General features: G+C 43.8%; 2 pseudogenes; both read left to right on the top strand.

Moving 5' to 3' along the window:
- LOC143640229 (B-cell CLL/lymphoma 9 protein-like) overlaps positions 1-1,353 on the top strand; it is a 12,678-nt pseudogene extending 11,325 nt beyond the window's left edge.
- Positions 1,354-18,179: 16,826 nt separating this feature from the next.
- LOC143640228 (chromodomain-helicase-DNA-binding protein 1-like) lies at positions 18,180-56,507 on the top strand (annotated as a pseudogene).
- The last annotated feature ends 15,582 nt before the right edge of the window (positions 56,508-72,089 follow it).

Raw genomic sequence — 72,089 nt, 5'->3', positions numbered from 1 at the left:
TAAATTGTCTCCAGTGAAGACGACAACACTGTTTGCTTATTAACATAGAATTTTTCCCTTGCTGTCTTCTGCACAGTCATGTCATATGCATGGGTCAGACGCCCCCCAAATATGTTTCAGTCTTTGATGGCAGAGATTTTGTTTTCCCACCAGATAACTTTTTTTGTTAATTTGATTTATTAGTTTTTCTGAGTTGCTTTTAATTGAGTTGATTCCTTTGATATCTTTATTTTTCTAGGAATGGGCATTAATACACAGAATCCTCGAATTTCAGGTCCAAACCCCGTGGTTCCGATGCCAACCCTCAGCCCAATGGGAATGACCCAGCCACTTTCTCACTCCAGTCAGATGCCCTCACCAAATGCTATGGGACCCAACATACCTCCTCATGGGGTCCCAATGGGGCCTGGCTTGATGTCACACAACCCATGGGGCATGGGTCCCAGGAGCCTCTGATGGTACCTCAAGGACGGATGGGTTTCCCCCAGGGCTTCCCTCCAGTGCAGTCTCCTCCGCAGCAAGTCCCATTCCCTCACAATGGCCCCAGTGGAGGATAAGGCAGTTTTCCAGGAGGGATGGGTTTCCCAGGAGATGGCCCCCTCGGCCGCCCCAGCAACCTGCCGCCAATTTCAGCAGATGCAGCACTCTGCAAACCTGGAGGCCCAGGGGGTCCCGACTCCTTCACTGTCCTGGGGAACAGCATGCCTTCAGTGTTTACAGACCCAGATCTGCAGGAGGTCATCCGTCCTGGAGCCACCGGGATTCCCGAGTTTGATCTGTCCCACATTATTCCATCTGAGAAACCTAGCCAGACTCTGAAATATTTCCCTCAAGGGGAAGTCCCAGGCCGTAAACAGCCCCAGGGTCCTGGACCTGGTTTTTCGCACATGCAGGGGATGATGGGTGATCAAGCCCCCAGAATGGGACTAGCATTACCTGGCATGGGAGGTCCAGGGCCAGTAGGAACTCCGGACATTCCTCTTGGTACGGCTCCATCCTTGCCAGGCCACAACCCAGTGAGACCACCAGCCTTTCTCCAGCAAGGCATGATGGGACCTCACCATCGGATGATGTCACCAGCACAATCTACATTTCCCGGCCAGCCCACCCTGATGAACAATCCAGCTGCTGCCGTGGGCATGATTCCTGGCAAGGATCGGGGGCCTGCTGGGCTGTACACACACCCCAGGCCTGTGGGCTCCCCAGGAATGATGATGTCCATGCAGGGCATGATGGGACCCCAACAGAACATCATGATCCCCCCCCCAGATGAGGCCCTGGGGCATGGCTGCTGACGTGGGCATGGGTGGATTCAGCCAAGGACCTGGCAACCCAGGAAACATGATGTTTTAAGCTGCTAAGATTGGATGTGCCGATGCTTGTCGAGATGGGATTCCAGGTCCTGAGCACTGCTCGGAGGGAGCGCCAGGAGTGCTTACTGTTGGTCATGCAATAGGGGGACAGAGACCTGAGGGCTGCTTTGGGGGAGGGGAACTCGAGAATGTATGGATCTGTCTGAAAACAAATTCTTCATTTAATCAACAGGTGTGTTTTTTTTAAGATTTATTTTTTAAAAATTATTTTTGTGGACTTGGGTATCCCATGATGGCACCTACTTTTGGGAATCTGTAGCCGTGCTTTGAGAATCGCCATTGGTCACATGTTGCACCATTCTCTGTATGTTTACGTCATTTGGACTGGCTTCTCCCAGGATTCTTCTATGGTTTTTTTTGGTTTTGTTTTTGTTTTTTAAATTTGGGCTTTATTTTTTTGTGTGTACTGTACTATATTGTAAAAGGGATTTTAGCAGAGACGTTAGTCTTTGGGGCAAGAGGAGAACAGGAATGCTGGGCTGTTTACTTTAGGTGGAGAATCCATCTTCAGACTTTGGACTATTTTCTCTCAACTCCAGTGTATAGAAAAACCAAACTACGACCTCAGAGCAGAGTATTAATGAAAAGCACAAAAAAGGAACTAAGTTCAGCGAGGGGTGGGGGGAGGGGGGAAATTTTTCTTTTTAACAATAATGAAGCTTAGGACATTTGTTTCAGTTGAGTGCTCACCAGCACTGTCTGTCTCTCTCAGTACACAAACCCACCATCAGGTCTTCTCTGTTTCCCCCACACTTCCCGTCTTAGCTAAGTGTGTTCTCCTCCCTCGGGCCCCCCTGGTGACCCTGGGCCCCCTCCTCTCCCCTCCCCTGTGGCAGCTGCAATACCTGGTGTTCCGCTGGGGACTGCTCCAGAGAAGCCCTGTTCCTGCCGAGTGTCCTCCTGGCCCTGCAGGGAAGCTCTGTCTTGGGAGGGCCCTTGGCCTTCTCCCTGGGCCTTTCCACCCCCAGCCCACTCCCCCTGCCCACCTCATTTTCTGTTCTCTTTTTATTAGGAATTCCCAAGTGAATTTTATTATTGTGGGAGTGGAACAGATGCTAAAAGCTATCAAGGATTTTGTTTTTGTTTTAGATTTTGTGGTTCGTTCCCCTTCCTCCCCTCCCATGCATAAAACGTTCTGTGTGACCTCCATTAAATTTGATACAAAACCACTCTCCAGAGCTGTGGTGTCAGAAAAATAAACTATATTGTTTCTTACAAAACGGAACTGCCTTTCTGCTCACTTGGGTCCTGTGTGTTTCATGTTGGTGTACTGGTTGCCACGTGCCCAGCAGCGGAGAATCCATGGGGCGACAGGGGAAAGTCTCAAGAGTGCCTTCTCGGATGAAGCCTGTTCCTTGCTACGGAGGAGTCATTACTCAGGAAGTTCATCCTGTACTGTCTCAGCCCCAAAGTCCTGGTTATGAGCAGAAGAGCAACCCTAGAGTCCTTGCTGACCTTGACCTCTCAGGCGGTTGATCATCCTATTTATTAGGAGTTTTTGGTGACAGTTTAATGGTATAAAATAATTAAGAAGGCAAAGATATGTTCAGCCATTTGAACAAGCTGAGAGGTGTCCCTGCCTCCTGCCAAGATAAAACGGTACTACACCTGCAGAGTTTGGTCTGTGAATGTTGCTCTTTCTGACAAGTGCATTTAAGAGCCATTTTCTCTCACCTTCAGCAGTTTTCTAGCCTGAGCAACACAAGAGCCCCAGACAGCAAACATGTGGAGGAAAGTGTCAGAGAGCCTACTCTCCCAGTCACCTCCATGTGTTGTCCTGCTGATTTTTGAGGGGCCCTATGAAGGAGGTGGTTATGATTTCTTCTGCACTTGAGAAAATTGAGCTTAGGACTTTAAGAAACCCAACTCAATCAGATCTATTCTGTTGGTATTGGGTGGTGTGACTTTTTATGTTCTAGAGAAATTAGGATAGTAAGAGGTTTTCATTTTGCAAATTCAGCCATCTCGCTAGGTTTCTTGCTAGGTTTCTTTCTTAGAGGACAGGGTAACAGCCAAGCATGTGGAGCATGAGATGAGAGCCTTGAGGAAGGCTGGGGACTGGCATTTGTCCATGGGCTCGTTTCTTAGCTGCGCTCCTTGCACATAACCATGGAATAGTGTCACAGTCACTGGTGGTGTGTTGTCCCCTTGCTCCTGCCAGGCAGTGGGGAGCCAAGTCAGGAAAGGGTTGCAGAGCAGGTACCACCTTGGAGGGCAGGCAAGAGTTGGGCGGCCTCTGAGGAGGCAGTTACAGTTGGCTCAGGGAGTGCTGCCCCCTTCTGGAGAATTGCTGCAGTACAAATCAACTTTCCCATTTCCAACTAGTTGAGACTTTTAAACACGTCAAATCTTTCATTTATTTACTCTATCAACATATGCCAACATTTCATCATGATGTGTCTGATAAGCCAAGTTTATTTGGAGCTATTACAACTTTTTCTACTTATTATGAAATAAAATCAAATTTTGAGAGACTTCATGTGATTGCATAGGGAACTAATGATGCAAGATTTTTTTTTACAAAAAATCAATAAGTGATAAAAATTTCTCATCCATATACAATCCTGTAAAGGCTCGGCCAGTCTTCTCTTACCCGTTCTCCCTGAGTTTGGGATTGGATGGAGGAAATGCAGTCAGTCATGGCCTGCTGCTTCAATTCAGGGGTAAGGGGTGGGGCATGGGTCATGACATTATTTCTTAAGAGCATTTTTACTAACACAATCTGAAATAAAGTAATTCTGCAGTTGTAAATGAACACATACTGTAGTGATCTTATGAAGGATGTGGCATGAGAAAATAAAATTCATTCATTTTGTGGTGTTGGGGATCAAATCCAAGGCCCCACACTTGCTAGGCAAGCTCTCTGCTACATTCTCGACCCCCAATAAAATTTAAGTCACTCTTCAAAAAATTGATCCAACCTCTTTCCCAGTTTTCCTGCTCTCTCACAACTTCTCAATATTGTGATTGCTGTTCAGCTGCATCACTGGGGCTGTTAGACCCCAACTGGTTTAATGACCTGCTGTCACTGTTTGGAATTCTTAATTTCTTGATATTGTGCTGCACATTTCCATTTTTTGGTACTGGGATTGGAAGAGCACTCTATTACTGACCAACGGCTCCAGCCCTTTTATTTTGAGATGGGGTCTTGCTAAGTTGCTAAAGCTAGCCTCAAACTTGTGCTTCTCCTGCCTGAGTCTCCTAGGTAGCTGGGGTCACCGGTGGGCACCACGTGCCTGGCACTGCATTTATTCTTACTATCTGCTTAACCAGCAGCTGGGAGCACCCCAGCTAGACAGTCGTGTTCCAATTAAACTGTGTACCCCTCTGTCATTTCCTTTTCTTTCTCTGAGCACTTTCAAAGTCGTGAAAGGAGAAAGAAATAGTCTTTAATCCAAGGACACATGTATTCAACAAAACTGGTAGAGGAGCCACTGTATGTAAGAACTGGGCTAAGGCTGGGATGAAACAGTTGATGTTTGATCAACCACTAACAGACAGGTCCCCACTGGTGTGAAAGTGCTGACCCTGGTCCAGCAGGCCAACAGGCCATCTCCATAGAGCCTCAAGCCAAGGGGATGTTGTGTGACTCTTGAAGGAGGGAGTTTCCTGTTGGTGAAGGAAAGGGAAACAGCAGGGTGGTCTCTTTAAGGGGGCAGAGTACACCATGAGCCCAGAGGAAGGGGCGATCCTGAAACCCTGGAGCGGCCCACTTCAAGGTTCTGAGCAAGAAGGCTTAGGGTGTCACTTAGTGGTAGCGGTCGGGCTTAGCATGTGTGAGGCCCCGAGTTTGATCCCTGAACCACAAAATTTGTAAATCAGTTTTAAGCAATGGAATGAAGTGATCCGATTTTTTTTTTTTAGTTGTAGTTGGACACAGCACCTTTATTTTATTTATTTTTATGTGGTGCTGAGGATCAAACCCAGGGCCTTGCACATGCTAGGCAAGCGCTGTACCATAGAGCTGCAGCCCCAGCTCAATCAGATTATTTTTCATAAAATTTACAAACTGGAATGTGTGGAAGACAGCTGGGGGCTGGGGGAGGGAACCACAGGAAGATCACTAGTAAAAACTTGCTTATTTTACAAAATCCTTAAACTCAAGACTCATCCCTTTTGCTTTAAAAAAAGAAAAAAGAAAAAAACATCAAATTGCATCACATTTCCCATACTGTTTAGACAATTTGAATCTTAATGCCACTTTCTGTTCTCTAGCTCAGATCTGTAATTTTTTTGGAAGTCACAAACTCTTACAATTAAGGAAAATCATATAATCTTAATTTGGCGGTTAAATTTTTAATAACACATGTAAAGCAAATAGTCTAAAAAGCACAAAAACCATTTTATGGCCAAACATTTCATGGAGGGAGTTAAATAATAATGTTTAAAGAAAAGTATATTATGAGGATTGTAATAAACTTTGTCTCCCCCTCCCTCTCTCCCTCCCTCTCTTGTTTAACCTGGCTTCTTATCTGGGTATGAATCTGTTTTCTGCCTGTAGGTGACCACACTCCAATGTCAGCTCCTGGCTCAGTGCTTAATTGCACTTGGCAACCAACCCTGCTAGAGGAGGAAGGGGAGTGGGCATGCGATCACACAAAGATGGCAAAGAGAACCTTCACGGGGGTTGTCTCACACATGCTTCCTCACACAAAGTTAAATGATGAATTCATTTATTTCACCAAATGCAAAAGAACTCGGGCTTCCCTTGCAAAATACCCCACTCAGAGTCCAACCAATTTTGAGGGCCCTAGGATTCTAAAGAACTGGTTCAAGAAACCAGTCATAGGAAAGTCAGTCTTTGCTTGCAGCCACAGGTGGGAGGCAGCTGGGCTGGCTTACCTGTGTGTTCAGTGTGGTCCTGGGGGGTTGGACTCCTCATACCTTGCAAGAGGTGAAGTCCAAGAATTTAATTTTTTTTTTAACATGGGACGCAGCCCCCAGCGCACAGCTGTGTGCAGGCTGCCATCTTCCTTTCTCCAGTGGCCAGAGCAGGGTAGAAGGCAGAATGGCTCACAAGTCCCAGTGGTGTCTGGCTCCAATTAATTCATGTTAAGGGTGAGTTTCAGTTTCAAGATTTTATGTATTTGTTTACTATAGAAAAGGTCTTTCTGTAAAATCTTCTGGGACCATGTGTCTACTTCTGATCTTCACCAAGCTTCCAGGGCTTTCATTTCCTCACTTCCCGTTTAGGGACTCCGCAGCCACCCTGTGAGGACCTCTCCTGAAGACTCTGCCTGTCCCCAGGAGTCCGTCTGTGACCTGAGAATGTGCTTCACCGGCTCTGATTTGGCTGCTCAGTTCTCAGTGTCAAGTGTGATCGGGGGCTGGGCCCGGCACCTTCTAGGACGGGGTCATCACCATTACATTCAGTCAAAATGTATTGGTTACAGGGGATGGAGGATTGCTGTGATTTATTTTGTTCTCCAAATTACAAAGTCTCCTAGTCTTTGAGCTATTAAAAAGTTTCATACACACACAGATTTATTTATACAAGTATATATGAACATTTAATTGAGTAAAATGTGAAAATAATTAAATGACAGTTTTGAAATGTCAACCCACTGCATGCAGTTACACTCCATGTTTGTATAAATATATCAAAATATACTCTACTGTCATGTAACACAAGAAATAGCAAATAAGATTTTTGTTTTTTAGAAAGTCAGTGCAGTCAGGGCCTCTGAGGCCTCACGCTGGGCAAACCCTTGGAATGTCAGCCGCCCCGTCTTCCTCAGGACCCTCCTCTACTGCCCACTCCCACATTAAGCCACTAATTCTGAGGATAAGCCGAATGCTCTTATTCTAACAGAAAAAAGAGGCTTCTGACATTTGTAAGAGGGAAGCCTTTCCTTTTGGTGGCCAAGAAGCAGACCTTCTACCAACAGCATCCCCACTAGCAGGAAGAGAAAGAGCAAACACAGGCCTGTCCATCAGAGGGCTGGTCCGAGTCCTGGCTCTGGCACGCACTAGCTCAGCTCAGGCAGGGCTGCCGACTCTCAGCCCCAGCTTCTCACCCACCTGACGGTGAGAAGATAACACTCATGTGTAAAGTGTAACATGATGAAGAAAGTGAGAAATACATTCTTCCATCAGCTTCCACACCTCCCATTAAATCTTTTGAACCTTGGAACACAAGGAAAAAGGGAATGCTGAGACACTCAGCATGTGGTGCTCTATATTCTTTGCAACACAGGGTGGAGGCACCGGGTCACCAGCCCGGATCAGAAGAGTAAGGACCTGGGAAGGCCGCAGAGCAGGGGCTCTGTCTCCCAGGCCACGGTGGTGCCAGCAGATGGTGTGAGCAGGCCTGAAGGGCCTCCTTCCCACACACTCGGAGGTCTGACCAAGCATGACTCTGGGCCAGCAGCTGCACAGGCCACTCACCTGTCTTCCCGCTGTAGGACGTACAAGGCCGTGTCCATGGCCCTCTGCTCAACCACCTGGGTGAATCTCTGCAGGGTGAGGCAGCTCGAGAGGCTGTGTACCTGGAAGACCACAGGCAGGACTTCAGATCACAGCTTCTGCCCCCAACCTGGCAGCTGCTCGGCTCCCACCCAGGCTGCAAGGACCTGTCTTCTGGGAAGGGGCTAAATAGCTCAAAACACCATGGCCCCAGGTCCTTCCAAAGCCATGCACTCCTGGTGGGTTGAAGAGCCAGAATCGAAAAGATTTCCTCCATTTCTGATGGCTCCCAACCACTCTACATTTTTTAAAAATTTTATTTAAGTTAAAAAAAGAATAAAACACCAAGGCAAGGGATTCACAAATTTCCACTTGACTTTCATTTTCCCTAAAATGCTTTCTGAAGATCTGCCATACAAATGCTCTACGTGATCTCTCGCCCATGACCTCAGACCACTGCACCTAAGCACAGGTGCGTTTGTGCCTCTGCGGCATGAGGTCATTTTCACAAGAGAAGGAAGGAGGCTCCTACGCTGCCACAGTGTCCAACTTCTGAATCTAGAGAGATATTTCCCATGTGTGATCTTCTTTATGTATTCATTACACAAAAGAGGTCCTATGGCTAGATTAGTTTGAGGAAAACAGACTTAAAGATTAACTGGAAAAAAAGATTAGCTGGAGGCCGGACCCCGGTGGTGCACTCCTATAATCCCAGCGGCTCAGGAGGCTGAGACAGGAGGCTCGTGAGTTCAAAGCCAGCCTCAGCAATGGGAGGCACTAAGCAACTCAGTGAAACTGTGTTTCTAAATAAAATATAGAAAATAGGGCTGGGGATGTGGCTTAGTTCAATCCCCGGTAATCCCCCCACCCTGAAAAAACAAAAGATGAACCAGAGTTCTTGTGTGTGTGTGTGTGTGTGTGTGTGTGTGTGTGTGTGTTGCTAGGGACTGAACCCAGGACAGCAGGGCCTTGTGCATGAGAGGCAAGCACTCTACCAAAGGAGCTCTACCTCCAGCCCCAGAGTTCTTTACTATGGGTTTCTCAGATTTTTAATATGATGATATGCATATACTCTTTAAAAAATGTAGAATAAATAAGGACCCAAAAGTTTTAGATCCTAGCAGATACTGACTGAATGTAAAATTCACATGTAAAAATTGAGCACCCTGGGCTGGGGTTGTGGCTCAGCGCGTCTAGCATGCGCAGGGATGTGGGTTCAATCTTCAGCCCCACATAAAAATAATTAAATAAAATAAATGTGTTATTAAAAAAAATTGAGCACCCCTCCCTACCCACAATCCTCCCTAGTCATCACCCACTCGACCCCTACTCTATCAAACACACACACACACACACACACACACACACACACACACACACCCCAGGTATTCTAAACAAATTTCAAGAAACTGATCTAAAGCTGGATATCTGTACTTCTGACTGATCTAGAGCTGGATGTCCGTACTCCTGACTGATCTAGGGCTGGACGTCCAAACTCCTAACTGATCTAGAGCTGGATGTCTGTACTCTTAACTGATCTAGAGTCGGATATCTGTACCCCTGAATAATCTAGAGCTGGATGTCTATATTCCTGACTTATCTAGAGCTGGATGTCTATACTCCTAACTGATCTAGGGTTGGATGCCCGTACTCCTGACTGATCTAGGGCTGGACATCCCGTCTGTACTCCTGACTGATCAAGAGCTGGATGTCCATACTCCTGACTGATCCAGGGTTGGATGTCTATATTCCTGGCTGATCTAGAGCTTGATGTCTATATTCCTGACTGATCTAGAGCTGGATGTCCATACTCCTGACTGATCTAGGGTTGGATGTCTATATTCCTGACTGATCTAGAGCAGGATGTCTGCACTCCTGGCTGATCTAGAGCTTGATGTCTATATTCCTGACTGATCAAGAGCTGTATGTCCATACTCCTGACTGATCTAGGGTTGGATGTCTACATTCCTGACTGATCTAGAGCAGGATGTCTGCACTCCTGGCTGATCTAGAGCTTGATGTCTATATTCCTGACTGATCTAGAGCTGGATGTCTGCACTCCTGGCTGACCTAGAGCTGGATGGCTGCACTCCTGGCTTATCCAGAGCAGGATGTCTGCACTCCTGGCTGATCTAGAGCAGGATGTCTGCACTCCTGGCTGCTCTAGAGCTGGATGTCTATATTCCAGACTGATCTAGAGCTGGATGTCTGCACTCCTACCTGGGTGAGGAGTCCATGACTATTCCCGTCCCCTCCTCATTGCTCCCTCTCCCTCAGCCCCCACATCCACTCCACCCGTAAGCCTCACCACAGTGGCCTACACACCAGAGGGCCTCAACCCACTTCTCCCCACCTAGTTCCAAGTCAGGAGCCTGTTCATCCAAGTGCCTGCCCCATGGTCACCAAACCCCAAGGTTCAGGGAAAACTGTCATCCCACCTGTTAGCAGCCATATTGTCTAAGAGAATGAAGAAGTCCACTTCGATGCTACTGTTGAGGCCCATCCCTTCCTTCACCTCTTTCAAATCCTCTGAGATCTATGGCTGCGAAGTAGCAGTCTCCTTCCGGCCTCTGCCAAAGCAATTTTAAAAATATTTTTTTACATCATCTTTATGTTGTATAGCAATCAAGAGTTTACTAAATGTGTGTTGCTCAACCTTTTGAGATCTCCTTCAATCCTCACAAATAGCCAGTGGAGCTAGCTGCATTATTCCCATTTTATAGATGAGGAAATTAAGATTCCACGAGGTCAAGTGATTTATAAAAGTTAGCAAGGATCAGGAGAAAAATTAAGGTCAAACTTTCCAAGTCCTACTCTAGATTCCTATCGTGCCCACCACCATGCACAGCCCAGGTCTGTCTGGAGACGGCACTCTCTCTCTCTTCTATGAACACATCTCATATCACTTTGGTGCAGCTCAGAATGGCTGAGGACTAAAAGGGTCATCCGCCCAAACCAACGGACCTGCGTGGCAGCACACCAGCAGGGACAAGGAGGGCAGTCTGTCTTCTTGGGCCAGTACACCTGGATTCGCAGGCTGATGACCGGCTCACTCACTACCTTATCCACCCACTCCAGAGACCAAGTGTAAAGTCTGAATGGGGAAAAGGCCTGTTCACGACGTTACACCACCTCCAGACTCCCTGCACCTCCGCTGTGAGCCTGCGGCCATGAGTAAGAGCTCCTGCACTCCCTTGGCAGTGGCAGCAGGAGGCAGCCACGAGGGTGGGTCTGGGCAAAGCATCAGGGCAGGCAGGTCTGCCAGCCAAGGTGGGGAGGGGCACCCTCCACTAGGCAGTTACCTGATCCTCTGCCTCAGATTCTGGCAGCTTTGGTAGTTGGGGTACAACACTTCCGAGTCTGCCTCAGCAGTGTGGATGATGACAGGTCCTGGGAGGAATGGGGTGCACAGGCAGGAAGAGGCTTCACTGGGTTCTTCCCAAGCCTCACTTCCTCCTCCTCCTCTTTGTCCACCACAGAGATGGAGCACAAGGTCTCCTTAAGGAGAGCAAAGGCCCCAGCACACACCGGCCCTGCTGAGTGTTCCCACGGCCCAAGCATCGCACAAAGCAGGCAGCAGCCTTGTTCTGCCCAGCACATGCCCTCCTACGGGGCCATGAACAGACCAGAGGGGAATGGACCGCCCCCACCCTGTCCCACCTCAGGCATTCTGAGGAACACCTGACTCCCATTCTCAGGGTCTAATGGGTCACTGCCTCAAGGGCACTCTGTAGTGAAGTGAATGGAATACAGAGCAGATTTTGGGGGGGCAGGGTGGAGGGGTAACCAGGAATTGAACTCCGAGGTGCTTAACCACTGAGCCACATCCCCAGCCGCAACCCCCACCATTTTTTTTCTTAATTTGAGACAATGTCTCACTAAGTTGCTTAGGGCTGCTAAATTGCTGAAGCTGGCCTTGAACTTGTGATCCTCCTGCCTCAGCCTCTTGAACCAGAGGGATGACAGACATGTACCACCATCTGTAAAAATCTACATAGTATTTTTTTTTTTGCCATCCCCAAAAGAAATCTTAAATCCACTCTTCCAACAGCCATGCCACACCATGACCAGCCATGACCACGGAGTTAGCCACCAAGATCTCTTACACGGGTCTTTCACTTCCACGGCACCTGGCGCCTTGTAGGATATTGACACCCCACACCAGGGGTCTAAGAGATGGGGTGCTTGCACCAGCCTAGGGATGAGCCCCATTTCTTCCTGCCACTTGCAAGTGACCTAAATTTTCTTGCAAAACAGGTTGGTGCAGGGAATTAATTGAGATAATGCAAGAGAGTCATTTAGCACTGTGTCTGGAAAATAACCTCCCATACCTGTGGCCTGCTCTGGTCGCTGTATTTCACAAAACCCCAAGAGGCAGACAGGTTGGAGTTGCTTCCTGTTGTCCCGCAGAGAGACCAGTGTGTTCAAGGATACGTGTGTGCAGAGGTTGGGTGTTCAACCCCGGCATTCAGTGGGGCACTCCTGGGTTATTCCCACCCTCCCTGCTCCCGTAGACCCTCGACCAGGTTCATCACATAGATAGGTGGAGTCCACTCACTCCAGAACCCGGCTGTCCTGTGAGACATTACAGCTGCTTCTTAACTGGGAGGGCCTGGGAATGTGCACTTCATGCACAGCCACCATCTAATGTCTGTGACCTTTCAAAGACCCCACTAACAGAAAAGATGGTCATTTTTACTTGCCACAAAAACTAGCCAATTTGACCAGAGCAACACAGGTGCTCAAGAAATACCCAGAAATTCAGATCTTCTGTCCATGAGAGAGAAGGCTCAGGGAGGGATCTAGATTTTCTGAAGATCACTCAATTTCAGAGTCATTTTTGAAGAAAAAGAACTGCATTTTAAATTCAGAATTAGGTATGGGAACATCACAGAGCTGGAGAACAGATGAGTGGTTGCTGGGAAAGGTGGAGGGAGACAGAGAGATTGGGTGCGGTTATAAAATTGGCAAGAGGAGCCTCTCCCAGGGGCATGCACCTTAATCACAGTGAGTCTGGAGGCTGAGGCAGGAGGATGGAAAGTTGGAGGCCAGCCTCAGCAATTTAATGATGCACTTAGCAACTTGGTGAAACTGTGCACCCAGATAAAATATAAAAAAGTGCTGGGAATGTGGCTCAGTGATTAAACACCCCTGAGTTTCATCCTCAGTACCAAAGAAAAATGGAGATGGGGGAACAGCATCAGGAATCCTAGAAATGCGCTGTCCTGTATCCTGACTAATGATACACTTTGGATCTCTGTAAAGATACATATTGACACTTGCAGTTCAACATGTGCTGAAATTGCATAGAACTGAACACATGAATGCATATAAAGTCAAGGGAATCTGAATAAGATAGGTGCAGTGTCATCCCTGATAATCTGACCATCATATGGTACTAAGTTTTTTTGCAGGACACTGTACTTGGGGTAAGGCAGTTGAGCTCTTTTTTCTTTGAGCAGCTTGTAGATGTACACTTAGCTGAAAAAGTTCAAGCCTTTGGAGAGAAGGAGGAACAGAGGCTTCCAAGCAAGACAACAGGTAGGACTCACGAGAAGGGCTTGCTCTGGGGACCGGGTGGACACCCAGGCTTGGCTGGCTTCCTGGAAAAGCCACCTCTGATGGAACTATCGGTGGAGTCATAGGAGATGTGACCCAGCAGAGACGCAAAACCGTTCCAAGACACCCCACCCCAAGTTCTCAGAGACTCACCCACATAGATAGGTGGAGTCCACTCACTCCAGAGCCCGGCTGTCCTGCAGGCGGGACTCACGGCCGCCCTCACTTGAATGGAGTACTTGGAGAGATGGTCAATGACGGAGACAAATGCATTGGTTGTGATCCTTTCGATCTAAATGGGGGAAAAAAGTCTTGTAAGAATCTCAAAACCCATAAGGTATGTCGATGACCAGCTTGAGGGGTCCTGTAGAAATAAAGTGACCCAGTGTTCAGGAAGTCACTCAAAGACATCTGGCCATCCATGCTAAGTCCAGGAGCTCCCGTAGGGGCCCAATTGATGTTTCAGATGCAAAGACCAGAGGAGCCTCTACCAGTGTGAATAGGCTCCCTGGCCTTCTCCCTCTGCATCCTGAATCCTAAACAACGTCACAAGGGCTGCCCATTCTGGTGTCTGCAAACTCATCTGCCACCTGATTTTGAATGACCTACAAACTATGACCTGCTACGTTTTGGAGGTTTCTATGGAGAGGGGGTTTAGTACAGTGGATGGATCCCAGAGGTGATAGACAACCAAGCCATATCCCAGCATTTTTCAAAATTTTTAATGTTGAGACAGGGTCTTCCTAAGTTGCTTTAGGGTCTTGCTAATTTGCAGAGACTTGAACTTTCCATTCTCTAGCTTTGGGCTCCCAAACCCCTGGGCTTACAGGTGTGCACCACCTCACTCAGCGGCTTAGGTATTTTTCAGTGGCTGGAAAATCTCCAAAGAAGAGTCTTGTTTCATGATACATGAAAACCACGTGAAATGGAAATTTTCGTGTCCACAGATAAAGCCGTATGGGAAGCAGTCTTACCCATTTGTTGACACTGTGGCCACTTTAATTCTGAGTAATTTTGATAGAAAAATGAATGGCCTGCAAAGCCTCTCACCATTTACCAAAAAAAGGCAGGACAGGCTCAGCAAAAGCGAGGTGCTAAGCAACTCAGTGAGACCCTGTCTCTAAATAAAATGCAAAATAGGACTGGGGAGGTGCCTCAGTGGTCGAGTGCGCCTCAGTTCAATCCCTGGTACCCCACAAAAAATATATTGATGAAATCTCATTGCTCTGCATTTACTTTTTCTGTTATCAGTGAGACACGTGTTGGAAGCCTGCCACCCCTGTGTTTTGCTCTAGCTCTGTGACTGTGAGCAAGACTGTCTTTTTCCAGGTCTTGCCACTCCAAAAAGAATGGTAATTACCCAAGAGTTATTGTGAGGATAAGATAAAATTACAAAGCTTGACACGTAATCTATCCTCAAGAAATGTTGGCAGTTTAATGAGGTGGGAGGTTTTCATTTTTGTTTTATTATTTTTCTGAGATGGGATCAACTTACATTGCCTAGGCTGGCCTCGAAGTTGCGATCCTCCTGCCTCAGCCTCCCAAGTCGCCAGAATGACAGGCACATGCCATTGTACCCCGTATGTGTTTTTTAAAACTGCGGTAAGATACATTCAATATAAAATTGACCATCTGCTGCATTTTTAAGTGTACAGATCAGCGGTTTTAAATACAGTCCATCTTCCCATGCTTCTCATCTTGCAAAACTGGCCCTCTGGGCTGGGATGTATCTCCGTGCACAAGCTCAGGTTGAATCATGAGCAATAGCTCTGGTTTGTTCTGAGAACTTGAGTGCTCAGGATGCTGAGGCCGGAGGATACCAAGTTCAAGACCAGCCTCAGCAACTTAGCAAGACCCTAAGCAACTTGGTGAGACTTTGCCTCTAAATAAAATATGAAAAAGGGCTGGGGATATGGCTCAGTTGTTAAGCACCCTGGGTTCAATCCCTAGTGCCCCCCCAAAAATAAAAATTAACAAGTAAATAAACCCAGGCTGAGTGACACCTTCCACTGTATGTACACACCACATCTTGGGTGTGTTGTCATCCATCGATGGCACCTGGGCTGCCTGTAGCTTTGGGCTGAGATGGGATCTAACACAGCCAAAACCATGGCTCTAGGTCTTGGAACACTGACGTTTCTGCTTTCAACCGAGCCATGACATTTTACATTTTCCCTACACCAGTACCCACGAGGTTTCATCTGACCCCGGGGATTATTTTCATCCATAAGAAGAACAAAAGGCTTGTAAGGTTTGGTTGATTTCCATAACACCTGGGTAGATGTATTTGACCTTGTTCATATCCAGCTATAACCAGAGCAGCCAATGGAGAAAAAAAAAATTGTTCAATGTTTATACAATGAATATTTGTCATGGACTTCTGGGACCCTCTGAGGAATTACCTGCAAATAATTCTTCTTTGTGTTGTGTATCTTCACTTCATAATCAAAGCAGTGCTGTGGAAAGGCGGAAATGGGTTTGTCCCATCGGATGGAGAGACCTGGATCTGGGCTGTGACATTGGTTGGCGGATTCTCTCGAGCTGGTTAGAGAAGGAGAGGTCAGTGACATGAGTTGGTGATCAGGGCCAATTGACTCCAATCCACCCACACCTTTCCAGGCATTCAAGATTTACCAGTAGATCTTTCTTTTTTTGTGGGGACTGAACTCAGGGGCACTCGACCACTGAGCCCTGAGCCACCTCCCCAGCCCTATTTTGTGTTTTATTTAGAGACAGGGTCTCACTGAGTTACTTAGCGCCTTGCTTTTGCTGAGGCTGGCTTTGAACTTGTGATCCTCCTGCCTCAGCCTCCCGAGCTGCTAGGATGACAGGCATGTACCACTGCACCCGGCTTTATCATTAGATCTGAATCAGCTCATCTCAAGCCACAGGAAGATTGTGACTTCCTTAGGACTCCTGCATTGTAGTGGTGTGAAAAAGAGACCCTTCTTGTAAACTGAAGAGATTGCGACTGACAGAATTGCTTGGATGGCTGGATGCCTGTGATCCCAACAGCTTGGGAGGCTGAGGCAGGAGGATCACAAGTTCAAAGGTAGCTTCAGCAAAAGCGAGGCCCTAAGCAACTCAGCAAGAACCATCTCTAAATAAAATACAACAAAGGGCTGGGGATGAGACTCAGTGGTCAAGTGCACCTCAGTTCAGTCCCCAGTACCAAAAAAAAAAAAAAAAGAATTACATGGATGAATTCCCCCCACCAATGCCCTGGCTCAGGGCATGACTCCATTGTAAGGTCCCTGGAAATAAAGTACTTCCACATGCACGTCCTTGTCCTAGATTCTAGGACTGAGATCTCACAATGAACAGATCATAGAGACACACTCAGAATGGGATCTGATGGCTTCAAAGTCAGCCCTTCCCTAAAGCAGAACGTTCTCAACCAAGAAACTGCTTCATTCTTTTAGCAATCCCAGGACTTGGTCATAAAATAAATTCCTGCCGCCTGCACCAGCTCAGAACCATTTTCCCATTATTGTTTGCTTTTTAGGTCTCTGTCGGAATCTTTTATTGCCTATTTTCATAAAAGGGACGTTTGGGGGGTTGCACAAGAAATGTACCATTGAAGGGAATAGCAAAGGGTCCGATTCTGGGGCCGGATTTAGGCTCCCGTTTGATGGCAGGTGTCTCACAACCAAATCCTGCCCTGTGAATAACAAGTCTGTGTCTTTATGGAACATTTATGCCAGGTAGAGTTCCAAATGAAAGATATGGAAATGACAACCCCCACACAGTGTGGCCTGGGGAGAGGGAAGGAGGAAGAAGGTGACCCATTGATATCATTGATCCTTTCCCAACACATCCTTTCCTAGTGACAGGAGAGTCCCTGGGAAGGAACCATCCATCAAGCATAAAAAATGACATTCTTTGGGAAGGAGCCAAAACATGAATCCTTCTCCCCCAAATAAATCCTTTCCCAGTGACACTATAGTAGAACGCCATCCCCAGACCTTCTCTTCTCACAACCTGTCTCCTGAATGCCCAAACTGATACGTTCTGTTACAGTCTCTCATGCTTAAGTCATCTCCCAGTGTCACCTACATACGCATGAATTCCTCCTATAATTGGGGGCCATTTTTCTACCCAGAAAGTGAGCAGTGTGGTGCACGCCTGTCATCCCAGCAGCTGGGGAGGGTGAGGCAGTCCTAAGCCACTTACCAAGACCCTGTCTCACAATAAAAAATAAAAAGGGCTGGGGAGGTGGCTCAGTGATTAAGCACCCCTGGGTTCAATTCCGGGTTCTAAAAAGAAAGACAATGATGGGTTGCTAATAGCTAAACTCTGGGCTCCCACTACTGCTGCTCAGTGGATAGATAGCTCAGGACTCCTCCTGTGCTCCTGTCCCCGCCTGCCCTTGGGCACCTACATGGAGGAGCCCGAGATGGTAGTGGGGGTTCTGGGGTCTGTCAAAGAGCAAGACACGCCCAGTTCCCTGGACTCCCAGCTCTGGGGTCCCTTCTCTTCAGCTGTGCCTGTCTCTTTCTTAAATAAAACTCATTTTCTAAGCTTGGGGGTGTTTCCTCTTTAACACCAGGAAAACTAGGGCCTGATCCTCATCTCCAACAGGGGTATTGACAGCATCTCCTGAGCAGTGTCTGGGAATGTGGTCAGACATCCTGCAACATCCAGGGCCAGTCCCCATAGCACAAAAGTCATGCAACCCAAATCTGCAGCAGTGTTCCCACTGAGCCACCTGCCACTGTCAGCAGCACAAACATAGTCCCACCCCTGCAGCGCTGAGACCCTGCCATGCAGTGATGTGGGCCACTCTGGGCAGAGTCTGTCTTACCGATGCCTTGCACCCCAAACAGCTGATCAAAGGGTCTGATGGCAGCTGTCCTGCTGGTGCTGTTAACGTGGACCGCCAGCCAGCCATGCCCCTTGCTGCTGATGGATGACCTTGGGACCCAGCAGGCGGTATTTCTGCTGGTCGGGTCTTTGCTCTATTCCTGATACTCCTCGATCCAAGAGCCATACCTACAGTGGAACGCTCGTGAGTTTCCTAAAGGTCCAGAGGAGGCGACTCAATGTATCAGCTCCTAGGGCAGCACCTAGGAGGTATGGGGGTAAATGCAGTGACTTTGAGGTTATGATAATATTTGTGCTAGTGGTAAACTACATCACGGGATCACCCAGAACTGAGGCTGGTCACCCTGAAGCTAACCCAGTGGGCAATCTACCTACTCTCATAGCGTCCTTGAAATGCCCTTGGCGGCAGCAACATTTGGAGGCTTTCGCTTACAGCTAACAGGGAACAGATCAGGGGGCTTCAGAGTCTCGCCCAACTTACCGCTAGAGTCAACAGAATTGAGCTGACTCCTGAGAGCAGAGTAGCCACCCAGGGCTCCAGCCAAGAATTCCAACACTGACCTGGATGCGGACTTCCAGCAGCTTGCAATAGACGCCCTCAGCGGGCGTCCGCTGGCGGCTGCGCGGCGCTCCCACAGCCCTGAGCGGAGCTCCCAGGGTCCTCCGCGCCTCACAGGAAAGGCGGTGCACGCACGGCGTGCAGGGCGGAGCCTCTCGCAGCCAGATGGAGGGTAGCGTGCTGGGTTTCGTGGTAGCCTTCCAGGCGAAGGGCAGACCCGAGGCGGTGAGGATGTGGGTGCAGGAGCTGGACTTACGGCAGTGCGGCCTGACAGGTAAGTGGGCTGCAGGAGAAGGGCCGCCCAGATGCGCCACCTCGTGCACACCAGCTTTCCGCTAGCCGGGGCTTCCCCTCCGCCGGTAGTGGGTGGGCGCAGCTCAGCCCGGGGTACTTCCGGGTAGCCGGGCGGTGGGCGAGGAAACTTGCCCGGTGGGGCGCGAAGCCCGGGTCCAGGCGGTCCGGCTGTGCGGGTGGCGCTGCGGTTGGACTGGGAAGACGCACCGCCCCCTTGACTCTGGGAGCCTGCGCGCGCCGCAGGTGGCTGGCCGACGGTTGGTCCTTCCCGCGGCGTTCGGGCCACGCGCCGCTCTGAGCGGTCAGTCGGGTCCTGTCCTGCCCTCGGGAAGCAGCCGCAGCGACCTTCGCCAGCCTCCCCTTCCCCGCCGTCAGTCGGTGGAGCGGGCGAGGGCACGGCAGGACGGGCGCGGGGGGGGGGGGGGGGGGGGGGGGGGCGCCCGAGGTTCCCGCCCGGAGTGCAGCGCTTCTCCGTGGAGAGCGCTGGGCCCGCTCCTGCCTCTAGGGCTCCGTGGCTCTCGGGAAACGAGGCGCAGTGCCGCTTCCCTCAGAGTGGAGGGCGGGTGGAGAGGGGCCTGTGGGCAGGCTGGTCTGCCGCAGTGACGGGGGGACGCGGAGGTGGGTGAGGAGGTGGGTGAGGAGGGCGGGCGGAGGCGGGGGTCGCAGGGAGCCTTGGGGGGAGTAGTCGGGCATCCACCACCAGGCGGTGTGGGAAGACGGGGAACGGTAGCGCGGGGGGGGGGGGGGGGGGGAGGGGGAGGGGGGACTCACAGGAAAGGTGGCGCACGGCGTGCGGGGCGGAGCCTCTCGCAGCCAGATGGAGGGTAGCGTGCCGGGTTTCGTCGTAGCCTTCCAGGCGAAGGGCAGACCCGAGGCGGTGAGGACGTGGGTGCAGGTAAGTGGGCTGCAGGAGAAGGGCCGCCCAGATGCGCCACCTCGTGCACACCAGCTTTCCACTAGCCGGGGCTTCCCGTCCGCCGGTAGTGGGTGGGCGCAGCTCAGCCCGGGGTACTTCCGGGTAGCCGGGCGGTGGGCGAGGAAACTTGCCCGGTGGGGCGCGAAGCCCGGGTCCAGGCGGTCCGGCTGTGCGGGTGGCGCTGCGGTTGGACTGGGAAGACGCACCGCCCCCTTGACTCTGGGAGCCTGCGCGCGCCGCAGGTGGCTGGCCGACGGTTGGTCCTTCCCGCGGCGTTCGGGCCACGCGCCGCTCTGAGCCGTCAGTCGGGTCCTGTCCTGCCCTCGGGAAGCAGCCGCAGCGACCTTCGCCGGCCTCCCCTTCTCCGCCGTCAGTCGGTGGAGCGGGCGAGGGAACGGCAGGACGGGCGGGGGGGGGGGGGGGGGGCGCGGGGCGCCCGAGGTTCCCGCCCGGAGTGTGGCGCTTCTCCATGGAGAGCGCTAGGCCCGCTCCTGCCTCTAGGGCTCCGTGGCTCTCGGGAAACAGGCGCAGTGCCGCTTCCTTCAGAGTGGAGGGCGGGTGGAGAGGGGCCTGTGGGCAGGCTGGTATGCCGCAGTGACGGGGGACGTGGAGGTTGGTGAGGAGGGCGGGCGGAGGCGGGGGTCGCAGGGAGCCGTGGGGGGAGTAGTCGGGCATCCACCACCAGGCAGTGTGGGAAGACGGGGAACGGTAGCGGGGGGGGGGGGGGGGGGGGGGGGGGGGCTCACAGGAAAGGCGGCGCACGCATGGCGTGCGGGGCGGAGCCTCTCGCAGCCAGATGGAGGGTAGCGTGCCGGGTTTCGTCGTAGCCTTCCAGGCGAAGGGCAGACCCGAGGCGGTGAGGACGTGGGTGCAGGTAAGTGGGCTGCAGGAGAAGGGCCGCCCAGATGCGCCACCTCGTGCACACCAGCTTTCCACTAGCCGGGGCTTCCCGTCCGCCGGTAGTGGGTGGGCGCAGCTCAGCCCGGGGTACTTCCGGGTAGCCGGGCGGTGGGCGAGGAAACTTGCCCGGTGGGGCGCGAAGCCCGGGTCCAGGCGGTCCGGCTGTGCGGGTGGCGCTGCGGATGGACTGGGAAGACGCACCGCCCCCTTGACTCTGGGAGCCTGCGCGCGCCGCAGGTGGCTGGCCGACGGTTGGTCCTTCCCGCAGCGTTCGGGCCACGCGCCGCTCTGAGCGGTCAGTCGGGTCCTGTCCTGCCCTCGGGAAGCAGCCGCAGCGACCTTCGCCGGCCTCCCCTTCTCCGCCGTCAGTCGGTGGAGCGGGCGAGGGAACGGCAGGACGGGCGCGGGGGGGGGGGGGGGGGGGGCGGGGCGCCCGAGGTTCCCGCCCGGAGTGCGGCGCTTCTCTGTGGAGAGCGCTGGGCCCGCTCCTGCCTCTAGGGCTCCGTGGCTCTCGGGAAACGAGGCGCAGTGCCGCTTCCCTCAGAGTGGAGGGCGGGTGGAGAGGGGCCTGTGGGCAGGCTGGTCTGCCGCAGTGACGGGGGGACGCGGAAATGGGTGAGGAGGTGGGTGAGGAGGGCGGGCGGAGGCGGGGGTCGCAGGGAGCCTTGGGGGGAGTAGTAGGGCGTCCACCACCAGGCGGTGTGGGAAGACGGGGAACGGTAGCGCGGGGGGGGGGGGGGGGGGGAGGGGGGCGGGTGGGCCACTGGCCCTCATGTTAGTTAAAGTAGATGGATATGTAGGGAAACTGTGGGTGGGTCAAGATTCTTCTTTTCCTGATTCCAGCAGCAGTGTGTGTTCTTTGTGAAACATTTGGGGAAATAGCGTACGCTTTTCGTCGGTTCCTGGATTCCTGGTCCTGGAGGTAGATATCACCTGAATGATCCAGTTCTGATAGTTATCCAGCAGTTGTACCAGGAAGCTAAACCAGGGGCTGCTTTTCCAGCCCTTCCAACAAAAAATTTTATGGTGAGCTGATTCCCTATATTAAATCCTTTTCTTTCTGACTTCTTTTTGGATGATTTTTTTTCCTTTTGCAGTCATCTTCTAAGTATTAAATACTGTTATCTTTGTATAGTTTCATATCATTTTAATTAAACATGTTATTTTAAACTAATTATAGATTCACCTGCAGTTTAAAAAAAAAAGAGATCCCATGGAACCTTCCTCAGTTTCCCCAATGATAATATCTTGCAAAGCTTCTGTAGAATATCATAGCCCAGATATTGACTGGAGTTTTAGACAGAGGCCTGACTCTGGAGAGCCAACAGATCATTTAGAACAAGAGGAAGGTTCAAACTGCAAGGCATCCTGATCTCACAAGAGGAGAAGGTTAATCATGGCAGGGTCTTTTGGGCGGGGGTACCTGGACTGCCTCATGATAGTCACCTCCTCCTAATCACATCTGGTGAAGGGTCTATTTTCTAAAGGTGTGAGTGATTAGATTGGGTAATCCAGGATAACTCAGTATGGTCTCCCCATCTCCAGACCCTCAACCTTAGTCATGGCTGTGGACTCCTTTTTGCCAAGTAAGGTAACATTCACTGATTCTGAGGTCTGTGCATGAACTCTTTGAGGGTCACTCTTTATCCACCACTTCAACCTTTTACTTTTTAAAATATATATCTTTATTTTTACTTATTATTTTATGAGGATCGAACCCAGGACCTCATATGTGTGACGCAAGTGCTCTTCCACTGAGCTACAACCCCATCCCATCAACCTTTTACTTTTGACTATTTTATAGATATAAATATATATAATGTAAATATTGATAGTCTCTTGCCATCCTTGTTCAGTTTTAAACACCCTTTATGTAGCAGCATCTCCATTCTTAACCCTGCTTCTCTGTTGGTGCACAGTGTAGTCCTGTTTTCATTTTGTCCTTTAGCAGGGGCAGTCCACAGCCCAGTTGTACTAGGTTGTGGGGAGGCCAAAGAAGGTGCTGGAGACAGCATGGGAGACATGGTTTATCGGGGAAAGCTTCTAACAGATCAATGACGGCTCCAGGAAGAGTTCTGTGGCAACAGACTGAACAGATAGCACCTGTGTCCCTGAAGGTGCTTCTCCAAGCAGTACCTCTCTTGCTCCTGGTGTTTTGCCTGGTGGCTCTGGCCAAACAAGTGACATGTATCTTTTCCACAGAGCCCTCAGTTCTCTGCCCAGCCCCATTCAGGGAGGAGGCTTACATATTAGACTGAGGAAGCAGTGACGTCAACTTTAGTTTGTGTGTATGACCAGCATACATGCAAGAAAGTAGCTTTTTACAGATAACACTAACTTGCCCTAGTGCCCAGTGTGCAGAGAGAAGCCAGTGTCCTCCAAGATGATATTTATCTGGACTTTCCAGCCTAGGCTTGATCTCATTGGTCCCTTAATTTTGCTAGGTTTTTATAAACAGAAAGGGAGCATTCAGGATCATGGTGTTTTACTGTCCCCCTTTTCTTTAAGGGACAATATAGCAGGAATGGCAGATTTAGATGAGTGCCATTAAGCAAGCATATGAACAGTCCATGTGTTGTTTGTCGCATCACTTCCAGGAATACTTATTTCCAGGAAAGGACAGTGGCTTGAGACTGGGTATTACAGAACAGATCCCAGGCTGAGTTCTCATCGATCAAGAAGATTATATAACAGTGACAGGCTATTTCAGGGCTTTGAATGGTAACCCAAGTCTGCCCAAAAAGAAATTTGGAAATCCGCTAATGTTTGTATACATAGAACGTCCCAATAAAAGATATAGCCAATAAAGTTTGACATTAAGGGAATGTAAGCCATGTTCTTCATTCAAAGCCTTAGAGCTTAGCCCACATATGTGCTGAAATGTCTGCTCTCTGGTTTTGCTATATTTTTTATTTCTAGGAATTTATTTACGCCCTTATCAACTGGAGAAAGTCAACTGGCTAGCCCAGCGATTCCACTGTCAAAATGGCTGCATCCTGGGAGATGAGATGGGCCTTGGTAAGAATTGCCAGGTATGTTACTGTGGAAGAAGCACTGTTTACCTACACTGAAACACCTCCCCACAACTCATTTCCATCTTTTTTTTTGGGGGGGTACCCCAGATTGAACTCAGGTGTACTTAAAAACTTTACCATACATCCAGCCTTTTTTTGTATTTTATTTGAAGACAGTGTCTCACTTAGTTGCTTAGTGCCTCCCTAAATTGCTGAGGTTGGCTTTGAACTCATGATCCTCCTGCCTTAGCCTCCGGAGCCAATGGGATTATAGGCATGTGCCACCACACCTGGCTTAATACCATCTTTAAGTGCTGTTATATATGTGTGTGTGTGAGGGTGTATGTGTGTGTGTATGTATGTATATACTAGAATGTGAAATGCTTAACTTTTAAGAGATAACAACCTTGGGATTGATTTTTCTAGTTGTGGGGGTAGTTATTAATTATGTCATTACCTTTATATGAGCATTGACATGTGTCTGTGAGAAAAGTTACTTGAGTTACAAGTGCAGTTAATGGGCCCAGGTTTAGGGTTTTTCTCTGTGTAAAGCATGTATACTTGCCCAAGGACTAAATTGACTGTGCTCCTTAGTAACACTATATGAAGTTAACTGTATTGCTTCTAATATTACTCTCTCTTTCTCAGTGGGGGTGGGTTGGGGTCAGGCTGCTGCCCATTTTTCTACAGTGATAGAGAAATATGGAGGAAGTACCGTATGTTTTCCAAAATAAAACTTAGACTCTCTGACCTTAAAAGGGGAGAATCAGATGTGGCCCCCTCGGTCATTGATCTAGTGATCAATGGTGGAGTGTTGAAATTGATGCTTCTGCCAGGATAATAAGAAATACTGCCCTGGGTTGACACATGGCCTTGGATTAATGGAAAATTCAGTCATAACACCTCTTGGGTTAATCACTTACTTATCTGAAGGATATAAAAGATATCCGGGTACAATCGTGATATATGTCAGAGGCAGCTTGATCAGAAATCAGGAAGATAAAAATTTTTCAATCCCAGGAAAGTTTCACCAGTGGTCACTGGAGAGAATGAGCAAGGGTCTCATAATCCTTTTAGAAGTTCAACTGTCCCGTCCGACTCTAACCATATATATGTGTATATATATATATATATAAACTTTAAGCTGGAGCAGCGGTGCACATAGGCTACTCTGATCATATGTTGAAGCGTCCTTTACTTAGGTAGATGTACCTCATCGATCTTGGCATTATTCAGAAACAATGCGACCACTTATATAAGGTCCCCTGAGATTCATCACTTCTCTCTCTTGGGCAAACAAATATGTTCCTGGTATATTCCTGTACGAGAACTATGAAACTAAAAATCAGTTTCCTGGAGGTATCCTCCCTATAATCTCCTTTGTCTCAGTCATTGAAATTGTCCTACTGACTTCACAGAGAGCCAGCAAATTCCACTTGTCCTTTGCCTTTCCACCTCTACTTTAAATTCTCTAAAAATGTACCAACTCCAAGTCTGTTTTGGTAAAAGTATGTTTAGAAATTTTGCATCTACATTATGAAGGATATTGTTTTGTGATATTCTTTTTTATACTAATTTTGTCTGGTTTTAGTATTTGGGTAAAGCTGGCCTCATAGAATATATTGAAAAGTGTTCCTCTTCAATTCTCAGCAAGAGCTTATGTAAAATTGTTCTCATTTCCATTTTAGATGTTTGATAAAATTCACTAGTGACTCTGAATTTATTTGGTAGACACTTCTGATTTGTGGTAGTAAAGACAAACTTTCTCTAAATTGCATCCCCAGGGAGCATTCAACAGAATGGTTTTAATCCAGTTAAGCCACTTATTAGAGGGATGCTCTGGGCACACTTTGGGCTGGGATAGTTAAATGAGAAAATCATTTCCTTTTTAAGATTAATATGATTGTGTCAAAAAAAATGAACTGCCACTCTGTCATCACAGCATTCTAACCACAGCCATAAGCAGCAAGGTATGTTTTACATCATTGAAGTTACAGTGCACATCTAGCCCATATGATTTCTATTCATTAATGTAACATTGGCACTATAGTTTTGCATTTTATTATATTCAAAATCATTCAACTGGCTGCATAGTATGCCATCGAGAATTTATAATTTGCTTAACGTCCTATTGATGAGGAATCATGAATTCCCCCTTTTTTGGGTTACTTAAATTAATTTTGATGTGAACACTTTTGAGCCTATAGTTTTCTCAGGATTTTGAATTTGATCCTTAGGGCATATTTTTCCTCAGAAATAGCACAGTATTTGGGGATGCAAGCTCTTCACGTGTTTTTGTTTGTTGAGAGCAACTTTAGAGACATAAGTGTACTCAAACATGTCCCGAAGTATGCACATTTGGCTTTGCAAAGTTTCATTTCATACTCATACTTCTTGTGAGAATGAATTATTGTCTGTTTTGTGCATTTGAATGCGTGTTGTAGATATATGCATGTACATCTATGGCATATGGATCCCGCTATACAGTATGATTATAATGCACCCATTATGAAAGACCAAAGGTTGTATCTGTTTTGTTCACATATAACTTGAGCTTAGAACTTGAGCCAGTAGAAGGCACCCTCTAAATGATTATAGAAGGAGGGAGAAAGTTGGGGAGGAAGCAAAGCACTCTCATCAGAACAGCCGAGCCAAGGGCCAAGGCCGTGATGTGCATGTACTCTTTGCTGTCAGATCTTAGCACTTCTGGCTTAATATTTTCAAAGTACTACTGCTGTTTTCCAACAGGTGTATTGGTTTCATTGATTTCTGTTCTTTCCTGACGTTTTTCCTTTTGGTTCAGTTACATAAATATTGAGCCTCATTGCTCGTTAACTCCTAAGGTAATTGAACACCATCAATTTCCTTAGCAAAGTCACTGAGCTTACCTGATGTCATTCTAAGAACTTCTAAGAACGTACTAGTTTCCTAATATGAGGAAGATTGTACGGAATTTCTTTATAAAGCAAATCTTGTATAACAGTTAGTGTTCTCTGCCTATGGTTGTAGGAACTTTATGGTTGTGTCTCCTGGAAAGGTGATCAAAACTGCCTGCTTTGTTTCAGAGGATTGCTCTCCTCATTTACTTGATGGGAAGGTTAAATGATGAAGGACCATTTCTGATTCTCAGTCCTCTGTCTGTTTTGAACAACTGGAAAGAAGAAATGGAAAGGTACAGAGTAGATGTAGCTGAACTTGTATTGTTTATGTGAAGATATTTTTCTAGATGATGGATAAAAGATCATGAAGCAAAATCTTGTCATATTCAATGATTTTATTCCAGAAAGGTTGAACTGAAACAGTGTAGGCAAGACACAAGGTCTGATGGGGGAGGATCCAGTGGGTGTTACTGTTACCCTTCTACAATTTAAAGGCTAGTACTTATTCTCAGTAAATTTTGCTGATGTAAAGGAGAAACTGTCCTTCTCATAGTAACATAGGAAGTAACTAAAGTGAGAAACATTATTGCATTTTTAGTTAGCATGAGACCCTCTTAGACCTGATCCTTCTCCCTGCTTAACACAGACCTTACCCTGAGGTCTAACCATTATTCTAGGTACGGTTCTGTGACCAGCACCTAATGAATGGCGTCTGCACACTGCAGTCCGTCCATGACATGCACACACCATCTCATAGTTGTGGCATTTGGGTCATCTGCTTCTTTTCTTGGATTTAGATTTGCTCCAGGTCTTTCTTGTGTAACATATGCAGGGGACAAGGAGGAAAGAGCCCATCTTCAGCAAGACCTAAAACAGAAGTCACGTTTTCATGTGCTGCTGACCACCTGTGAGGTATTCATTCGTTTCTCCTAACCTGGGTTCTTAGAAGTTGTAGAACCCACTGAATTATATTGACTTTTTTTTGAGAGCACACATTTTTCTAGGAGGACATCCACCTTCATCACATTGTCAAAGAGGGACTGTGACCAAACGAAGTGCAGAATCACTGTGCTTCAAGGTAGCTAGACATATTTCCCTCTCTACTTGTGGATTAAGGGGAAAGCTTCCCAGAAATTGGCACTTTAGCTGCCTCTTTGTTGATGAACAGGAGGAGGCAGGCAGCAGGGCAGAGGGTTTCATGTACAGAGGCATCATGTCTGATAACCGGGGGATAGGAATGCAGGATGCCTAGTTTCAGTCTTGTTTTAAATCCTTATCTGAGTAAGACTGGGCAACTGTAAGGCCTTCTACTTAACCATAACTTCTGTCTGTTTGTGTGATAGTGCTACTTAGAAATTGTGCTTAGTTTTTAACTTAGTAAACAAGTTAAAGGCTTAGATCCTCTGGTTTAAGAGAGTTAACAAGAAATAAGAAACTAGATTATTAATAATCAGAATTTATCAATACCAGTCTTTATTTTTTTAATTCTAACTTTTTTTTCTTTTGTTACCAAGGATTGAACCTAAGGGTACTTAACCACTGAACCAATCCTCAGCCTTTTTTATTTTTGAAGACAGAGTCTCAGTAAGTTGCTGAGGCTGGCTTTGCGCCTGCCGCCTTCCTGCCTGAGTCTCCAGAAGCTGCTGGGATTCAGGTGTGGGCCACCATGCCCAGCAATACCAGTCTTTTTAATGTGTCTTCCTTAATTTTTCAGATTTGCTTGAAAGATGCACCGTTCCTAAAATCGTGAATATACTGTACCCTGTCAGAAACTGTGCTGAATTTGTGGAAGTCTTGTCTTGTCTTACACTTTTTGATACTTGGCCTCTTTCCTGATATGTCTGGTCTGTCGTCTTTGGGTCCTGTTGATGTATAGGCAGGCATGGTGGGAATTCTGTGATCTAACCTCTACTCATTAGCTATGTGTTATTGGGTTGGTTTCTTAATTTCCATCAACTTCAGTGTCCTCATCTGTAAACTGGGGGTAGTTACCTTTCTTACTTTGGATGACTATTGTGACAACTGATATTAAATCTACATGTTTGGTGTTTAGCAGATTACTAGAGATTTTTATTACTAGCAGATTTTTATTGTTGTTTTTTGGTTTTATTTTGGTACTGGGGATTGAACCCAGGAGTACTCTACCACTGAGCAACATCTCCAGTCCTTTTTATTTATTATTTTTTTTGAATTTTGAGACAGGGTCTTTCTAAGTTTCCAAGGAAGGCCTTGAATTTGTGATCCTCCCGCCTCAGCTCCCAGAGTCTCCAGGATCACAGGTGGGGCACTGCATCCAGCCTGGACACTGGATTCTTTACACTGTAACTGCACAGACACCTGTGAGGACTGTTGCTTGACATCTTACTGTAGTATAGGAGCCTTTTCCTGGCAATTACCAGGTAGCAGTCAGTGCTATAGAACTGACTATTTGGAAAAGAAGTTTGAAGTATACTTGTAATTTGTCCATTTAACTATGTCTTGGTACTGGGGATTGAACTCAGGGTCATTTACCACTGAGCTGCATGCCCAGCCCTTTTCATTGTTTATTTTGAGATAGTCTCACCAGGTCGTTGGGATGGGACTCAAATTTGCAATCCTCCAGCTTTCCAAGTAGTTGTCATTGTAGGTGTGCCCCATCGTGCCCTGTGTGCATCTTTCATACTCAGAAGGTTTTGTTCTCAAAGGGCCTTATCAATATTTTAAATACTTTTTCCTCATCCAGATTGTTGTAAATGAGTTTCTGTTTTACTCTTATTTTGAAGACTGGGCCCAAGATTTTATGATTCCATCCAGTATTTTGTTTTACTTAATTTACATTTAAATGAGCATATGATGTGTTCCCTCTTTTTCTTTCTTTTTACTTTATTATTTTTATGTCGTGTCACGTTATTTCATGTCATTTCATTTTATGGTTCTGGGCATTGAGCTGAGGGCCTCCCAACTGCTCTACCACTCAGTCCTTACCCCAGCTCTTTTTGTCTTCTTAATATCCAACTTGTCTTGTTTTGAAGTCTCTCCATGGAAAGGGAGTTACTGGTAATAACCAGGAAAGTAAATCATAGAGCTGCCCCATGGTCTGTACAGTAGAGGGATGAGGAGTACAAAGATATTCATGAAACACGGTACTATCTGGCTGGTCTCAGAAGGTAATAAGATTGGGACATAAATGTTCTTGGGTACTTTATGTAAATTGTCCCATTTTGGTTTCATGAAAATCCTAGTAGGCAGGGATTATTATTCACATTTTACAAAAAAGGATATTAAGAGATTAAGAATCCAAGTAAGGCAGAGCAGACATTCAAACCCAGCACTTGGTGCTTTGGGCCTCTTTTTTTTATGTTTATTTTTTTTAGTTGTATTTGGACACAATACCTTTATTTTATTTATTTAGTTTTATGTAGTGTTGAGGATCAAACCCAGGGCCTCGCACATGCTAGGCGAGTGCTCTACTGATGAGCCACAGCCCCAGTCCCTGGACCGTGTTTTTAAGAGAAGCTTCTCTAAGTATGTAGAAGCACTGAAATGTCACCTTATTCAGCAGAAACACATTTTTATATTTCAGTCTGGTCTGAATGCATTTCTGGGTGGATTTAAGAGCCTTAGTAATAAAGGGACATTTATAATATTGACTCATAGCAAGAATCCCAACAACATAGTTGTTTCTTTTAGTATGTTTGTTAATGTTATATTTCTCCATTGCTATATTTTACATTCTGAAAATAGGCAATGTGATAAAATCTGCACTCAAGAGGTTTATGAAGGCCATTTTTAAGTTGTTGTTATCACCATGAAATATTGAAATCTTTTGGACAACAGGCAGTAGGCTTGTGAAATCTTGGATCGAGATGATCAGGAGTTCCCTTGTTGGACTCTCCATTCTTGTGTTGGAATTCCCTCTACTTTCGTTTCTGGGAAACAGTCTTTAATTTCCTTTGATGAGTGATTCCATCCACTTTCACTCATTGAACCAAAATCCACTTCACTTAGTCTTTTGCGTTAAATAAGCATTTTTAGATGTTTGTGTATATACATATCTGTGTCTAGTCCTTCCAAAGGAATCAGACCTAGTCTGTTTTGAGTGGAACTATATTATGGACGCTCACCACCTATGTCATAACCACCGTCCAACCTCATGGGGACCCTGTCTCCTTATAATCCTAAATATATTCCCTGCTTATTCTGCCCAGTGCTCTCCTTGCACTTCCTGCCCTCTCTTTGGATCCCCAGTTCAGTCTTCTCCTACTCCACTCTCGTTAGCTGAGTGTCTGTCTCTGGCTCTCTTCCTCTCAATTTTCTCTGTAGCCTAAGGAGGAAGGCTTCCTTTGTTGTTGTTTTTCTGCAAATATTTATTGAATAGTTATTGATCCAGATGAGGCCATAGGGATAGAGAAGATTAAGACATTGACCTTGACTTTCAGGGGTGTGTAGTCTTGTAGCAGATGCAGACATACAGAAACAAAGGCAAAGGGTGGCATGTACTCACCAGTAGGTAGAGTGCCAGTGTGCTTATTAACCTGCCCACCGCCTATACTGTGAGCCTCTGTGATCATATTTCCCACATTTAATTCCTTCCATCAAAAATTCCTCTTACACTGCTTGTGGGATACAAGAACTGTGCAAACTTATTTATTAAATGATTTAAATAAGAGGGAAAAATGAGAGATGCTTAAAAAAGAGTTGAGTAAAAGTGAGGAAGAAGATGATATTATTAACATCTAGTACTTACTGAGATTCACTGCTATAGTTTGGATCCTATATATCTCCCAAAGGCTCATATGTTAAAGTCTTGGTCCCCAGCATGAAACTGGTGAAAGTGTGTGGAACCTTTGAAAGGTGAGCCCTCATGGGATGTCTTCTGGTCATTCATTGAGGGTGTGTCCTTGGAATGGGTAGCAGGGATCCAGCCTCTTCCTCTTCTTTGCTCTCTATGTCCCAGCCTTGAGATAGCTGGCTTCCTCTGCCATGCCCTTCTGCCATGATGTGCTTAACAGCAAGGGGGCCAGCTGATGGTGGACTGACCCTCCAAATTTGTGAGCCAGAGTAAAACTTTTCTCTTTATAAACTCATTATCTCAGCTACTTGTCACAGTAGCAGAAAGCTGACCAACACATTCATTATGGGTTAATTATCTTTCTTTATATTAGTTTTTTTATTTATATATGACAGCAGAATGCATTGCAATTTATATAACATATATAGAGCATGTTTTTTTTTCATATCTCTGGTTGTTTACACAGTATATTCACACCATTCATGTCTTCATATGTGTACTTTGGATAATAGTGTTCATCACATTCTATCATCATTTCTAACCCCATGCCCCCTCCCTTCCCCTCCCATCCCTCTGCCCTATCTAGAGTTCGTCTATTCCTCCAATGCTCTCCCTTCCTACCCCACTAAGAATCAGCCTCCTTATATCAAAGAAAACATTCAGCATTTGGATTTTTGGGATTGGCTAACTTCACTTAGCATTATTCTCCAGCTCCATCCATTTATCTGCAAATGCCATGATTTTATTCTCTTTTATTGCTGAGTAATATTTCATTGTGTATGTTTGCCATATTTTTTAATCCATTCATCTACTGAAGGACATCTAGGTTGGCTCCACAGTTTATTGTGAATTGTGCTGCTATAAACATTGATGTGGCTGTGTTCCTGTAGTATGCTGTTTTTAAGTCCTTTGAGTATAGACTGAGGTGTGGGATAGCTGGGTCGGATGGTAGTTCCATTCCCAGCTTTCCAAGGAATCTCCATACTGCTTTCCATATTGGCTACACCAATTGCAGTCCCACCAGCAGTGTACCTTTTCCCCCACATCCTCGCCAGCACTTATTGTTGTTTGTATCCATAATAGCTGCCATTCTGATTGGAGTGAGATGAAATCTTAGAGTACTTTTGGTTTTTATGTCTCTAATTGCTAGCGATGATGAACATTTTTTTCATATATTTGTTGACTGATTGTATATCATCTTCTGAGAAGTGTCTGTTCAGTTCCTTGGCCTATTTATTGATTGGGTTGGTTATCTATTTATTTATTTTAGTGTTTAGCTTTTTGAGTTCTTTATATACCCTAAGGATTAGTGCTCTGTCTAATATGTGAGGGGTAAAGATTTGCTCCCAAGATGTACACTCTCACAAATTGTTTCTTTTGCTGAGAAGAAACTTTTTAGTTTGAATCTGCCCCATTTATTGATTCTTGATTTTAATTCTGGCACCAAAGGAGTCTTATTAAGGAAGTTAGGGCCTACTTTTTCTTCTATTAGATCAGGGTCTCTGGTTTTATTCCCAGGTCCTTGATCCATTTTGACTCGAGTTTTGTGCACGGTGAGAGATAGGGGTTTATTTCATTTTGCACGTGGATTTTCAGTTTTACCAGCACCATTTGTTGAAGAGTTTATCTTTTCTCCAGTTTGTGTTTTTGGCACCTTTGTCTAATATCAGATAATTGCAATTTTGTGGCTTAGTCTCTGTGCCCTCTATTCTGGTCTACCAGTCTGTTTTGGTGCCAATACCATGTTGTTTTGTTACTATTGCTCTGTAGTATAGTTTAAGGTCTGGTATAGTGATGCCCCCTGCTTCACTCTTCCTGCTAAGGATTGCTTTAGCTATTCTGGGTCTCTTATCTTAGCAGATGAATTTCATGATTGCTTTTTTGTTTCTATGAGGAATGCCATTGGGATTTTGATTGGAATTGCATTAAATCTGTATACTGATTTTGGTAGTATGGTCATTTTGATAAAATATTAATTCTGCCTATCCTAGAGTAAGGTAGATCTTTCCATCTTCTAAGGCTTTCTTTGATTTCTTTCTTTAGGGTTCTATAATTTTCTTTATACAGATCTTTTACCTCTTTCCTTAAGTGGATTCCCAAGTTTTTTTGTGTGTGTTCTGGGGTTTTTGTTTTGTTTTGCTTTTGTTTTATTTTTGTTGTTCAGGTTTTGAGGTTATTGTGAATGAGATAGTTTTTCTCATTTCTTTCCAGAGGCTTTGTCACTGATATACAGAAATGCTTTTGACTTATGGGTGTTGATTTTGTATCCTGCTACATTCATTTATTTACTAGTTCTGGAAGTTTTTTGGTGGAACTTTTAGGGTCTTCTAGGTGTTGAATCGTATCATCATCAAATAATGCCAATTTGAGTTGTTTTCCTATATGTATCCCTTTTGTTTTTTTTCGTCTAATTGCTCTGGCCAGTGTTTCATGTACTGTGTTAAATAGAAGTGGTAAAAGGGGGCATCCCTGTCTTGTTCCAGCTTTTAGAGGGAATGCCTTCAATTTTTCTTCATTTAGAATGATGTTGGCCTGGGGCTTAGCGTAGAGAGCCTTTATGATTTTGAGATATGTTCCTGTTATCTTTAGTTTTTCTAGTGTTTTGAACATGAAGGAGTGCTGTATTTTGTCATATGCTTTTTCTGCACCTATTGAGATGATCATATGATTCTTATCTTTAAGTCTATTGATGTGATGACTTACATTTATTGATTTCTGTTATGTTGAACCAACCTTGCATCCCTGGGATGAATCCCACTTGATCATGGTGCACAATCTTTTTGATGTTTTTGTATTCCATTTGCCAGAATTTTATGAGAATTTTTGTATCTTGTTCATTAGAGATACTCGTCTGAAGTTTTCTTTTTTTGATATGTCTTTGCTTGGTTTTGGAATCAGGGTGATATTGGCCTCATAAAATGAGTTTGGAAGTGCTCCCTCTTTTTCTGTTTCCTGAAATAAATTAAGAGTATTGGTATTAGTTCTTCTTTAAAGGTCTTGTAGAACTTGGCTGTGTATCCATCCAGTCCTTGGCTTTTCTTGGTTGGTAGACTTCTGATAGTATCTTCTATTTCGTCATTTGAAAATTTTTTTTTAAAGAGAGAGGGAGAGAATTTTAATATTTTTCAGTTCTCGGCAGACACAACATCTTTGTTTGTATATGGTGCTGAGGATCGAACCCGGGCCACATGCAAGCCAGGCGAGCGCGATACCACTTGAGCCACATCTCCAGCCCATCATCATTTGAAATTGATCTGTTTAAATTGTGTATTTCATCCTGACTCAATTTAGGCAAATCATATGACTCTAGAAATTTGTTGATGCCTTTGAGGTTTTCTATTTTATTGGAGTACAAGTTTTCAACATCATTTCTGATTATCTTCCTGTATGTCTGTAGTGTCTGTCGTGGTATTGGAAAGAAGGCTTCCTTTTTGTAGGCCAGCCTTTACACAGACGTTTGTTTTAATTTTTCAAGTATTATCCTTCCTTACCCACTTTTTTGTTTGACACACTTAGTTTTACAAGTGCAAAAATAATGCAGTGGGATTCCATAATGTTTACCAATAAAATTAAAAACTTAAAAGTCTTAAAACGCCCACTTTATTATCTTTTGCATGATTTTCACATTTTTAAAAGGATATTCAATATTTATACCTTTTTCATTATTGTATTTTGCAGCTACTATTTATCATTTTATCACCTATTATTAGATAGTTTATTTTCGTTTTTTGCTATTTTAAGTTAATGCATCTAGAATATCATCCAATCTTTTTCCATATTTTGGATTTTTTAACAGCTTTCCACCAGTAGCATCTGTTAAAAATATGATTCTAGGACTGAAACTTCTTGAGAAATTGCTCTCATGACATATTATACTATAAACATCCTGTGGCAGCAGCCTCCAGTGACCTCCACGTTAACAAGTCCAGTGGCTACATCATCGTGGACATCTCCGTGATCCTGTTCACCACTCTCCCATTTTAAAGTCCTACTCCTTTAGCTGTGACATCACTGTCTCTTGATTTTTCTTATGGGTTTGAATATCTGCTCTGCCCTTATGATCTTGACCTAGTTACCTAGCCTTTCAGAGTTTTAGTGTCCTTGTTGGCACAATTATGGTTACTTGTCTTATTCTTTGGATTAAATTGCACATAAAGCCACAAGCGCAATGTCTGGTACATAGTACAATATGATAAATGTATCCTTTCATTTCTGTCTCTGGCTCCTTTCTGCATAGATCTTTCTCATCTGAGGGGAAAACAAAGCACATGGTAGTAACCTTTCAAGATAGGAAGGTCAGGATGCCAGGTATGCTTCTAACAGAGTGGGCTGTTAGTCTTTCTAACACGTCATAATTGTATAGTAAGATGTGGTTGTGAAATATGTTTGAGCTACACGAAACTGAAAGTTTGTATTTTCTCTCATAGCTTCTCCTGGAGTTTTCTTGTTGTGGATGAAGCCCACATATTGAAAAGCCAAAGCTCTCTGCTGCATAAGACACTCTCAGAGGTAAACTCAAAGGATAGTCTTCGTTTTTACACACACCCCTTCCTTTTTTAATAGACTTTATTTTTTAGAGTAAGTTAGGTTTACAACAAAATTGAATAGAAGGTACAGAGAGTTCCCATATATCCCCTGCCCCTTTACAAGCCTAGCTTCCCCCATTCTCAGCCTCTCCCTGAAGAGAGATGTTAAAACTAATGAACCTACGTTGGCACCTCAGTGTCACCAGAGTCCGTAATGCTGGATTCACTCGCTGTTGCGTGTCCTGTGAGTTGGAACAACAGGCGATGGCATGTTTCCACCTTATAGTATCATGCAGAGTGGGTTTCCTGGCTCAGAAATCCTATATCCATCTGTCCACCATTCCTTCTCCCCTCTAACTCCCCTTTAAAACCACTTAGACTAGTCTATACAGAGCCAACTAAATGGAAACATTATGATTATTATTATTTGTTCTAATTTGTAATATATGACAGCAGAATGCATTACAATTCACATTACCCATATAGAGCACAGTTGTTCCTATCTCTGGTTGTACACAAAGTAGAGTCACACCATTCGTGTCATCATACGAGTACTTCGGATAATGATGTCCATCTCATAAATTAAAACTTTTGTAGTCAGACTTCTGCAGAGCTAAATAAACCTGTTTTGGAGGGCAATGACAAAAGTAGTATTTAATATGGCTAATTACTATTCCTTTCTCTTGTTATCAAATGAGTCAGACCCTACCCCAATAAAATGCATTTTATTTTTGGAGATGTTTCAACTCTCTTTTGAGTGCTTTTAATTTTTCTCTTTTTTTTTTTTTTTTTTTTTTTTTTTTACAAATAAAGATCTTATACTCCTGTCTGCAGTTGCAGATGCATTGGATATACCTTACGCCTCCCCCAATTTACCTATTTAGAAACTTACCGTTCACATGGAGTCATGAAGAGACCAATTTCTTACAGCATATTGCCTTCAGTCTCTCATCTGTTGTATTTTTAGTATTATACACTTGATTGCATTCCCTTCTCTTGATCTCTTGTATCATTTGGCAAAGTAGATGAGAAAGATCATTGTGGCCTGGAGCTGCCCTTGTTTCTGAGAAGCCAATGAAATGTGAAGTACCTTCTCCTTGTTGACCTGAAAGTTTGCTCATTCATGAGACCACACTTGTTAATTTCTGAGATAATCAAAATTTGGTCCTCATCCTATAATAAATCACTTAAATTTAGAGGAAAATCTTAGACATGGATTATGTATTTAATATTTATTGGCCTAAAAGTTGCAGTGTTTAGAGTTTTTACTGAAGATATAATCATTTTTATTAGTTTCAAATATTGTTATCCCCTGCCTGGTAGGGCATCCTCTATCTCTGCTGTCCTCTTTGCCTTCTTTTTAGGGACCCTTGATTATGAGTCCTTCCCAAGAGTTGGTACTCTATATTTAAAATAATACACATGCATAGGATGTGACTTTTCCACATTACTTAATTCTGCTGGTGTAAGTTCTTGTTATGTCAGCTCAGAGGTTGACCTTGCTTGGCCTGATATCTGTTGTCGCTGTTTTTCTTCCTTCATTAGTCTCTTCTCCTCCGTGTTCTTATCTGTTTCTCAGTGTTTTTCCTTTTTCTTTTGGAAATGCTGGGGATTGACCCAGGGCTTCATGCATGCTAGGCAAACGTTCTGCTGGTGACCCACATTCCCAGCCCTGTTTCTCAAAAATTTACAGAATCCCTTTTTATATTGGACTGTCCATGGCTTACTATCCAGAAACATCTAGAAATTTTGATATCTTGACTCAGATATATTGCAAAGTTTATGAACAGACATTGTGTCAGTGTAAATCTTGCTGCTTGCTTGTAGCATTGAGGCCTGATACTATAAATAACTCTGGCTTCTCTAACTCTTTGAATGAATGTGTTTACCGAGATACTCCTGTTAATTCCCCCATGTAGGTCATAACATTTTTGACTCCTCAGATAGATTGCATTTAGTAACCCTAGTGAATACTCATGTAATACAACGCGATGTCACTTACATGCTGTACTTGTTTTAAGGAGTCTTTGCCAAGTACCATTATGAGCTGTTTAAAAGTTTAACAGAACTTTAATCAAGTGCACATTAGAACTTTTTTTTAAGGGAGGAGGGGCATTAGGAACATAGATTTTGAAGGACATCTTCCATAATATTCTGACTGCTGCCTGTATCTTGAGAATCGCTTTTATACACACCTAAGCCTATTTCTTGATTCCTTATCTAGAGTGAGAGCCTTAGAATTTCCTTTGTGGATCTTCTTGATCTCTGGCATCTTCCTTTCCCTCAGTTTCCTAAAGAGTGAGTTTGTTTCTTAGATAAATATTTATTAGACTTTTTGGATGTGCCAGGCTCTGCAGGTGGTATTAAGCAAATAATTACAAAATGCCTTGAATAGGTGAGACTGAAGGGCCTACTGCATTAGAAAGAGCTTGGGCTCTCTTGCTGTGGGCTACCTATTGGGTTTTCTACTCAAGAACTTTGCCCTGACTCAGGGCACACAATTAGGATTGGGCTCTCTGCTTTCCAGGTGTGGAGCCAGAGCCTTTTGAAGTTGGAGACCACCTGATTGAGGCTAGCAGGGAAATTTCACCTGCTGGATAAGCTGCTGGCATTCCTGCATTCCAGGTTGGAATAGGTTGACATGTACTGCTCTAGGGAGTGACTGGTTCAAACCTGAATAATGAGGAACTTACTGATTCTTGAGACTGATTCAAGTTCCCTTTTTTTTAGAAGCCTGGAATTCAAGGCCTACTTTCTCTGCAACTGTACACCCACCCCCCATTCCATCTCATCCAACCCTACTCCTCCACCTTTATCCTTTCTTTCCTGAATTCCTACAGCATTTAGGATCCCAGTCCAGGACTTGGCAAGCCCTTCCTTACTCTGCTACCTTGTTGATCAGTGTGTGTTCACCTCATCGGTCCAACTATGTTGGTTGCATCCACAAGGACGAGTCAACATTGAGCATTTCTTTTTTGAAGAATAAGATAGTTTTAATGTGTCTTTCCATAGAATGTCGATTATATAGAAAAACAGAGCAGAGAAATCTGGCAGAAAACATCTTAATTAAATGAAAAAAAGTTAACATAATCAGGCTGTCTAGAGATATAGCTGTGTGGTGGAACAGACACACTAAGGAGGCCCTGGTTCCATCTAAAAGTAAGACAGCAAGGTGACTCACACCTGTAGTCCCAGTTGACTCTGAAGGATGAGGCAAAATGATCACCAAGTGTGAGGCCAGCCTCAGCAATTTAGCCAGTCCCTGTCTCAAAATAATAATAAGTAGGTTTAGACATAGCTCAGTGGTAGAGAGCACTCCTGGAGCATTTCTATTAAAATTGCCTGCTGCTTCCTTGAGTTGAACTGACACATAATAAAGGTTGAGTAAACATTGGGTCTTGTTAATCTTTGGGATTTGATTTAAACTCAAGGCGTAGTTGGGGAATACTCTTTCCCAGAAATGCAAGTTGGGTATCAGAAGATGACATTTGGTTAGTGTTAGACAGCCTGGTATCCAGCATGTACATCTTCATCACCACAGGAAAGGGGGAGTCTAGGAAAAGACCAGAGACTCAAGAATTTCAGAATTGTGCCTTTAGGATGAATGCCCCAGGTGTGGCCTGAACTAATCTAAAACTTCAGATTTTTCAAAATTGCCCAGTCTTTTGCAAATTAAATAATTGCATGTCTTGGGGCTGGCATTGTGGCTCAGTGGTCGAATGCTTGCCTAGCTAGCACATGCGAGGCCCTGGGTCCAATCCTCAGCACCACACAAAAATAAATAAATAGCTCAGTGACTAAGCACTCGCCTCACGGTGAGGCAGAAGATTAGATCTTCAGCACCACATACAAGAATATAAATAAATAAAACAAAGTTATTGTGTCCATCTACAACTAAAGAAATTGAAAAAAATAAAATAAAGGTATTGTGTTCAACTATGACTAACACGTAAATATAAAAAATTGTTAAAAATTATAATTACACGTCTTACTGTATTTTATGGCCTTTGACGTATCTACCATAAGTGTGTGTGTTAGAGATGGAGAAGAACCTATAGATACCTTTCGTCCAAGTTTTTAATGACCTCGAAAGGTCATGCCCAATGTCATATAGGTAATAAGTGGCAGAGAGAGATAAGAATTGAGGTACTCACCTTCAAACTCAGTGCTTTTCCCAACAATTTGGGGCTAGAGTCTGGCCAATGTTCTCCCCAACTCTTGGTCTTACTCTCCTGGCAGCCTTAAGGTAAGTTTAGTTTCTTAAAAAGAATGTTGTTTTAACAGCATTGTCCTTATTTGTTCAGGCAAATTTAAAACAATGTCTGATAAGAAGGGCAGTCACCTTGACTTTGTTCCTTTTACATTATTTTGAATTTTCCTTTCCTTTCTTCACTCTCTATATGTAAGTTTCTTGTGTACCATGGGGGATTGCTTCTCTAACATGCTTCTCGACTTTTCTAGATGGTAATGACTTGTACCACCAAGTGGGAATAGCAGTAGATAGCCTTCCGTAGCTCTTCAGGATCTTGGGGAACGGGTGCACACATATTTGAACTTTGCCTTTACTCTTCACATGTGTATTTATTTTTCTATTGAAATGAAACTTCTGTTTTCATTGAGTGAAGTGTAATATTCCAGAAAGAGGCTCCTTGGTTACGCCAGGGCTTCCACACTCCCTGGTGAATTGACAGGTGCCCTGGGACTGCTCTGAGGGATGCCGCTACATGTGGAGGCACTTTGTTTTCTTGTATAAAGTATTCAGTGTTTCTGAGAAAGTTACAGGACATTGATATTTTTACTTTAGCATTTCCCTTATGTGTAAAGTTGTCCTCTTTGGTAGATTTTGCCTGAGGGTCACTCCCCCTAAACACTACTAGAGTTGGCAGTTTCTCCTTTTCTTCTTCTTGCCAGGGGCCATCGCATCTTACTCTTCTCTCAGATGACCCAGATGTTGGATATTCTCCAGGACTATATGGACTACAAAGGTGACTCCCCTTGGCCACTACATCATCTGAGAATCATAAGGGGTGTGGGAAGGTTACCGAGGAAAAGGTTAAAGACAAGAAGGTGAAAAGGCTGAGGAGAGTGGACAGTGGTGTGTGAAGCAAGGATCCACAGCAGGGTAGAGACGCATGGGCAGAAGTAACACCCACATTCTCACCAGGTGATACAGGTGATGGGTATGGAGCAGACGTGAAAATGTTGAGTGGCTTCAAAAATGTGTGAGTCGAGTTTCAGTGACAAACACTTGCAGCGTCTCTCGACAGTTCAGCAGTTATGTACTTATTCAGGATTAGTAAGAAAATGAAGATTGATAGTATGGAGATCCCACAAATCAAGCAGGGGGAGGGTAAGAGCAATTATTTCTGTGACAGTAGGGAATGTAGGCAGTTACTTGAGAACTCTGCTTAATATATAATAAAATTGATGTGGGATAATGGGACAAAGCTTGAACAGAGGTTGATTTTTGAGCCTGTGGGAGATTATCAGCCTCAGAAATAACTGTTTTAAAGTTTAGTTGAGAGTGGTCTCTCAGATCTACTTGATGCCCCCCAAGTACTGCAGTAACTGGACACTTCAGCTACTGGCACATTGAGGAATCTCGAGTGCCAAAACATGACTTGAGATTGCAATTTCCCTTCCTGACCTGATGCGTGGTGACAAGTGGAGAGCCCTAGAGCTTCACTGAAAAGCAGGTGCTGGGTCATCAGGCAGGCTCCCAAGTGCTTGTCTTACTGCTTGCCTAAGTCAGGATTGTGTCTCAGCAGGCACCAACTGCCAGCATGTGGATATTTAGGGTGGCCTGGGAAGAGTCAAAACCAAATATTAACTCTGCAAATGCCAAAGACTTTGGCTGCCTGTGTTTTTAAAACCCAGGCTAGTGTGTTATGGTGATTTTTTTTTGTGAAGTGATGAATTGTTTCCCTAAATTTAGATCTTTCAGACTGGGGTTGTGGCTCAGTGGTAGAGCCCTTACCTGGCATGTGAGAGGCACTGGTTTGAATCCTCAGTACCACATAAAATAAGAAACAAGATCAAGTTATCAAACAGTTGAGATCTTTCCCTTGGGCTTTATTGAAAGTAGGGCAGGCTTGGGTTGGAAAGGACAAATAGGCATTGGCTTAGGAATGACTCAATTATTTTATTTCCTAAGAGTCCTTGCAAAGAGTAAGGACCTGTGTGTGGTTGTTGTCTTCTCTGTGTAAAGGCTACAGCTATGAGCATGTGGACGGTTCTGTGAGAAGCGAAGAGAGACACCTGGCCATCAAGAACTTTGGACAGCAGCCCATCTTTATTTTTCTCCTGAGCACCAGGGCAGGTAAGCCCAGGGGTGTTGAGGAAGCAGACAGGCATCCCACCACTGGTACGTTTTCCCCTCATTCTCTGAAAGGTGAGGTTCTTACCAAGGAGTATTGAAAAGGAGAGAATCGAGGCACTTACGTGGCCTAGTACTGGACTTCTCGTGTGGAGCTCTTTTCTGTTCAACCTGTAAAGCTGTCATCGTGAGAAGTGAGGCTGAAACCTGGGCCTGTTGGAAAGTAATTCTAATCCACTTAGACCACTGACCGGGAATGTCCTGTTTTGTTTTGTTTTTAATTTTAGGGAAAGTTTTATTCACATTCATTTATTCTCCTTCCCAACCATGAATTTGGAAAATAAGATAATCTCTTTTCTAGTTTCCCTTCCTCCAGGAGTACCTCTGGAAGAGTGTTATAAAGTTTAATAAAGATTTGTTGTTTAAAATGTGACTAGAGTGAAACTGACAGCTATTTATGATTATTATGGTATTGTCCATATGACTTAATCATAAATAAATGACACTTGTGGTGTTTTGCCAGTTGCTTTCATATAGTATTAAATAATTTGAAATTAGTTTGGGGAATTGGAATTTTTCTTACATTCTGAATCAAAAAGCCCTAAATTAATTTTGAATTCATAATCTAAGTTCATGATCTTATTTTTTTGATGGTAATCCTGATGGAATAGATATAGGAACACAAACAGGAATGGTGTCCTTGATGAAAGAGAGATTAATGTCCTTATGGAACAAAAGGTCACCCTTATGTAGAAAGCACTTAGTAAGTGCTTTGTACTATATGGGTCTATAAAAGAAGTGTTAGATATGATCCTTGAGTATCAGGAGATCATTTCTCCAGTGTGTGTCTTACCTCTCTCTTAAAGCCAATAATAAGATACAATCAGATTCCTTTGGTCCAGTCTCTTCCCAGGTCATATACCACACCCTGTCATTCAGTCCCGTTGTCTCATGATTAGTCTTAGGGGAAGCTCAAAGGATCTGGTCAAAGGCATGGTCAGTGTTGGGAGAGGAATTCCATTTATGCGTTTAAGATTTCATTTTTCATATTTAGAAAGCAAATGTTGGAAACATCTAAAATTAGTTAATCTCCTTGGAGGCCTTAGAGTAGATTATCTAGGAGCTGAAGCCATCCTGGACATTAGCCTTTTCCACACACTGACTGTCATACGTGCCGTCATGTTGCAGCTATAGATGTGCCGCATTTTCATTCAGTGTTTCCTTCCAGCTTTCCACGAGGTTGTTACCACATATTGCCGGCAGATGCCAGCGATAGCTTAGGAATATGTCCCAAACAACTAAATGCAGCTTAAAATATCATCTTTGGTGAACAAGGGCTGCACTAGCCACTATTAACTCAAGAGAAAGATAATTCTTATGGAACACAAATAGATTTTCGAATGAGATGACTGCCTCGATAGTTAGCATACAGTGGATAAAAAGGTTCTGGAGCCTGGCACAGTAGTGCATGCCTATAGTCCCAGCTACTCAGGAGGCTGAGGCAGGAGGATGGCTTGAGCCCAGGAATTCAAGGCTGGCCTGGGCAACACTGTGAGACCCTGTCTGTGTCCCAGGAGTAATGACCTCAGATTCTGGAATACGGGATGGAATCCTGACTGTTTCATCTTCTAGTGGTGCAACTTCAAATAAATCCCTGAATCTAGCTGTTTCCATTTCAGCATCTGCAAAATGAGAATAGTGCTAGCAAGGGCACAGGGTTGTTGTGAGGGTTAAAAGAGTCAACACATGTAAAGTGCTGTGAGCAGTGCTTGGCAGTAGTAAAGTAGAAGTGTAGCTCTTATTATTGGGTATAACTTAGCCTGTCTCCGTATTCAATCATTAGTATTTCTTTATTCCAACTTTGATTTTATAGGAAGACTTCAATGAGAATGTTCCTGCCTGGCTTGTCTTACATCCAGACGGGAGTTAGTAGTCCTTGTGGAAAGGAACCCTTCATTCAGTTCTTGGAACAAGCCCTTTTAGGCTTGTTTTAGCAATGAGCTCCAATGACCCTAGCTGGAGTGTGTTCTGTACAGTTTCCACATTAATCAAAGAGAAGCCTTTGGTTTGCTTCTTAAAATTCCTGAACCCAAAGTGCTCTTTTGGCCTTTTCCTGCACCATTGGAGAAAGACCAGAGAGTTGTTGCATTGAGTGTTCTTGTCTTGAACTGATTTTACGACATCTTCTTTGATCAGTGTGGAAACCAGTACAGGAAGACACTATCAGGTTTTCTCCAGTCAGAGTCAGGTATCATCTGCTCTTCTCATAGCTAGCGTCAGGTCCTCCTACCTTGTTGAAGCTGCAAGTGTGATCATGTGCATTTCGTACTGCCCACTGCAGACCTCTCATTGTTTTAAGATATATTTTTAGTTGTAGATGGGCACTGTTTTAGTCAGCTTTTTCACCTCTGTGACCAGAACCAACTGTGGAGGAGGAAAGTTTATTGGAGGGCTCATGGTTTCAGAGGTCTTAGTCCATAGAAGGCCGACTCCATTCCTTGGAGCTCCAGGGGAGGCAGCATCATGGCAGGAGAGTGTGACTGAGGGCAGCAGCTCACATCGTGATCAGAAAGCAGAGAGAGAGACTCCACTGTCCAGATACAAAATATATACCCCTTAGCCATGTGCCTGGTGAACCCCTTCCTCCAGCCACACCCACCTGCCCCAGTTACCACTCAGTTAATCCCATTAGGCATTCATTCACTGATTAGGTTAAAGCAATTTTCCAGTCATTTCTCCTCCAAACCTTCTTGCATTGTCTCACATGTGAGCTTTTGGAGGACACCACATCTAAACCATAACAGATGATACCTTTATTTCATTTATTTTTATGTGGTGATGAGGAAGGAACCCAGTGCCTCACGTGTTCTATCACTTGTGTTCTGTCACTGAGCTATAACTGCAGCCCCCAGACCTCTTATTTTTGGAGCTGTTTTCTGAAAGAACTTGTGTCCTTATTCACAGACTGAAGCAAAATCCAATCAAGGTTTTCAAACAAATATTAAATGGCTTCACGCAATTAACTTAAGCATTCTTTTCTTTTGCTTACCTCTCTTTCTGTTATAGTTGATAATTAAATTTTCCCAGTTCACACAATGAAAGGTGAGGTAGCACTTTGACCACTGTAGGGTGGTCAAAACCTGAATTTGGGGGCAGAAATGTCAGTTTGAAGGATGAAGCCAGTCAGTTGGACTGATTTCAGATTTTCAGGATGACCCAGTCCTCCCTTGTGTGTTTCTAGTTCCTTATTTGTGTGTTGCTGATCATGCTCCTTTTTTGTATGGTTTTTAGGTGGAGTTGGCATGAACTTAACAGTAGCAGATACTGTTATTTTTTTTGACAGTGATATTAATCCTCAAAATGACTTGCAGGCAGCTGCCAGAGCTCACTGAATTGGCCAGAACAAGTGAGTGAGTTAGACATTGGCACCTTTCTGCTCTGTTGGCTTGCAGCTGTGCATTGGGGAGAAAGGTGGACAGGGTAGTCCTGACAACAGTGCCACGTTGGAGTTGAGAGACCACTGGGTTTGAACCCCATTGTGCTGCTGGCTTGTAGAGTCATGTTGGGGGATCAGTGGTCACATGATCAGTTCAGACTCACTTTGTTGCACAGTTAAATTCCAAAATGATTAGAAAAAACTTAGAATTTATTTAGTTCATGTTTCTCATGATAGATCCTAATTCAGTTTAAAAATGAAGTTAAAGCCAGTGGGTGCACATGCCTGTAATCATTATCAGCATGGGAGACTCAAGCTGGAAGATCAAGTTTAAAGCCAACCTTGCAACTTACCTAAACCCTGTCTCAAAACTTTTTTTTAAGGCTAGGATATAACTTCATGGTAAAGCTCCCCTGGGTTGGGTTCCCAGTACCACAAAGAGGAAACAAAGTTGTGTTCAGCTACCCTTTGACTTGAGGTAACATGCCTGCCAGGGGTTATCCTGGCTACAGATGTAGGCCCAATAGTGGTCACTTCATCTTTCTTCCTCTTACTCTTTTGGGGAAAAGTTCAGAAAGAAGTTGAGGCCAGATTTCTCTAACAAATGCTCAGGTCCCAATGAGCAGTGTCCTTTTCATTGTTCCCTGAGTGTGGCATTTGGTTCTGCTTCCTTTTAGGTGTATCTTCCTGGCATGCTTTTTTCCCCAGCTTTGCAGACTCATAACACTGCTCTCATTTGACTCCCGTACAGGGCTGTGGAAGTGATCTGGCTGATTGGCCGAGACACCGTGGAAGAAATAGTTTATAGGAAAGCAGCCTCCAAACTGCAGCTCACCAACACGAACATAGAAAGAGGCCATTTTACTCTGGGAGCCCAGAAACCTTTGGCTGATACTGACCTCCAGGTAAAATGTGTTCTTTTTAGAGTCTCATGATTTATAACCAGCACTCTCTGTGGATGAGAATGCAAATAAAAAGGACCAGCATTAACCACTCATTGTTGCAAATTACACATTTTTTCATTGGCCTAATTCTCACCTTCTTAGTACCTAACTACATGCAAGGTACCATACTAGCTAAAACTGAGGGTGGCATTTAAAGGCAGAGAAAATAGAATAAAGAGAATGAGCTTTGAACCATCTAACTTGGATTGAAATTCACATCTTATCCCTTATTGGATATATGACTTTGAGCATGAAACTGAACATCATGGCTTAATCTTTTCATGGCTTCTAAAGATGAGTGTGCCACGAGTTACCTCAGAGAGAATTTGTTTTAAGTTCTTTTTTCTTCTTCCTTTTTTTTTAAATCCGTGATGATTAGTTCCATACCTCCTCCTTAATCCCAGACCCTTTGAGTAGTGACTTATAGTACTCATTCCATACTCAGAGATGAGTGAACAAGATTAGGAATTCAAAATTATGCCATAGGACATAGGGGTGAAAGCACTAGAGTTAATTTGCTTGAAGATGGAAAAATTAGATGGGAGTCAAATGCTGGCTTAGAATATTCTAGAGAGCTCTCTTTTGGTAGGAGGCCTTTGAGATAAAATTGAACCTATATTATAATATACCCCAGGTCCTTTTGAGGGATTAGATGCAGAGAGATCAACCCCTAGTATCTAGCATGATTCAGGCATGAAGAGAGTAATAAATGTCTGACAAAAGGTAGTAGCTGTGGGAAGGTCTGCTGTAGGAAACTGCAGAGAAATGACAGGAGTTGGCTCTTGTTTTGAGGCAGGCAGTGAGAGAGAGAGCAAGTTCAAAGATGGCTTTAAGCCTTTAAGCCTGAAAGATGATAGTAGAAAGTAGGAAGATAGGGATAGAAATTAGAAAGATGAAAATAATGTAGGCTTTAGTCAACAGAGTTTGCATTAAAAATCAATATAAATTATTGTTAGAGGGAGACTCAGAAGAGAAAGGAATTAGAAAAGTTTGCAAGAAAAACCAGGCCTTAAAAGGATCAGCTTATCAAACAAAAAATTCAAGAGGTATGTGAAAGGGGAAAAATTACACAGTATCACAAGCAGAATTATCAAATTCACAACTAGCCCATGCATGAGTTAAAAATGTCAATTTTCTCACATATGTATCTTTACACATCAGCATTGGAGACAGGGATGGTGCTGTTTTTGTTAGGGAGTCATTGACCTGCAGGAAAGGGTCACAGATTTGGGGGTACTAGAACCTGAGAGAAGAACCCTAGGTTTTGTTTGTTTGCTTGATTTTTGTTTATCTTAGAGAGTAACTGTGGAGTCTTTGGCCTTTTCTGTTTTGAGTCTTCTGCATGCTCATCTGTCATGGTGGCCGGGCAGGCTGTGCATTTTATTTTCACACTATTGAAGAGGCAATTTCAAATGGAAGGTGAAGGCTTGAGAGAGAGGTACGTGTACACTGTAGGTGTCTAAATACACTTCTTCACAGGACCTTTGGGGAGGAGCTCATCATGGGCTGTTGTGAAGGCACAGGCATCAGGAGTTAGAGGAGATGAATTCTCAGATGCTCGACGCTTCCCCAGTGGAGGGAGCTCCAGGCATTCAATCAGGGGTTTCCCTGTGACATTGGCTGCTAGCACATCATTGTGAAATGCACAGGCACAAACTTTGCCATGGGACCAGATCCTTGGGCCAGTACAAACTATTGGCTGTGGGAGAGGACCTTGGTGGGACTTCCTGCCCAGGCCATGGCAAGAAATCACATTCTGGTTCTGTCTTGATTCTTTCCTCGCCACCAGACTGTGAGTTATTTATGGTTGCCAAGAACAAGGGTGATAACTCACTGCCTTGTCTCAAAATACAGCAGGACATTTTTTAAGTTATTAAAAGAATCTAATAGTAAAAGACGTGGTTCTGGTTTGACAGATCTAAGCAGTATAGAGCAGTGAAGGCCTGAAAAAGGAAAGCAGGTTCCTTGTCTTACCAGGAGAACACAGCAGAAACAGAGAGCAGATAAAGATGCGGTGAGCACTTATTGAATGCTTACTGTGTGCTAAGCATGTGTGACGCACACTTTTTCCAGTTGTTTCAGAAGAAGAATAACAAAAAAATGAGATAGACGTCTTTATCTCCATCTTAAGAAATTTTCCAAACATCAGGTTCATGACTCTAATCCGAGCACTCTTTAACTTCCAACTACATGCTCTTAGTTGCTGTAATAAAGTGGTTTTCATTTAAAAAATGGGTAGTTCCTTAAAGACACTTTGTGAGTGAGCAGTAGCGAGGGAAGCCAGGAGACTTAGTCCAAGGAGTGGAAGGGGGAAGGGTCCCAGTATGGACTGAGCCTCATCATAAATACTTGGCTTTCTTCTGTTTTGGGTACTAAATGCCAAAGCCATTTGGCTTGGTTATAAATATAGGTACACCAAGGTTAAATATAAATATATCAGGTGTGGTTTTGCTTAGTTTTTGTCATAGTTTTCATCTCAGGTATTTTCAAGCTGAAGTTTCCAAATTACAGAATAGGCAATCTAGAGATAACTAACCAAATCTAAAAGGGCAGAATGAAAATGAAGTCCCATGATGTGGATCCCAATTGGTTCAGAATTCCTAAGAGAGAGTACTTAGGGAGGTGGAGAGTTGCAGGTAGCAAGTGAAGCCAGGTAACATATCTAAGAGTCTGGTTCCTGCAGCCGTAGGAAGTAGGCTGAGTCTGTCCCCTAGGGGGAGCAAGAGGGCAGGATGGGGAGTGCCCCAGGACTGTCCAGGGAGATTGAAATTGAGAAAGGCTTGGGGTCTGGTGATCAGGGTGGTCATGGTTTTGCCAAAGTGGGTACCGTAAAGCACTGTAGTAGCAAAGTGGCTTGGCAAGGACAGGTGGCAGCTCATGGTGAGATGAGGTGTTCAGTGGCACCTTCTCTTTAGGGTTAGTTTGGCAGTGGGAGAGGTAAGAAGGTAGCCAGCAGGGTCTCTGACTTCTCTCGACTACTGGAAGTGCCTGTAGAAAATGCTGGTGAGAGTGCTAGAGAAGATGCTGGGGATCATCTTATCTGCCCCCACTCCTCAAAAAAATTGGAGGCCAAAAAGTTTTTTTGGTATCATAAATAATTGTCAAAGTCAACATCTCTGATCATCATTCATCACCTCTCTGCTTATTCCTCATCCAACTCCAGAACAGCCTGGCAGGTGTCATTTGTGATGGAAGAGAAGAAAGTCCGTCAGGGGGTCATTTAGACACTTAGCGAGTCACACATCCTCACCTGTGTTATGAGAACTAACTGGATCTCTTGTTTTCTTCATTCAAGTTGAGTGAAATACTGAAATTCGGCTTGGATAAACTGCTCTCTTTTGAGGGGAGCACCCTGGAGGAGGTAGACCTGGAGTCCATCCTGGGAGAGACAGAAAATGGCCAGTGGGCCTCTGGTGCCCTGCCTGCAGCTGGAGGAGGGATCAGAGAGCAGGAGGAAGGAAGTGAGTTGGGCTTAGGTGAGCCAATGACTCCGTCACCTCAAGCTAGGGTGTGAGTGAGATGCGTCCCCATGGGAAGTCCTGTGTCCTGCCCCGGGGACCTCTCTTCCTACCCAGCCCTGTAGTCATCTGTGACATTCTTAAGGCTTCCTGGTCCAAGAACTGCCAGAGTAATCGTTGTTCCCTTGAAGCTGGACTTTGAATCCAAGGAATGATATTAATGTTTATGGTCCTGTCAGTCTCAAGGATTAAATTTGAACCTTTTCTCCCTTGACGCAGACATCTTCTTTGGAGTTTATTTGGTGAAACCTGCTATCTTTATGATGGTGCTTTGCACAGTGATTCCTTTTCTCAATAGTAGAATGTTTTTTAAATTGCAACTAATATTTATGGACATTTATTGTGTTCATCAACAGTACTTACTATGTCATGTGCTTTAGGTCTTTTAAGACCCATGAGGTGGGGGCTGGGGTCGTGGCTCAGCGGTAGAGCACTCACCTCGCATGTGCAAGGGCCTGGGTTCGATCCTCAGCACCACATAAAAACAGAAGTAAAATAAAGGCATTGTGTCCAACTTCAACTAAAAAAATAAATATTAAAAAAAAAGACCCATGAGGTGTAGGAGATCATTTTGTCTTCCTTTTTCTTTTTTCCCGAATTTTTTTTTTAAGTTGTAGATAGATAGCATGCCCTTATTTTATTTTTTTAATGTGGTGGTTAAGGATCGAGCCCAGTGCCTCACACATGCTGAGCAAGCACTCTGCCACTGAACTACAGCCTTAGCCCCAATATTTATCTTTTTGTCCATTTTCTGTTCTGAAATATTTGAATTTCAGACTTGAAAGGGGTTTTGTTTTGTTTTTTCTTTTTCTCATGATCATTTTTAAAATGTCTGTTCTCCTGTATCAGCAACTGGGAGTCAATATGGGATGGTGTGAGAGGGTTTTTACTGATCTTTTTTAAAATTTTTTTATTCATATATGACAGCAGAATGCATTATAATTCTTATTATACATATAGAGCACAATTTTTCATATCTCTGATTGTATACACAGTATATTCACACCCAGTTCGTGTATTCATACCTGTAATTTGGATAATAATTATCACATTCCACCATCATTAATAATCTCATGCCTCCTCCCTTCCCCTCCAACCCCTCTGCCCTATCTAGAGCTTGTTGTTACTCCCATCTCCCACTCTCTATCCCACTATGAATCAGCCTCCTTATATCAAAGAAAATATTCGGCATTTGGTTTTGGGGGATTGGCTAACTTAGCATTATCTTTTCTAACTCCATTCATTTACCTGAAAATGCCATGATTTTATTTTCTTTTATTGCTGAGTAATATTCCATTATGTGTGTGTGTGTGTGTATACATACACACACACACGCACACATACACCACAGTTTTTAATCCATTTATCTATTGAAGGGCATCTAAGTTGGTTCCACAGTTTAGCTATTGTGAATTGTGCTGCTATAAATATTGATGCAGCTGTGTCCTGTAGTATGCTGTTTTTAAGTCCTTTGGGTATAGATGGAGGAGAGGGACAGCTGGGTCAGATGGTGGTTCCATTCCCAATTTTCCAAGTAATCTCCATACTGCTTTCAATATTGGCTGCACCAATTTGCAGTCCTATCAGACTGCAACACTTAGAGTGGTTTTGATTTGCATCTCTCTAATTGCTAGTAATGATGAACATTTTTTCATGTATTTGTTGACTGATTGTATATTATCTTCTGAGAAGTGTCTGTTCAGGTCCTTGGCCCATTTATTGATTGGGTTATTTGTTTTTTTGGTGTTTAGCTTTTGAGGTTCTTTATATACCCTAGAGATTAGTGCTCTATCTGATGTGTGAGGGGTAAAGATTTGCTCCCAAGATGTAGGCTCTCTATTCACCTCACAGATTTGTTTCTTTTGCTGAGAAGAAACTTTTTAGTTTGAGTCCATCCCATTTATTGATTCTTGATTTTAATTCTGGCACCAAAAGAGTCTTATTAAGGAAGTTGGAGCCTAAGCCCACATGATGGAGATTAGGGTCTACTTTTTCTTCTATTAAACGCAGAGTCTCTGGTTTTATTCCTAGGTCCTTGATCCATTTTGAGTTGAGTTTTGTGCATGGTGAGAGATAGGGGTTTAATTTCATTTTGTTGCATATGGATTTCCAGTTCTCCCAGCACCATTTGTTGAAGATGCTATCTTTTCTCTAGTGCATGTTTTTGGTACCTTTTTCTAATATAAGATAATTGTAGTTTTGTGGGTTAGTCTCTGTGTCCTCTGTTCTGTACCATTGGTCTACCAGTCTGTTTTGGTGCCAATACCATGCTGTTTTTGTTACTATTGCTCTGTAGTATAGTTTAAGGTCTGGTATAGTGATGCCACCTGCTTCACTCTTCCTGCTGAGGATTGCTTTAGCTATTCTGGGTCTCTTATTTTTCCAGATGAATTTTGTGATTGTTTTTTCTATTTCTATGAGGAATATCATTGGGATTTTGGTTGGAATTGTATTAAATCTGTATAGCGCTTTTGGAAGTATGGTCATTTTGATAATATTAATTCTGCCTATCCAAGAGCAAGGTAGATCTTTCTATCTTCTAAGGTCTTTTTTGATTTCTTTCTTTAGGGTTCTGTAATTTTCATTATATAGATTTTTCACCCTTACTGACCTTCTTAATTCAAGAGTTCCTTCTAGCCTGGCACAGTGGTGCACACCTGTAATCCCGGTGACTCCAGAAGCTGAGGATCATGAGTTCAAATCCAGCCTCAGCAAAAGTGAGGCACTCAGTGGGAACCTGTCTCTATTAAATACAAAATAGGGCTGGGGTGTGGCTTGGTGGCTCATGCCCCTGAGTTCAATCCCCAGTACCTCCCTCCCCACCCCACCCCACCCCGCCCAAGAAAAAGAGTTCTTTCTCCCATCAATACAGAGAAGCACAATGGCTTCAGTAGGGTGCTTCCTTTACTGGTAGGGAAGGGGCTGGGCGAGGCTTTTGGTTTTGTCCTTCTGAATTTTCTCCCATTGCTTCTCTCTTTCTCCCTGCCATAGACTGTCGAAGGCTGTCTGCATTACCTGTTTATCACCCGAGAGCAGAGCGCCCCCAGATGTCTGACTGCATCTCCTTCCAGCCCTTCCTTTGAATTCCTAAGCAGCCACTGCTCTGAACTACCAATCTCAGATGTCCTCATTGCTCTCCCTTCCTGGGGTGACCTCATTCTGGAGGATGAACTTTATCTGTCTGGCACTGCTAGAGCTCCACTGTCCTGCTCCTGTGCAGATTCCGTCTGCCTCCCCAGACCAGTGAGGGCTTCAGAGCTCAGCTGGTTTGGGATGTTCATTCTCTGTTTACCTTCAAGTGGAAGTTTATAGTAGTTCCCGACTCCTAATTTTTTGGTAGGCTTAGATTAGGGGAGGTTTGATTATCCTTGTTGACTGGTGTGGTTTTTATGGAATATATGGAGAATTAAAAATCTAGGCAACTGGCATTATTTTACAGAACATAGTTCTTGGACTTTTCTTGTGTTTTATCTTAAAAATTTGTTATGATAGTATCACATTTATATTCTTCAAGAACTCTTTCTTGTTCTCAGCTTGTTGTTTTAGTCGTATCCTATTCCCATTTCAAGGATATAATATCCTCCCCGAGGACATTTATTGTAGCTTTTTAAAATATATCTCAGGGAGGATATTTATTATATCTTTTCAAAAAGTGTTACCCTGCCCACTGTATTATCTCTTTTTGCTCCATTTGCTTTTCCTTCTTCCTCTTCTTTTTAAAAATTTTGTTTTGGAGTCTCTTGTTCTTGTTAGCAGTTTACCTGAAACATCTGGTGTCCTGTCTGATCAGGGTGCTGGTGAAATGCCCCAAAGCTGACAGGCAGCTCTGTTGTGAACAGGTGGGTGGCCTTTGGGCCTCATGCCAACAGCACTGGTTAGCAAGCCAGCTTTTGCACTGGGGGAGCTTTTCAGACAGCCAGATTTGAAGATTTCACTGGACAACTCATCATATCCTTAGACGAGTCCTATACCATTACAGTGAAATTGTTGGTTTAAATTGGAAAGACAGGGAGCTGAGGGCTCATGGTGCTCCTGGTGTTTAGTGTGCGGATCCTCTCTGTTCCTCCATACTGTGGTGCCTGTGCTTGTGCGTCTGAGTTTTTGGAGGACTGAAAGGGTTCCTGCCGTCAGCCCCAGCTAGATACCAGTGTTTTGGTTCCACAGCTCTTCTGAATCTGTTGTTCTCTTCTTATCCACTTTTTATCTTCCAAAGAATTCGTGCACTCTTTCATCTACCATTGCCTCATATCTTTTTAGAAATCTGTGTATTGTCCTTTAGCTGTTTCAGGTGAGAGAAAAAATAGATATGTGTGTGGTAATATTTTTAAGTTGTATTTGATTACCTAAGTACCAAGTTTCCACCCTTTTCTATACTCATCTAGATTGACTTTATTTACTAGAACAAAATAAAATTACAGTGTTTTCAGAAAGATAATTATATATCTCAGTCTACCTACAAAAAATTACATTTTTGCAGACAGTTTAACTGTTGGATTCTCTAGTTGGATTAAAATTTGGAATGTTGTCTTCGATGACTGTCTTGATTCTCTTTGTGGTAGATGGTTCCTCTGGCAGGACCCACATGAGGGTCTAGACCTGTGGGCTCCAGCTGCCTCTTCAAAACAGAGTGAAGACATAAAGCATGGTTAAAAATAACAAAGGAATATGAAAGAGGAGTAGTTAGAGCAGCCCATTCACAATTAAGTATAAAGTAAGGTAGCTTTATCTTTAATGCCAAGTTTTTTAAAAAGCACAGTTATATGGTAACCTGAGAATTTCATGCAGTATGATACTACATAATGTTGATCATAATTGAAACTTCTTAGCCCTTTATGTTTTTTCTACTTGTTGATAGAGTGCCTCTTTGAGAGCCCCCTGCTGATTTAATTAGCAAATGCCAATTAGAATTATGGCTGGTTAGATTTGGGTACAAGTGTGAAGCAGTTGATCTCTTGAGAATGAAAATGTTTTGCTTTCATACTCTCTGGGGAAAACATACTTGTAGCTGATTTCATAATGCTGTGAAAATACATTATTTGGTAACATGTGCTATTACATACATTTTAGTTTTGACTTATTATTCTACCTGTCTGTGTTTACTAGTCTTGCCTGGTTATCACTTGATTCATGATCTTGGCAGACCACCTAGCCTCATTGGGCCTTAGTGTCTTCATCTGTAAAATGGTGCTATTAATGTCTGCTTTACTCTTTTACACAGCTGCAAAAATCAAATGTGATACTAGATGTGAAATTGCTCTGATAGCATAAAGTGCTACTTAAGAATATTCTATTGGCTGGGGGTGCCGCTCAGTGTTAGAGCTCTTGCCTAGCATTTGTGAGTCCCTGGGTTTGATCCCCAGCACTGCAAAAATTAAAGAAAGAAAAAAGATTATACTACTGTTCTTATTGTTTTTGCCATGATTATTTGCAAGCTTTTTTCTACTTTTCCATACACACTAATCTACTGAAAAGAACATATTGATCTTAGAATTAGAAAAACCTGCCATGTTCATTTTGTAGCAGAAAGAGTTGGAACCATTTAATCCCTGTGTGAGTCTCAGTTTCCCCTTTCATAAGTGGGGTTAGCTATAACATGATTGATGTAAAAAACATGAAGATGCTTTGTGAGATCTGTAAAGAATATTATAAATCCAAGGGATTATTTTTTTGTGATTTTTTTTTCATTTTTTCATAGAATTGAAAATTGTTCCTTTTAATATTATAGAAAAACGGAAAAAAGAGTATTAAAAGTGTGTTTGGGATTAAAAAGTAGAGATTTTATTAGCGGTTCTTAAAAGTCAGTGAGATTTACACTGGGAATAGTTGTGGAATGAATGAGTGATTTGAGACTCAGCAGGGTAGAGGGATCCAGCAGAGATTCCCATATCATCTTGGATAGACCCGAAAGGGTTTTAAGCCAATGCTCTGTCCTTTGAAAAGTGAACATGTGTAGAACCCAAACTTATCAGTGTAGTGCAACAGGAAATGGAATGCCTTCATCACAAGCTGGTCTTTGCCCTTCAGAGTAAGGGCTATTCTCTTATTCACCTAGTTATTGCTTTGAATAGCATTAACCTGTCTTTCAATGTCTTAACATTTCTCACTTTGTGTTTTATGTTCTTAGAAAGCCATATGTACTTATTCAAAGGTAAAGATTATTCTAAAGAGGCCAGTAAGGAAGACAGAAAATCATTTGAACAACTGGTGAATCTTCAGAAAACCCTTTTGGAGAAAACAAGTCAAGAAGGCCGGTTACTCCGAAATAAAGTCATTGTAAGAGCTGTTAATTTTTGTGAAATCATAATTCCAAAAAATTATATCTTAGGATGATTTGTTAAGAAATAAGTGTCTGTTAAAATATAGCAAATTAACTGAACCCTACATAAAAATATAGTATAAAAAACATTAACAAGCTGAGTATATTATACCATTTAATACAGGTAAAAGTAGGCCTGTCCCTCTTCTAGCCACCCTAAAGGGATCACCATGTTACATCAAAATACCATATCCTGCTGTTGATAATCATGACCCTGTTTCATTAAGAGATGATGGCAATCATAACCGATACATGTAATGTTCACAGTATTTTGTGCTTAAAATGTATTTTCTAAATGTTAGCTATCATTAAGATAATCATGCTAAAATACTGTATTAAAAGGAATTGTACATTTGTAGAAAGATTCGTGTTAAAATTATTTAAACTTTAAATGCCATCCTACGTTGTATGCTTTCAATCAAAGAAAAAAGTAAGCACCTTATTACTAATGAGATGAATCAAAATGACTAGCAGCCATGCTAGTGCTTTCCTGCATTTATTTTACACCTCAGTGCTTGTTTCACACACAAGCACACACACCCACACACCACACACATCAACAAACACACAAACGCATAAATAGAGCACATTTAACACTCAAATAAAGCTTTACCTACTAACTCATAACTAGGGTATTTTTTTTAATAAGTATTGTGTCTTGGTCTCTACTGGGGAAACATTGTTCAATGTGAGTTCTCTGGTTTGTTGTAGGGCAGTGAATGTTCACTTGTTGGCAATGATATAGAAATGGGGAGTAAGGGTTTAAAAGTTTTACAGTAGGTAGGCAGAGTCAGAGTATGGACTCTAAGAATAAGAAATTGGGGAATTTCCTCTTTGTTTCTTCATTTCAATCTCCTAATAATTCATGTATATTTTCCAAAAGTCTCCCAGAAAACAAGGACTAGGTCAATCCACATATCAGTGAACCATAGCAGAATGCGATTCTGAATTTCATACAAACAGTCATAAAATCAAAAAGACAGGTGCTGGGGTTTTGGCTCAGCACTAGAGTGCTGGCTTCACACTTTCAAAGGTCCTGAGTTGGATCCCCAACACCATATGTGAAAGGAATGAATGAACCAATGCATGAGTGTATGATGAATGAATTAAAGGTATAAGGAGGAGGAGAAATAGAAGAAGATGATGAGTAATTTGACAGAAGGGATAAAGGGGAGGAGAGTGAGTTTAAAGTGTGGTTCAGAATTCCCAAGCGTTAAATTACAGCAGATGGGATAGAGAGAGAAGATGGGAGGGCAGGAGAGGGGCGATAGTAGAGGCTAGAAAAGGTAGCAGAATACAACAGTTACTAATATGGCATTTTGTAAAAATGTGGATGTGTAAACAATGTGATTGTGCAATCTGTATATGGGGTGAAAATGGGAGTTCATAACTCACTTGAATCTAATGTAGGAAATATGGTATCTCAAGAGCTATGTAATGTTTTAAGCAACCAATATAAACAAGAGGTCTTCATTTTTCTTTGTAGTTGAGATCTCCTGTTTCCCTGACATGTTTAGTTGTGTTCTCTCCTTTAGTCCTCCCATGCTCTAGTTATTCTGATATGGAAAAACTGGCTGAAATGCCCAACCAGTCTGTAAATCAGTGACAATTCTTCATTAAGCCTAAAGTCACTTTACATTTGCTACAGTCATACTAAATGCACTTCTTTTTTGGGAGTTTAAAAGATATTTCCATCAGCTAGATTACAAGTACCTAGAACTCCCATTCTTGTTTATGTAAGAGTGGCTTCATCAGATTAAATGCTGTTCTCTGGAATAAAATAAAATAGGAATAATTTACTCAGAAGATTCCTACGTAAACCATCTTTATTTACAAAATACTATCTTAAGAATTATTGTTTCATTGAGCTTCAATTGGAGCCAAAGTATAGTCAATTACTGAAGTAAAAGCAGTTACTTAAAAACTAAAAATGAGAGATAAGTCAAATTACATTTGAAGAGAGAGCAACAGCATGAGGTTTCTTGTTTGGTTCTGGATGTTGAGTAACAGGCTCATTTGCAGGTGGAAGGAACCCTTCAGGGAACTCACTTGTACTTTCAGAATGGGGGTGTAGAGGGCTGAATTCCAGCTGTTGGGGGAAGATTGTGAGGAAAACCCCCTCCCTGCATAGACACATCACATTGGAAATGGAGTGGGTGGCGGGTCAGGTGGAAAATAATCTCCAGGTTCCCAGACAAGTTTCCTGGGAGAGGTGGAGGAAAAAAAAAGGTCCTCTTCTCAGGAACTGACTCCTTGGGTCAACTGGAAACAAGGCACCTCTGACTGGAGGGAAAGGTGCCAACACAGAGCCAGAGCCAGTTGCTTGGTTTTCAGCATGGAGAGGTGAATCAGGCACATCAGAGTCCAAAGGAGGCATATTAGGAATTCTGTGTTCTGCTGGTCCCGATGCTCTACCACAATTTGAGTAAAACCTATCTTGCCTTTGTAGAGGAAGACGTGCATCAGAAGAATATGGTTGGCCTGGCGGAGGGATCATCAGCCTGCTGGCCTGTTCCCCTGGAGGAGAGAGGGGCCCAGTCTGAGAAGGTGCTCTCTGAAAATCGGTGAACTTATGACAGCTGGATTCTCTTCCTTTACTGCTAGTCGCATGGTCCAGAGGATTCTCCAGGGCCCCTTGACCCTCTTCCTCCTCCCACTGGAGTGAAAGTTGAGAGTGTGAGTGGACCACTCTTTTCAAAATGAGGAGGTCTCCTTTCAGATGAAGGGTGACCTACTGGTGAGGGCCCATTTGGAGAAGGCTTTCTGCCCATTGCTGAGTTGGAAACATCCAGTGCATCATAGGGATCTTTTCCTACAAGTTCAAATCTCAGCTCCTTCTCCGTTAATTTTTGTCTGTTGCGTGCATTTTGTTTCCTGAAATAGCTGAGGTTTCTTTCAGCAATCCGAGCTGCCAACTCACTGGCATGTGCTTCTTTCTCAGAGGAAATAATCTTCCCCAGACAGGAATGAATGGTACTCTGCAATTGTTCTTCAAGATATTGGGCTCTCTTTCTGTAGGTCTCCAGCTCTTTTATTGTATGGCTCATCTTTTCTTCGACTTTGGAAAGTTTCTCCTCTTGCTCCACACGGTAGTTTTCCTCCACTCTTAATTTCCTGTGCAGTTTCATCGTATTTTCTTGATAGCGTTCCATCATGACTTTCAAGTTCTTCTGTAGGGTCTCATTCTCACTTTGCAGCTGTGCATTTTCTGACTGCAAGGATGCCTGTTCAGTCTGCCGACTTTTAAGGTGTTCTGTAAGGTCTTCCGTGGTTTTCTCCACTTCAGATGAGAAAGTACATTTTTGATTTCTTCCTCCTTCCAAGATTTCTAAGGAGGCCTTTAGCTTATCACCATAAACCAGGTTCCTCAAAGCTCCTTTGGACTCATCCTCCAAGTGAGCACCAATTTCGGGTTCACTCGTCTTTCCCAGTTCCAGGTGACCACCATCCCTTTGGGCTCCCAGGCTTGGAGAAGATCTATCCTTCGTCTTCAGCAAGCATTCACTCAGAGACTCCATGTGATTTTCGGTGTCCCTTAGAACTTGTTCTCCAGCTACTTTAGAGTCCTCTAATATGATTTTTGCTTTATATTGGACACCTCCTTGTTCCCTCTGTGCTTCAGCTTCTCCTTGTATTGTTGGTCTCTGCGTTTGCGGAAGTAGGGATCCTTCATTCAAAACCTCTTTGATTGCCAGCTTCAGTTCTTCCTCATTCACTTGAAAGAGTCTCCAGTTTGTTTTGGCTTCAGCTATTTGTGATCTGAGGGATTCAGATTCACCTTGGAGGGACTGTATCCCTCTTGATAGATGCGCCATCGTTTCATCCTGTTGACCATGTTTAGCCTTCTGTGCTTTGAGCTCTTCTTCTAGAAAGAGCATTTCAACGCCATGGCTGGATTCGGACCTATGCAGCTTTTCGTAGGTTGCCTCCAGCTGTTGTGCTTCCCTTGAACCCTTCTCAAACCTGCAATCCTTGAAAGATGAGTCTAAGCCTTTATGTTCTTTTTCAACAAGGCTCACTTTATCAAGAAGTCCACATTTTGCCTCAATAAGTCCAGCAAGATTTAGAGCCAGCCTTTTTTCTCTTCCCACGTAAAGCCTGCTACTAACCGACTGAAAAGCTCTCCAGAAAAGTGAGAGAACAGCAAAAAATCCAAGAGCTGTACACATCATCAACTCCCAAGGAAAGCCAGAAGGAAGATGGCCTGGCTTCATGTCTTCGGACATTGCTGCCACAACCCTGGGTGCTTCTTCCAGAACCACCCACTAGTATGGCTGAGAGGCAGCCCTTGGCTCCTCCATCACGCCAAGACAGCTTTGGCTCTTGCCACCACAACCACAGCCTGCCCAGGCAGGCCAACACAGGCTGTGGACACTCAGGTGTTTGGTCAGGAACTCCAACCTGCACCAGGCAACGGAGCAGACCACTGTGAGCCCCTTCAGGGGCTGAGCGTATGGTGGGTGGTGTGCGTATGGCGGTGGGAGCCATGATCAGGGGCTCCCAGGAGCCTTGTTGTCTCAACTGCCCATCAGGGGGGTCTTGTCCCCTTCCCTACCCAGTGCATCCTCAAGTGCCACATGTTTAGGTCCCTCCCACTCCAGCCAGAGGGAATTCCTCTCCATGCCACCCACACCTTGATTTGGTTTAGGCCAGGCCAAGGCGGGGTTAGTAGGAAGATTCCATCCAGTCATAATAACATTCAGTGTGATGTCACTCAAATTCTAAAGCTGACTAAACCGTTCAAGCAGCTTTTGTGGCCTATATTGGCCTTTGTGTCCCTTGCCTTTTGTTTGAGTGACTCAGTCCTTTTTCTGCCCTTGTGCTCTCCCTATTTCCTACCTTCCTTGCTTCCTTCCCCCCTTCCTGGTTTTTCTCCTTTTCTTCTTCCTTCTTTTGTACCTCCATCCATCCCTCCAACTTTGCCTTCCTCCCTTCCAACTTTCTCTCTCCCTTCCCTCCCTTTTCTTTTCTTGCAAGTGTTTGGGGTGAAAGTCCATGGCAGGCCAGCCCCAAGCTAGGCAAGGTCACTGCCACTGAGCTACAACATCCCCAGACCTGCTGCCACTTCCTATGCAAGTAATTTGAATTCTCTCTAAAGAGAAACTCTCACATTAGTCTACTTTCAACGTAATTTCAGAAGAGTTGCTAACATGGGCATCAATCAGTTATGACAAGTCATTTTTGAAAAGCACGGCACAGCTAATGTTCCTCAAAAGAAGGAGTTGAAACTTTAGTTGGTTTTCAGGTCAGCATTTCTAGACTAGTACAAACCCTCCTAATCCTGATCTCTCCTTAGTCCTATGATTTCTTTAAGTGTCCCCTTTGCTCCTGTTCATGGAGTCATGTGTACAGAAATTATACCTGGTTCTATTGAACTCTACTTAATTCTTTCTCATCTCTGTGCTCCTTTTGCCAAGTCACTCCTCAACACTTACTGTAACCCTTTAAATTTTTCGTCCATTTTCATTTAAAAAACTCTTTCAAAAATTGAACCATTTCTCATGCAGATACAGTCTTCTTGATCTGCTATTAATCCCCCACTACTGACATTGTAAGTTATAGAAAGGTACACTTCCAGACCGTTTTCAGATTTTTGATTTCTGTATATCTGTCTGTCTGTCTATTTACAAACATAACATGGTATTCTGAAAGTATCGTTCTGCTTTTGGAGCTCTACATTGTGTTTTTCAGAAGCAGGCCTATTACACAGAGATGAATCCATGTTACCTAGATTGAGGTCAAACCGGAATGTGCACTCTGATTCCCATGATATTGTTCTACCTACTAATGGACAGTTCAGTTATATCCAGACCTCACCACCTCCCCCATTAAGTAAAACCCTTGTGAAGAGACATGTAGATGCCTTTATGAACATATTGATAATTTTTCATGGCAGTGTTTTCCAAAAACCAGTTAGTAAAATCAATTTATTCCTTTGCAGCCTGAAATTACCTTCATTCCAGTTTACTGGTATAAGAACCGCAGTATATCAGCAACAATTCTCCAATAGTAGTTCAGGCAGAAGTCATTCTAGATAACAATCAGTGCCGGATCGTCCATGTGTTTTACACAGCCCGTGACAGGGGACATCCGTCCACTCGTTTAGAACAACTGATGTTTTATGCTGGCAATTTAGGTTTATTGAAAGGAGTGATAAGAAAACAGGTGAGACAGACTGATTAGATTCAGTATGTATGTTGGCTTTGTTTTTCGAGGCCTGAATTTTTCACATTTCAAGTAATTGTAGGTTAAGTATCAGGCAGATTCTTCACTGGGCTTCAAATGTGATAAAGTTGCTTCTTATTTTTAAGAAGGCCGTTGCAATCCTGCATTTATTTTACACCTCAGTGCTTGTTTCACACACAAGCACACACACCCACACACCACACACATCAACAAACACACAAACGCATAAATAGAGCACATTTAACACTCAAATAAAGCTTTACCTACTAACTCATAACTAGGGTATTTTTTTTAATAAGTATTGTGTCTTGGTCTCTACTGGGGAAACATTGTTCAATGTGAGTTCTCTGGTTTGTTGTAGGGCAGTGAATTTTCACTTGTTGGCAATGATATAGAAATGGGGAGTAAGGGTTTAAAAGTTTTTACAGTAGGTAGGCAGAGTCAGAGTATGGACTCTAAGAATAAGAAATTGGGGAATTTCCTCTTTGTTTCTTCATTTCAATCTCCTAATAATTCATGTATATTTTAAAAAAGTCTCCCAGAAAACAAGGACTAGGTCAATCCACATATCAGTGAACCATAGCAGAATGCGATTCTGAATTTCATACAAACAGTCATAAAATCAAAAAGACAGGTGCTGGGGTTTTGGCTCAGCACTAGAGTGCTGGCTTCGCACTTTCAAAGGTCCTGAGTTGGATCCCCAACACCATATGTGAAAGGAATGAATGAACCAATGCATGAGTGTATGATGAATGAATTAAAGGTATAAGGAGGAGGAGAAATAGAAGAAGATGATGAGTAATTTGACAGAAGGGATAAAGGGGAGGAGAGTGAGTTTAAAGTGTGGTTCAGAATTCCCAAGCGTTAAATTACAGCAGATGGGATAGAGAGAGAAGATGGGAGGGCAGGAGAGGGGCGATAGTAGAGGCTAGAAAAGGTAGCAGAATACAACAGTTACTAATATGGCATTTTGTAAAAATGTGGATGTGTAAACAATGTGATTGTGCAATCTGTATATGGGGTGAAAATGGGAGTTCATAACTCACTTGAATCTAATGTAGGAAATATGGTATCTCAAGAGCTATGTAATGTTTTAAGCAACCAATATAAACAAGAGGTCTTCATTTTTCTTTGTAGTTGAGATCTCCTGTTTCCCTGACATGTTTAGTTGTGTTCTCTCCTTTAGTCCTCCCATGCTCTAGTTATTCTGATATGGAAAAACTGGCTGAAATGCCCAACCAGTCTGTAAATCAGTGACAATTCTTCATTAAGCCTAAAGTCACTTTACATTTGCTACAGTCATACTAAATGCACTTCTTTTTTGGGAGTTTAAAAGATATTTCCATCAGCTAGATTACAAGTACCTAGAACTCCCATTCTTGTTTATGTAAGAGTGGCTTCATCAGATTAAATGCTGTTCTCTGGAATAAAATAAAATAGGAATAATTTACTCAGAAGATTCCTACGTAAACCATCTTTATTTACAAAATACTATCTTAAGAATTATTGTTTCATTGAGCTTCAATTGGAGCCAAAGTATAGTCAATTACTGAAGTAAAAGCAGTTACTTAAAAACTAAAAATGAGAGATAAGTCAAATTACATTTGAAGAGAGAGCAACAGCATGAGGTTTCTTGTTTGGTTCTGGATGTTGAGTAACAGGCTCATTTGCAGGTGGAAGGAACCCTTCAGGGAACTCACTTGTACTTTCAGAATGGGGGTGTAGAGGGCTGAATTCCAGCTGTTGGGGGAAGATTGTGAGGAAAACCCCCTCCCTGCATAGACACATCACATTGGAAATGGAGTGGGTGGCGGGTCAGGTGGAAAATAATCTCCAGGTTCCCAGACAAGTTTCCTGGGAGAGGTGGAGGAAAAAAAAAGGTCCTCTTCTCAGGAACTGACTCCTTGGGTCAACTGGAAACAAGGCACCTCTGACTGGAGGGAAAGGTGCCAACACAGAGCCAGAGCCAGTTGCTTGGTTTTCAGCATGGAGAGGTGAATCAGGCACATCAGAGTCCAAAGGAGGCATATTAGGAATTCTGTGTTCTGCTGGTCCCGATGCTCTACCACAATTTGAGTAAAACCTATCTTGCCTTTGTAGAGGAAGACGTGCATCAGAAGAATATGGTTGGCCTGGCGGAGGGATCATCAGCCTGCTGGCCTGTTCCCCTGGAGGAGAGAGGGGCCCAGTCTGAGAAGGTGCTCTCTGAAAATCGGTGAACTTATGACAGCTGGATTCTCTTCCTTTACTGCTAGTCGCATGGTCCAGAGGATTCTCCAGGGCCCCTTGACCCTCTTCCTCCTCCCACTGGAGTGAAAGTTGAGAGTGTGAGTGGACCACTCTTTTCAAAATGAGGAGGTCTCCTTTCAGATGAAGGGTGACCTACTGGTGAGGGCCCATTTGGAGAAGGCTTTCTGCCCATTGCTGAGTTGGAAACATCCAGTGCATCATAGGGATCTTTTCCTACAAGTTCAAATCTCAGCTCCTTCTCCGTTAATTTTTGTCTGTTGCGTGCATTTTGTTTCCTGAAATAGCTGAGGTTTCTTTCAGCAATCCGAGCTGCCAACTCACTGGCATGTGCTTCTTTCTCAGAGGAAATAATCTTCCCCAGACAGGAATGAATGGTACTCTGCAATTGTTCTTCAAGATATTGGGCTCTCTTTCTGTAGGTCTCCAGCTCTTTTATTGTATGGCTCATCTTTTCTTCGACTTTGGAAAGTTTCTCCTCTTGCTCCACACGGTAGTTTTCCTCCACTCTTAATTTCCTGTGCAGTTTCATCGTATTTTCTTGATAGCGTTCCATCATGACTTTCAAGTTCTTCTGTAGGGTCTCATTCTCACTTTGCAGCTGTGCATTTTCTGACTGCAAGGATGCCTGTTCAGTCTGCCGACTTTTAAGGTGTTCTGTAAGGTCTTCCGTGGTTTTCTCCACTTCAGATGAGAAAGTACATTTTTGATTTCTTCCTCCTTCCAAGATTTCTAAGGAGGCCTTTAGCTTATCACCATAAACCAGGTTCCTCAAAGCTCCTTTGGACTCATCCTCCAAGTGAGCACCAATTTCGGGTTCACTCGTCTTTCCCAGTTCCAGGTGACCACCATCCCTTTGGGCTCCCAGGCTTGGAGAAGATCTATCCTTCGTCTTCAGCAAGCATTCACTCAGAGACTCCATGTGATTTTCGGTGTCCCTTAGAACTTGTTCTCCAGCTACTTTAGAGTCCTCTAATATGATTTTTGCTTTATATTGGACACCTCCTTGTTCCCTCTGTGCTTCAGCTTCTCCTTGTATTGTTGGTCTCTGCGTTTGCGGAAGTAGGGATCCTTCATTCAAAACCTCTTTGATTGCCAGCTTCAGTTCTTCCTCATTCACTTGAAAGAGTCTCCAGTTTGTTTTGGCTTCAGCTATTTGTGATCTGAGGGATTCAGATTCACCTTGGAGGGACTGTATCCCTCTTGATAGATGCGCCATCGTTTCATCCTGTTGACCATGTTTAGCCTTCTGTGCTTTGAGCTCTTCTTCTAGAAAGAGCATTTCAACGCCATGGCTGGATTCGGACCTATGCAGCTTTTCGTAGGTTGCCTCCAGCTGTTGTGCTTCCCTTGAACCCTTCTCAAACCTGCAATCCTTGAAAGATGAGTCTAAGCCTTTATGTTCTTTTTCAACAAGGCTCACTTTATCAAGAAGTCCACATTTTGCCTCAATAAGTCCAGCAAGATTTAGAGCCAGCCTTTTTTCTCTTCCCACGTAAAGCCTGCTACTAACCGACTGAAAAGCTCTCCAGAAAAGTGAGAGAACAGCAAAAAATCCAAGAGCTGTACACATCATCAACTCCCAAGGAAAGCCAGAAGGAAGATGGCCTGGCTTCATGTCTTCGGACAATGCTGCCACAACCCTGGGTGCTTCTTCCAGAACCACCCACTAGTATGGCTGAGAGGCAGCCCTTGGCTCCTCGATCACGCCAAGACAGTTTGGCTCTTGCCACCACAACCACAGCCTGCCCAGGCAGGCCAACACAGGCTGTGGACACTCAGGTGTTTGGTCAGGAACTCCAACCTGCACCAGGCAACGGAGCAGACCACTGTGAGCCCCTTCAGGGGCTGAGCGTATGGTGGGTGGTGTGCGTATGGCGGTGGGAGCCATGATCAGGGGCTCCCAGGAGCCTTGTTGTCTCAACTGCCCATCGGGGGGTCTTGTCCCCTTCCCTACCCAGTGCATCCTCAAGTGCCACATGTTTAGGTCCCTCCCACTCCAGCCAGAGAGAATTCCTCTCCATGCCACCCACCCCTTGATTTGGTTTAGGCCAGGCCAAGGCGGGGTTAGTAGGAAGATTCCATCCAGTCATAATATCATTCAGTGTGATGTCACTCAAATTCTAAAGCTGACTAAACCGTTCAAACAGCTTTTGTGGCCTATATTGGTCTTTGTGTCCCTTGCCTTTTGTTTGAGTGACTCAGTCCTTTTTCTGCCCTTGTGCTCTCCCTATTTCCTACCTTCCTTGCTTCCTTCCCCCCTTCCTGGTTTTTCTCCTTTTCTTCTTCCTTCTTTTGTACCTCCATCCATCCCTCCAACTTTGCCTTCCTCCCTCTCCAACTTTCTCTCTCCCTTCCCTCCCTTTTCTTTTCTTGCAAGTGTTTGGGGTGAAAGTCCATGGCAGGCCAGCCCCAAGCTAGGCAAGGTCACTGCCACTGAGCTACAACATCCCCAGACCTGCTGCCACTTCCTATGCAAGTAATTTGAATTCTCTCTAAAGAGAAACTCTCACATTAGTCTACTTTCAACGTAATTTCAGAAGAGTTGCTAACATGGGCATCAATCAGTTATGACAAGTCATTTTTGAAAAGCACGGCACAGCTAATGTTCCTCAAAAGAAGGAGTTGAAACTTTAGTTGGTTTTCAGGTCAGCATTTCTAGACTAGTACAAACCCTCCTAATCCTGATCTCTCCTTAGTCCTATGATTTCTTTAAGTGTCCCCTTTGCTCCTGTTCATGGAGTCATGTGTACAGAAATTATACCTGGTTCTATTGAACTCTACTTAATTCTTTCTCATCTCTGTGCTCCTTTTGCCAAGTCACTCCTCAACACTTACTGTAACCCTTTAAATTTTTCGTCCATTTTCATTTAAAAAACTCTTTCAAAAATTGAACCATTTCTCATGCAGATACAGTCTTCTTGATCTGCTATTAATCCCCCACTACTGACATTGTAAGTTATAGAAAGGTACACTTCCAGACCGTTTTCAGATTTTTGATTTCTGTATATCTGTCTGTCTGTCTATTTACAAACATAACATGGTATTCTGAAAGTATCGTTCTGCTTTTGGAGCTCTACATTGTGTTTTTCAGAAGCAGGCCTATTACACAGAGATGAATCCATGTTACCTAGATTGAGGTCAAACCGGAATGTGCACTCTGATTCCCATGATATTGTTCTACCTACTAATGGACAGTTCAGTTATATCCAGACCTCACCACCTCCCCCATTAAGTAAAACCCTTGTGAAGAGACATGTAGATGCCTTTATGAACATATTGATAATTTTTCATGGCAGTGTTTTCCAAAAACCAGTTAGTAAAATCAATTTATTCCTTTGCAGCCTGAAATTACCTTCATTCCAGTTTACTGGTATAAGAACCGCAGTATATCAGCAACAATTCTCCAATAGTAGTTCAGGCAGAAGTCATTCTAGATAACAATCAGTGCCGGATCGTCCATGTGTTTTACACAGCCCGTGACAGGGGACATCCGTCCACTCGTTTAGAACAACTGATGTTTTATGCTGGCAATTTAGGTTTATTGAAAGGAGTGATAAGAAAACAGGTGAGACAGACTGATTAGATTCAGTATGTATGTTGGCTTTGTTTTTCGAGGCCTGAATTTTTCACATTTCAAGTAATTGTAGGTTAAGTATCAGGCAGATTCTTCACTGGGCTTCAAATGTGATAAAGTTGCTTCTTATTTTTAAGAAGGCCGTTGCAATCCTGCATTTATTTTACACCTCAGTGCTTGTTTCACACACAAGCACACACACCCACACACCACACACATCAACAAACACACAAACGCATAAATAGAGCACATTTAACACTCAAATAAAGCTTTACCTACTAACTCATAACTAGGGTATTTTTTTTAATAAGTATTGTGTCTTGGTCTCTACTGGGGAAACATTGTTCAATGTGAGTTCTCTGGTTTGTTGTAGGGCAGTGAATTTTCACTTGTTGGCAATGATATAGAAATGGGGAGTAAGGGTTTAAAAGTTTTTACAGTAGGTAGGCAGAGTCAGAGTATGGACTCTAAGAATAAGAAATTGGGGAATTTCCTCTTTGTTTCTTCATTTCAATCTCCTAATAATTCATGTATATTTTAAAAAAGTCTCCCAGAAAACAAGGACTAGGTCAATCCACATATCAGTGAACCATAGCAGAATGCGATTCTGAATTTCATACAAACAGTCATAAAATCAAAAAGACAGGTGCTGGGGTTTTGGCTCAGCACTAGAGTGCTGGCTTCACACTTTCAAAGGTCCTGAGTTGGATCCCCAACACCATATGTGAAAGGAATGAATGAACCAATGCATGAGTGTATGATGAATGAATTAAAGGTATAAGGAGGAGGAGAAATAGAAGAAGATGATGAGTAATTTGACAGAAGGGATAAAGGGGAGGAGAGTGAGTTTAAAGTGTGGTTCAGAATTCCCAAGCGTTAAATTACAGCAGATGGGATAGAGAGAGAAGATGGGAGGGCAGGAGAGGGGCGATAGTAGAGGCTAGAAAAGGTAGCAGAATACAACAGTTACTAATATGGCATTTTGTAAAAATGTGGATGTGTAAACAATGTGATTGTGCAATCTGTATATGGGGTGAAAATGGGAGTTCATAACTCACTTGAATCTAATGTAGGAAATATGGTATCTCAAGAGCTATGTAATGTTTTAAGCAACCAATATAAACAAGAGGTCTTCATTTTTCTTTGTAGTTGAGATCTCCTGTTTCCCTGACATGTTTAGTTGTGTTCTCTCCTTTAGTCCTCCCATGCTCTAGTTATTCTGATATGGAAAAACTGGCTGAAATGCCCAACCAGTCTGTAAATCAGTGACAATTCTTCATTAAGCCTAAAGTCACTTTACATTTGCTACAGTCATACTAAATGCACTTCTTTTTTGGGAGTTTAAAAGATATTTCCATCAGCTAGATTACAAGTACCTAGAACTCCCATTCTTGTTTATGTAAGAGTGGCTTCATCAGATTAAATGCTGTTCTCTGGAATAAAATAAAATAGGAATAATTTACTCAGAAGATTCCTACGTAAACCATCTTTATTTACAAAATACTATCTTAAGAATTATTGTTTCATTGAGCTTCAATTGGAGCCAAAGTATAGTCAATTACTGAAGTAAAAGCAGTTACTTAAAAACTAAAAATGAGAGATAAGTCAAATTACATTTGAAGAGAGAGCAACAGCATGAGGTTTCTTGTTTGGTTCTGGATGTTGAGTAACAGGCTCATTTGCAGGTGGAAGGAACCCTTCAGGGAACTCACTTGTACTTTCAGAATGGGGGTGTAGAGGGCTGAATTCCAGCTGTTGGGGGAAGATTGTGAGGAAAACCCCCTCCCTGCATAGACACATCACATTGGAAATGGAGTGGGTGGCGGGTCAGGTGGAAAATAATCTCCAGGTTCCCAGACAAGTTTCCTGGGAGAGGTGGAGGAAAAAAAAAGGTCCTCTTCTCAGGAACTGACTCCTTGGGTCAACTGGAAACAAGGCACCTCTGACTGGAGGGAAAGGTGCCAACACAGAGCCAGAGCCAGTTGCTTGGTTTTCAGCATGGAGAGGTGAATCAGGCACATCAGAGTCCAAAGGAGGCATATTAGGAATTCTGTGTTCTGCTGGTCCCGATGCTCTACCACAATTTGAGTAAAACCTATCTTGCCTTTGTAGAGGAAGACGTGCATCAGAAGAATATGGTTGGCCTGGCGGAGGGATCATCAGCCTGCTGGCCTGTTCCCCTGGAGGAGAGAGGGGCCCAGTCTGAGAAGGTGCTCTCTGAAAATCGGTGAACTTATGACAGCTGGATTCTCTTCCTTTACTGCTAGTCGCATGGTCCAGAGGATTCTCCAGGGCCCCTTGACCCTCTTCCTCCTCCCACTGGAGTGAAAGTTGAGAGTGTGAGTGGACCACTCTTTTCAAAATGAGGAGGTCTCCTTTCAGATGAAGGGTGACCTACTGGTGAGGGCCCATTTGGAGAAGGCTTTCTGCCCATTGCTGAGTTGGAAACATCCAGTGCATCATAGGGATCTTTTCCTACAAGTTCAAATCTCAGCTCCTTCTCCGTTAATTTTTGTCTGTTGCGTGCATTTTGTTTCCTGAAATAGCTGAGGTTTCTTTCAGCAATCCGAGCTGCCAACTCACTGCATGTGCTTCTTTCTCAGAGGAAATAATCTTCCCCAGACAGGAATGAATGGTACTCTGCAATTGTTCTTCAAGATATTGGGCTCTCTTTCTGTAGGTCTCCAGCTCTTTTATTGTATGGCTCATCTTTTCTTCGACTTTGGAAAGTTTCTCCTCTTGCTCCACACGGTAGTTTTCCTCCACTCTTAATTTCCTGTGCAGTTTCATCGTATTTTCTTGATAGCGTTCCATCATGACTTTCAAGTTCTTCTGTAGGGTCTCATTCTCACTTTGCAGCTGTGCATTTTCTGACTGCAAGGATGCCTGTTCAGTCTGCCGACTTTTAAGGTGTTCTGTAAGGTCTTCCGTGGTTTTCTCCACTTCAGATGAGAAAGTACATTTTTGATTTCTTCCTCCTTCCAAGATTTCTAAGGAGGCCTTTAGCTTATCACCATAAACCAGGTTCCTCAAAGCTCCTTTGGACTCATCCTCCAAGTGAGCACCAATTTCGGGTTCACTCGTCTTTCCCAGTTCCAGGTGACCACCATCCCTTTGGGCTCCCAGGCTTGGAGAAGATCTATCCTTCGTCTTCAGCAAGCATTCACTCAGAGACTCCATGTGATTTTCGGTGTCCCTTAGAACTTGTTCTCCAGCTACTTAGAGTCCTCTAATATGATTTTTGCTTTATATTGGACACCTCCTTGTTCCCTCTTGCTTCAGCTTCTCCTTGTATTGTTGGTCTCTGCGTTTGCGGAAGTAGGGATCCTTCATTCAAAACCTCTTTGATTGCCAGCTTCAGTTCTTCCTCATTCACTTGAAAGAGTCTCCAGTTTGTTTTGGCTTCAGCTATTTGTGATCTGAGGGATTCAGATTCACCTTGGAGGGACTGTATCCCTCTTGATAGATGCGCCATCGTTTCATCCTGTTGACCAGGTGTTGGTAGCCCTTCTGTGCTTTGAGCTCTTCT

This window comes from Callospermophilus lateralis, unplaced genomic scaffold, assembly GCF_048772815.1.
Source record: "Callospermophilus lateralis isolate mCalLat2 unplaced genomic scaffold, mCalLat2.hap1 Scaffold_139, whole genome shotgun sequence".
Classification (NCBI taxonomy): domain Eukaryota; kingdom Metazoa; phylum Chordata; class Mammalia; order Rodentia; family Sciuridae; genus Callospermophilus; species Callospermophilus lateralis.
This window is presented reverse-complemented; position numbering and strand designations above follow the sequence as displayed.